Source organism: Oryctolagus cuniculus, chromosome 4 (assembly GCF_051225735.1).
Source record: "Oryctolagus cuniculus isolate XC-2025 breed Fujian yellow rabbit chromosome 4, ASM5122573v1, whole genome shotgun sequence".
NCBI classification, from domain to species: Eukaryota; Metazoa; Chordata; class Mammalia; order Lagomorpha; family Leporidae; genus Oryctolagus; species Oryctolagus cuniculus.
The window spans coordinates 32006080-32067027 of record NC_142870.1 but is presented as its reverse complement, the minus strand read 5'-3'; the positions used below and the strand labels follow the sequence as shown (position 1 = coordinate 32067027).

General features: G+C 39.7%; 1 long non-coding RNA gene across 1 annotated transcript; it reads left to right on the top strand.

The window, feature by feature from the left end:
• Nucleotides 1-3170: 3170 nt before the first annotated feature.
• Nucleotides 3171-37205, top strand: LOC138849255 (uncharacterized). Its single transcript, XR_011387788.2, has 2 exons — nucleotides 3171-23279; nucleotides 24446-37205. It is a non-coding gene; the product is annotated as an uncharacterized LOC138849255 (long non-coding RNA).
• The last annotated feature ends 23743 nt before the right edge of the window (nucleotides 37206-60948 follow it).

Sequence of the window (60948 nt, the reverse complement as noted above, 5' to 3'; positions counted from 1 at the left end):
CTTCTGAATAGCACTGTCATAAAGACCTAGAAAAAACATTAACATAAAACTCCTCAAATCCTTTTTTTTAGAATATCCACTAAATTGCTAGACAGTTTTCTATAAACATAAAGTCACAAGAAACACTGAGATAATTTTTATATCTCAAGAGCATCTATAATGTTAAATATTCAAAGAAGTATCAAAAATACAGTAAAAAAGTCTTCATTATATGTTACACTGATTTTGCTCCAGAATTCATTTTCTGTATTTCCACAACTGTAAATATGTACAGGAAGGTTTCAAGCCCTATTTTCCTTCAGTGAACCAAATACATATATATTTATTATAATGGAATCAGAATGTCAGCAACTTAATTTCAATGGATGAGAAATTTGAAATAACTCCTAAAAAAGGGACTTACTATTTACATTAAAAGTTGAAGGAAAATAAGTCTATCACATAATACGGGCAATTACTAATAAAACATACAATGATTGAAATTTATTAAATATCCTTAAAAGCACTTTAAGTATCTATTATTCTAGAGCTAAGCATATGTACATCCCACTCAGCAGTTCCACTCCTGTCCGTCAGAAATGCTTATTTCTACCAAAAAATATAAAGAAGTTCATAGCAGCCTGATATTTAAGCACAAACTAGAAAAATACTCAATGTCTGTTTACAGTAGAATGGCTAAATAGTGATACAACCATAAAATGGAATATAGATTATTTGGGAAAAGAAAAACAAATGATATCCAAAATACAAATGACTTACATATATAATGTTGACCCCTTCCCCCAAGAAACCAGACAGAAGACAGTTCAAACTATGTGATTTCCTGTTTTATTCAATATATTTATGTGTCACCCTCCATCTATTCCTATTTCAAGAAATCTAGCTAGATGGCCAGCACCGCAGCTCACTAGGCTAATCCTCCGCCTTGCGGCGCCGGCACACCGGGTTCTAGTCCCGGTCAGGGCGCCGGATTCTGTCCTGGTTGCCCCTCTTCCAGGCCAGCTCTCTGCAGTGGCCAGGGAGTACAGTGGAGGATGGCCCAAGTACTTGGGCCCTGCACCCCATGGGAGACCAGGATAAGTACCTGGCTCCTGCCATCGGATCAGTGCGGCGGCCATTGGAGGGTAAACCAACGGCAAAGGAAGACCTTTCTCTCTCTCACTGTCCACTCTGCCTGTCAAAAAAAAAAAAAAAGAAAAAAGAAAAAAAGAAATATAGCTAGCTAGTTTTAAAGAGTGAAACAAAAGATATAGGGGAGGTATAATGTTGGCCCCTAAGAAGGAAACCCTGCATATGGGACTAAGCCCAACATTGACTTTAGCCATACTGGTTGGCATATCCACAGGGGCTTTGGTGGTACATTATGGTCTAAATGTTTGTGACCCCCATCATTCATATATTGAAAGCTATCCACTATGTGAGGGTATCTGCAGGGAGAGCCTTTGAGATGATTTGGTCATGAGGACAGTACCCTCATGAATGGGATTAGCAACCTTACAAAAGAGGCCCTCGGAGTTCCCAGGCTCCTTCCACCATGTGACATTATAGTGAAATATGTCTGTGAGGAAGTGGGTCCTCACCAGACACTGAATCCGCCAGTGCCTTGATCTCAGCCTCTAGCACTGTTTCTCTTACAAGCAACACAACCCATGGTATTTTGTTATAGCAGCCCAAACAGACTAAGACAAGTAGCAAAAGAAAGAGGTTAAAGCAGTTAAGCTCAACTGTCTTCTGAACATCTTTCCTTCCCAGTGGTATGTCACACATTACTGGGTCTACGAGAGGAATCACCATAGTCCTGCAGCAATCTCTCCACATATGATTAGGCAGAGGGAACTGAGCAGATGCATGTTCAGAAGCAGAGCCATATGACCAGGTTGAGTATGTCCGTGGATTCTGATGACACACTGATGCAAATACAGGTGACAGTTGATCCCTAGCAGGTAGAGCTGCCCCAGGTAGTTCCAGACTGCAAGCTAGCCTAAACGTTTTATGTATATTTCATACTATCTTAAACAAGAACATCATATATTTCACTTTGGAACTATGACATTCTTAGAAAAGGTCTATACTGAAAAAGTAAAATATTTAAGCCAGTTCCTGTATCCACAGGTTCTGTATTCATGGATTAAACAACAATATTAAAAATATTTCAAATAAAATACCAAAGAGAAAACTGATTATGTACTGAATACGTACAGACTTTTTTTCCCTTGTCATTATTTCTTAACTACTACAGTATAATAGCTAATTATAGAGCATTTACATTATATTAGGCATGTAAGTAATCTAGAGATGATTTAAAGTATATAGAATGAGATACATAGGTTAAATGCACACTCCCATTTCGGAAGTCCTAGAACCAATTCCCCAAAGATATAGAGAAGTTCAGATATTTATAATACACAAAATAGGTTTGATTTCACTTAGTTTTTTTTATTCACACAAAATTCAGATTTATCAAGGCCAAAATACATCCCCGCTTTTCTGTGACAAATGTCAAGCTCAACTTATCAATATATGAAAGCTAAAGAAAAATAAGCAACACAATATGGCATAATAGTGTTAACTTTCCTGTTACTGAAAAAGGCTTCCTATGTCCAAAAAGGTGAAACAATGAGACAAAACACAATACCTTTGGGATGTGCCTCTCTCAAATGTTAAAATAACAAGTCCTGAAGCCAGAGTTCGCAATAACTCACAATCCAAGTACCACCTGAAAATGAAGAGAAATGAGTGTTAATAAGTGCTCCTTATTTCCACATATTTCAATAGCATATTTTACAAATGGAATTTTAACTATTGATTAAAATAAATCATCCAAAAAACAGTAAGAAAGATGTATTATGGGCTGGCGCCGCGGCTCAATAGGCTAATCCTCCACCTTGCGGCGCCAGTACACCCGGTTCTAGTCCCGGTCGGGGCGCCAGATTCTGTCCCGGTTGCCCCTCTTCCAGGCCAGCTCTCTGCTGTGGCCCAGGAAGGCAGTGGAGGATGGCCCAAGCGCTTGGGCCCTGCACCCTATGGGAGACCAGGAGAAGCACCTGGCTCCTGGCTTCAGACCAGTGAGGTGCGCCGGCCGCAGTGCGCCAGCCGCAGCGCACCGGCCACGGCGGCCATTGGAGGGTGAACCAATGGGAAAGGAAGACCTTTCTCTCTGTCTCTCTCACTGTCCACTCTCCCTGTCAAAAAAAAAAGGAAAAAAAAAAAAAAGAAAGATGTATTATGAGGAAAAATATATGCTTTCTTTGGGCACATTTCTTGACCCCATAAGATAAAACAACTTGTATTACAGAACTATTTACCAAAATACACTAAGTATCTGTCTTTACACAACTGTGAAGATTGTCACCGATTCTTGAGGATGTGAAAAGTTAATGTCAAGGATAAAGAGCAATTTCAATCAAGGACTCTGCGAGAAAGAGTATTATTTGATAATCATTGCAGAGTTTTAAATATCTCATTTCTTTCCCAGACCAATAAGAACAGAAAATGTTACACCCAGAATTAAAACCATACTAGAATGGCACTGACATGTGGGAAAGCTTACACTTTGGGGAAAAGAGCAGATTAAAGTTCCTAGCCATCAAAAGATTATAACGTACCCTTTATTACTGTGGTGGCTGGGGCCAGCCTTGTGGTGTAGCAGGTAAAGCCATGGCCTACAGTGCCGGCATCCCATATAGGCACCGGTTCGAGTCTCAGATGCTCCACTTCCAATCAACCTCTCTGCTATGGCCTGGGAAAGCAGTAGAAGCAGCCAAAGTTCTTGGGCCCCTGCACCCACATGGGATAACCAGAAGAAGCTCCTGGCCCCTGGCTTTGGATCGGCAAAGCTCCAGCCATTGCGGCCATCTGGGGAGTGCAACAGTGGATGGAAGACCTCTCTCTCTCTACCTCTCCTCTCTCTGTGTAACTCTGACTTAAAAGTAAATAAATAAATCTTAAAAAAAAAAAAAATACTGTGATGGCTGAGGGAACTTTATATTCATCAACAAATGGACAGTGAAGCCAGCTGATGATAGGACAGCTCATGCAAACTCCCTGATTCCACTCTAGATCATTCTATGTGTATCAGACACTGCACTAATGTCTGGCTTATACTTCTAGAACTCTCAATTTCTAGTCCATATCCTATTATCAGTTCTCAAGAATAGCTTTGACAAAAAATAAACCCCAAAGCCTGAATCCCAGCTTCCCTAAATAGCTGCTGTTATTATCATTTCATTTTCTGGGGGTCCTAAAGTCCCCTTCAACCTATGTGCAGGTACCCAATATCTTAGAACAACGCTTCCCCAACATCTTAGCCAAGTAGGCTCTTCAACCCTTAGGCCTTCAGGTCACCTTCTCAGTATCAGACTTATTATTATTATCCTTGTGACCATGAGCCCTTCACTCATCATTGAATCCCCTAATACCTAACAAGTATGAGCCATACAGCTAATGCCCAGTAAACGTCTGCTCAATGAATCAATGCATCTTAGAGCCTTGATCAATTAACACAACACGCTGAAGTAAAATAATAACCATAAAAGGAAAGAAGTAATTATATGGACAGACTACAATGAAAAATACTTGCCTGTCTTCTAATTATTTCACACCCACACAAACATCTTCACTCATTCTCGGCTATTCATCAGTAACACTCCTCTAACATCTAGGTCACTGCTCTCCAACCCCCCACAGATAGTCTGGCTGGGTGACAGGTCTCAGATGAGGAGAGATTTCAGTCTCACTTTCTGAGGTACTATACCAACTGGCATGGTAATTAGACATTAACATAAATTTCTAAGCACATACATCAATAACCCCAAAGCTACACTTCATCAGTAACAAGAAATGTAATCTAGATGAAAGTACTTTAAAAAGATCGAGAAGGGGTTGACTACTCGACTAGTGCTTAAAACACTGGTTAAGACATCTGCAATGTGTATCGAAGTGTCCAGGTTCAAGTCTTGGCTCTGCTCCTGATTACAGCTTCCTGCTAATGTAGACTCGTGGAGGTCTCAGGTGATGGCTAAGTATTTGGGTCTCTACAATCATGTGGGAGACCTTTATTGAATTCCCAGGTCCCAGCAACAGTCTGGCCAATCCTGGCTGTTGCAGACATTTGGGGAGTGAACCAGTGGACAGGAGCTCTCTGCTCCCCAACCCCATCCCTCAAATAAATAGTTTTTAAATCATCCTCAAAAAGTTCATAGAAAACAAAATTAAAAGATGTTTATTTCGTCACAAAAAAATTTGAATTCTATGTATATGAGTATGTGCAAGTCAAAGATACCTGGAATCACGATTAAGGGCAGAATGTTGTCAAGATCTTAGAGAAAGAGAGAAGGCATCTCTTTAAATAGTAAGTTTATAAAAAGAGAAAAAAAACAAACAAACAAGCAAAAAACCCTGAAGAGACCTCTAGGTGACTGAGAAAATAAAAAGCATTATCATTTCCGATTAGGACATGACTTTTTCAGTAGCTAAATAAAAACATTACCAAATCATTTTATGTAATAAAATTTAACCTCATTTTGACCTTCCTCATGAGGCAGGCAAATCTCTCCATCCAATAAGGTTCCACATGAACTCTGTAAGATGATAAGCAATACCTTAATTGCATTCATTTACATGACTTTGAAACTATTCTGGGCTGAAGTCATTGACTGCAAGGTCACAAAACACAAAACAGGAGAATGGATGCAATTTGTTGAGGATTGATCCACTTAGACAGTGTGGCAGCACCTTTTTCATCTCTCCTTAGGAGACACCAAAATGCTTAATGCATTCAACAGGTGTAGATATCTCTATTTGATGTCTTTTAGAAACACAAACCGTGTGTACGTGTGCGCGCGCGCGCGTGTGTGTGTGTGTGTGTGTGTAAGTTCATCATCTATTATGGCCTTCCTAATAAATTTAATCTGCCTAACAATTCTATTCCTTAACAGAATTTAAACACAAAACAGGATTATTATTTTTATTATGTCACATAATTTCTAACAACTGCAACTGAGGTTACAAAGCTAAACTTTTACGCCAAGAATTGCAAAAACAGAATGCTAAATATATTAATAGTTTCTGCTTTCATGTTTTATGATCTCAACAAGCATATGTTTCAACTAATTTGTTTAAAGGAGCATACTTCTTAAGTCTCAAATCTAATAATATCACATCACTAAAAGAAAGGAAGCACAAACAGACTGACAGAAGTTAACTGCCATGGATTACAAGAGACAATGTGTATTCTTCAAATCTCAGAATGTATCAAAATTTACAAAAATAAGTTAACTCCATAAAACATTTCCCTTCAGTAAAATGCAATTCTTACAAAAACTAGGTATTATTGACACTAGAATGTGTTGGAGAAAAGGAAACCAAGGAAAAGAATCTAAGATACTTTTTAAATGTTTATAGTATTAGTAGAAATGTAGCACCAAGTATTTGTTCTAGGTTTAAAATAACATCATGAGGAGATTCTTTTAAGAAGTTTCTGTACATTAACTCAGGTAACTCTGATAGTTAATTTACTACTCAAGCACTTTTATACTACACTAGTTAATTTTTTCCACTTAAAACAATTTTGTGAAAGAAGCAATGATATTTTAAAATGTATGCTTCACTTTCTCTCCCTACAGACAAGAATATGAATTTGTTTAATGTAAATCTATTTTACATCCCAATCATCTTGATTGGTGATACTCCACAAAGAACACAATAAATATATATACACACATATGTATATGTAAGTACTATATTCCTAAGTAAACTACAATACTGTAACATCACTTTCTCCTCTTAAGAAAAAACACTGGGGTTAGGCATAGGTTTAGCATTTAAGAGACTGATTGGGACAAGTGCACCCCATTTCTACTGCCTCTCTCTAGTAAGGACCCTACTGATTACAGTAGGTGCAACAAAGTAATCCAGGGCACTCCCCACCCACCCTGTCATTTAATCTCATCTGCTAAGTCCCATTTGCCATAAAAAATGACATATTCACAGGCTCTAGGGATTAGGGCATGGACATCTTCAGGGAGAAAAATCACTCTACCAAACACAGATACTTTTAAAAAGATCAGCAAAAGACAGAGGTTGTGGTGTGATGAGTTAAACCACCGCTTGTGATGTCTGCATCCCATATGGAAATGCCTGAGATCAAATCCTGCCTCTGCTTCTGCTTCAGCTTCCTGTTAATGAACTTGTGAGGCAGCAGATAAGGACTGAAGTACTTGGGTCCCAGCCTCCTCATGAGAGACCCAGGCTGAGATCCCAGCCCCAGGCGTTAGCCTGGCCCAGCCCAGGCAGTTGTGAAAATTTGTGGGAGTGAACCAGTGGATGGCAGACCTCTGTCTGTGTCTGTTTCTTTCTCTTTGTTTCAAATAAATGTTTTGTAATTTAAAAAAAAAAGAAAAAAGAAAATGAGGGGCTAGCATTGTGATGTACTGGGTAAAGCTACCACTTCATGCCAGCATCCCAGATGGGCACCAGTTTGTGTCCTGGCTGCTCCACTTCTGATCTAGCTCCGTGCTATAGGCCTGGGAAAGGTAGTAGAATATGGTCCAAGTGTTTTGGCCCCTGCCATCCAAATGGGAGACCCATATGGAGTTCCTGCCCCTGGCTTTGGGTGGCCCAGCCCTGGATGGTTGCAACCATCCGAGGAGTGAACCAGTGGTTACAAAACTCTGTCAATCTCTCTCTTTCTGTAACTCTGTCAAATAAATAAATCTTTAAAAAAAATTAAAAATGAGAAAACTTTCTAGATTTACTTTGGATTAGTTTAGTTAAAAATAAATGCACATATACACTCAATAAAATAGTAATTGCTATTATCACCGACATATTACGTGCAATGATCAAATCTCCTTTAAGTATTTTAATTTTCTTTCTAACTGAGTAATTCAGGGTCCCACATAAAATGTACAGTCTGTGTAACAATGTAATCGGTAATTCCCAGTTCACAACCTTTAACAAGGTTAGAGCACTTGAGGCCACTGAGAACCTGCCATTATTGTTTCCAGTGTTTTTGGTTATATTTCTGAGGTAATCAGACCTCAGCTGTTGAAAACAATCTTCTGATAAAGATGATAACTTTTTGTTTAGCTCAAATACTTCTTGCCCATCCCAGAAAATTGAATAAATGCTGTATTTTCCTACACTCATTAATAAGTTCCATTGTATTTACATAAAATTAAGATTTTTCTTCCTGTGGATAGCAGAATATACTAAAGCCAATTCGATAACTACAACCTAGTCTTTGTATATCACTAAATGGGCTATAATCTTAAGCAGAAAATGACCTATATTAATGCCATCACTCTTGTAGCTTTCAATGATGAAAGAAGTAAGCCCAAGTATAGGTTCAGATACACTTCGATCTCAGGCAACCATTGTAAATCCTATTCACAAAAACAAATAGGCATATGTGTGTCTCATTTATGTCCTTCTGCATATTATGTTTTGATATCTTAACAGTATTTCTGGCTGGGAAGAGACCCCCTCTGTGGAGTTAGTAAATTCTTAAGAGACAGCAAAGGTTCCAGACCAAGCAACCCTTTGATATGCAAACTAACCAGTCTATAATGTACTTCCTCTATCTGACCCATACACCACAGGAGACAATATCCCACTGCCCTCATCATCCTTAGGCCTAGTACCAGGCAAAATAGGGGCCACCCTGCCTATTCAAAACTATTACTATATACCTAAACTTACTATTATTCTATATTTAAGCTTATTGTTAACCACTGCCAAATCTGGATACCCTACCTGCCTTGCCTGTCCTGAAGAAAACTCCAACAAAAGTTATGGCCAGCTCCTGCCCCTTTATCTTCCTGACCAATGCTGATGCTTCCCCTTGTAGCCCCACATGGCATGCCATGCCTCTTAGGACCTGTAAGTATAATAAACTTCATTTCTCTGAACCTCTCCTCTGTCTTCTCTTGTGGTTGCACCTGACTGACCACATGAAAGAACACCAAACATTGTGTGTGTGTGTGTGTGTGTGTGTACCCACACACATGTACGTCTCTCTTTATGTTCCCTTTACTTTTCCCTCTCTTTCCCAGGCAGTCAATGAACAAAATATTACACTTTTATAAATTTATAATGATGTAGCGATAAACTGTCCATCTGCCTGAAAAAGAGATGCCCAAATAAAGACATCTACAATTCTCTATACAAAATTAAATCCTGGAATGACAGTGTTGCTCAGATAACACTCACAGAACAATGTGACTCAATCTGCAAAGAAAGGTCAAAAACAGTCCATAAAACGTGGAACACCTGCTACAGAATATGTTAATTCACGGTTCCATCTAGGAAATGTTTCTCTTCCTCCCTCACCTGTTCCCCCACCCTTCTTGCATTCAACTCCATAAACAGCAGTTATCCCCCATTATAAAACAGTTGACGGTTAAAACAATGAGCCAACCAAGAAAGTACAATATTCTATAACTGACATTTACTGCACTGGCCTTGGACTTCTAATCTTTACCAGACGGGCACACAAATCAATCCATCAGCTCATAAAGGTGTGCTTTTTTAACCTCTAAAACAGATGGGATTGGCCAGAAGTGTCTGGCATGTCAAACTGCTAATCACTGCTGCCCTTTGCACAAAATAACCCACTTAAGTTGAGGCATGGTTGCACTGTAACCGACATTAGTCTGTGGGAAACCCATTTAACTGTCACACACTCCTGCCACTCCTGCTCTCCCTTAATTAAGCCTAATGCCTTATGCTTTGACCTTTTGTTCTAGCCTATTAACCCTATCTAGTACAAGTTCAATTATGTTAAACTAAAAAACTTTGCTGGAAAATATTAAATGCCATGCTCAAAAAATTGTAAGGGACAGTCTCCCAGCCCTAAGTTCTATGCACCCTGATACTCAATGTGTTCCAAAGTGAAATCTCACTTTTCAAGTAATGCTGATTTTTTCAGAGTTAAGAAGAACCAAATTATCATTCTAGTCCAACCCCCTTATTTTACCAAGGAAACTGAGGCTAGAAAACATCAAATGACTCAGCCATCTCTTTACCACAGCAAAATCACACTACAACCTGACCAATCCCTGGTTCTAATTCTTTATTCTCCAAGGTGCCTCTAATTAATAGTTAAGCCAGTAGTAGTGTATTACTGATACTAATATTTTCACCACAAATTACCTCTCACTATCCTGTAGAACTGCTATGCAGACAGGCCTAGACCAAAATACAGGGTTTCTTCAACATTGTTTAAAAGTTTTCCTTTTTCCACCCAGGCAACAAAACTCCCCATTCCCTCATTACTTTTTTTCTTTTTAAAATAATAGTCACTGAGAACTACTCAATCCTGCAACACTTGCAAAGCAATACATAAAAATACAAAAATTTTTTCTTTCCTGGTAATGTGTTAGAGACAACGACTAAAGATACAGAAACATTATAGCATGATACTTATTCACACTGGATGAATTAGCAGCTATATATCTTTTAAAATGTCTTTAATTTTTATTTATTTCGGAGGGAAGGAAAGAAAGAGAGAGCAAGCCAACACAAAGGCATCCATTGGTTCTCTCTCCAAATGCCAGTAATAGCCAAGGTGAGCCAGGCTGCAGCCAGAAGCCCGAAACTCCATCCCAGTCTCCCACATAGGTGGCAAGAGCCCAACTTCTTGAGCCATTACCAGCTGTCTCCCACTTGCATACACAACAGGAAGATACACTTGGGAGTGGAGCCAGGACTTGACCCAGGCACTGCAATACTGGATGTGGACATCCCAATTGACATCTTAAGAACTGGGCCAGGGTCGGCGCTGTGGCATGGTGGGTAAAGCTGCCCCCTGCAGTGCCGGCATCTCATATGGGTGCTAGTTCAAGTCCTGGCTGCACCACTTCCAACCCAGCTCTCTGCTGTGGCCTGGGAAAGCAGTAGAGGATGACCCAAGTCCTTGGGCCCCTATACCCGGAAGAAGCTCCTGGCTCCTGATTTCAGATCGGCACAGCTCCGGCCATTGCGACCAACTGGGCAGTGAATCAGCAGGTGGAAGACCTCTCTCTCTCAATCTCTGCCTCTCTTTCTCTTTCTGTGCAACTCTGACTTTCAAATAAATAAATAAATCTTAAAAAAAAATGAAGTAGGCCAATTCTCACCCCCAAAGTAAGTCTTTTTAAAACCTGTTATATGCATGTGAATTGCTGTTCACATTTAGCAGAATTACAAAAACAAAACTTTAAAATTCTCTATAAAACAAAATCAAATGTAAAATGCTATCACAGAGATATTTTATTTTAGCACATTGCAATACATGCTGTTATTTCTCCTTCCATTTACTTCAATTAGAAAAAAATTCTCACTGTGAAATAAAATAACTTATAGATAAATAACATAAAATTTGGATTTCTATGACTAGTATAAGGACCTGCACATTACATTCAGATTTTCAAGACTTAAAGTAGGATTTTACCTTTTTTTGTTGACCACCCAATGGCCCCTTTTTTTAACCTGTTCTCAATATTAACCAGTGTCGTCTTTTGCTTCATCAATCCTGAGTCTTACAGGTTTAAGGTAACATGCTATTAGATAGAACATATAATAATTTTGCAAAAGGAAGACAATTTAAAGTTGTGCTAAAACAATGAATTCTCCCAATGGGAGAATTCATTATCTACATGGGGAGAAAAAAGAGAATGTGGGACAAGAATTTAAAACTCAAGGTGAATGCGTTCACACTGTTAGAATGATACATTCAAAGAAAAATATTCCTTGACATCATCAGGATGAATACACAAGGATATGTAAATGTAAAATACATGGATGGATGACTGGTCAAAGCCAAGCACACACTTGTAAGCAAGGGCAACTATCAGGAAATGCATTCTCATTCACCTTTTTCCACTGCAAAGGATAATAATGCTAATTTAAAGGAGCTACCATACCTTAGTTACAAGTTTTAACTCATGAAATAAAGTTCGAGTATTTGTTGAGACATGCAATAATAGGAAATTCACGTAATTTACAGAAATTCATGTACTCTATAACACACTGACTGACAATGATGAGCCATGAAGGGAAAAGGAGTCCAGGTACTCAGGACACACGTAAAAGCACAAAGTAGAATATGCCACATAAATGGTAAATGTGCTTGCTTTTCTGTTCTTTTACTTTGGACATTAGTCATTAGCTTCTTTTTTTACAACAATATGCAAGCATGAGAATACACAGAAAAATATGTGAGCCATGATACTTTTCCTATCTATAAAGGAGAAGCACTGCCAAGCACACATAAAGTTACATTTGGTAAAAAAATAAATAAAAAGAAAAATCTGTCTTCACAAAGCAAGAAACTCAATTAACGTCATTTTAAAGGCATCTGTTTAAAGTCAATACTATAAATATACATCCAGATAATTTATATATTTTCTTTAGCATTGAAAATAAATTTCTGATCTAGAAATTTCTGTCCTCCATTTGAAAATGCTTTTATTTTCTGCCTCCCCCAGCAATTATTAATATAGTTGCAAATGATTTTGATTGTAAATCAGGAAATTCACATTTAGAGAAGCATATATCCCACTTTTTAAAATGTAACAAAAGTGCTTCATATTCTACGAAGTTCTATAATTTACCAGGTTTGGACCATCAATTGTTCTTGATATCTTCTACCTTTTAATGTTCTTGAACATAAAAATTAACTGTAGACTTGTAATTTTAGAATGCTCCACCTTTCCAGGCAGTCAAATCTGACACAATGAGGTATGCCAAGCAGGTGGGTCTTTGTTGACCACTGGAAGTAAAGCTAAGGAAATTGCCCACAACACTCTAGAAATACTTTGCTCCATTTCCTTACCCCAAAATCTTAAATATTACTCCCAACAATTTTGCTAAGCAGGTTTTCTAACATACTATAATGTGTGTATTTCTGAGCAAACTTGGTATTACAAAACAAATTATTTCAAGTGGCAATTAATTATAATATCACCAAGTTGCATTTTCCCCTAATTAATGAGCCTGTAAAGGAGATGATAAATTTTATGGTAGAAATATTCCTTTTAGAATTCCTAGTTTCAATAAAGAAAAAAAAATCAGAAGGGCATCTATTATTCTTAAGTTACACGTAATGAACAGCTGTTACGTATAAATAGGGGCCATCTCTGGTCCCAAAGATTGCCAGATTTGAAGAACCATTGGACTGGTATAGCTACAGGCAGCCTTCCATGTGCACTGACAGCACCAACAATGCACTGATGAACATGCTCCTTTCGTGGAGCTTATAGTCTACTAAGGAATACAGGCATATAACAAGTATAACTGTGGCAATTAGGGATTACATAAAACTCTGAGAGAAAAATTCCAAGTTTTTGAAGACTGGGGACTGTAGTGCATCTCTAAACTTTTCTGCACACTTTCCTATGAGCAAAATGTATCTCATTCCAATTTGCCTTACCAAGGTCAAAAAAGTGATCAGTTTACGGCTCATGTCAAAGGGCCAGTCAGATGCCCTCTCTTGGCTTTCCTCCTAAGGGGATGGACCTGTGTACCTGGGTTCACAGCATATGATAATCACAGTGCCCCCTTCACCTTGTTACCTTTTCACAATGGAATACAGTGAGTCTCTATCTACTGAATTATGTTTCCAATTGAACCAACAGGCCCAAACACCTCCACCAATGGTTTTAGTCCATCACTCATCAGCAATACATAAAGTCATCCTGCCAATCTTCTGGTCAATTAAAGTTATCTACCTAGTTGTTAATCTACAAACAGGAAACTCCCTTATTCTTTTAAAATAGAACACAAAATATGCATTACACCTGAAACAAAGTTGTCCCATGAATAGATACAAACTTCTCTCTTTCAAATTCTCAATCTAGCAATTACATTCCAAGAACCAGAATATCAAATAAATCCTAAGACTCTTCTCAAAATCATGAGAAAGAAATAAAGTACTAACTTGGGTGAGGCAGTTGCTCTTTCTCATTCAACTCATTATTGATCCTTCTCTGGGTACTGGCTTGGACTTCACTGCTGGATTCATTGCCAAAAGGTATTAACTATTCCCTAACGCTTGGAATACAAACCTTTCTTTCTAAGTCTGCTTTAACAAAAACAAAGAAACAAACACAAAACTGTGAAATAAATTAAGATCTGACTTCTCGGATCTAACTCCACTGCTAGCTAGCTGTGTGACTTTTAAAATTTATTTGAATTCTTAAGGTTTCAATCTCCTCTATAAAATACAGATAATAAATGTTTTGAAAATTTTCAAATAGCAGCAATGACTAAAATTGCTGTAAGACAGATTATCATTTACCTTACTACATCACATGGATCCTCTTCGTTAAAAAAAAAAAAGGGCAGGTAAGAAATGGTGCAATAAATGGGGAAAACAGGCTAAAGAGGAAACAAAAATAGAGAAAGGATAGAGAAAGGAGGGGATCAAGAAAAAAGAACATGGTGCATAAATGCTAAATGGTATTATTTTAATCACTGTTTGACTTACAGTCTAACTAGCTGTAAGAAAAAGGAGGAAGTCTCCACAAACTGACTTCTTGGATGAGAAGTAGAAGATTCCTTTAAACAACTGTGCTTAAATCCATAGCACATACTGCTTTTATCAGACATTTTTCCACTCTGAAAATCCAAGGATTTGATGAAATTATTTCAATTTGTGAACACTGAGGCAAAAGAAATTCTAAGCTTAAGAAAAAAGAAATAAAAATAACAATAAAAAAAAGAAAATGTGACTTTGACTCAGATCAGCCAAGTACTACTAGGATAGGTAAGAATAGTTTTTTAGCAATGCCACTAACAATGCACTGCCTTGGGCTTTACCTCAAAAATACCAAACATCTAGACAGTGGGGGGAGAGACAGCCGGTAAAATTTAAAACTGCCATCTTCAGGCTTTATTTGGGGTATCACGTAGATTCATGATTTTTTTTAAAAAGTCAAAAATGGATTAGGGCAATAATATAAACACAGATCTAAAACTGCAGGTGTTTCCCCAGAGTGTTCAGTGTCACAGTTTTTCTCTTATTTGGCCAAAATACAAGATGCGCTCCCTTAATAAAAGAAACAAAACACTTCCTCTGCAGTTTTTATACAAATCCTTTGTTTTTCCAACACTTACTGGGCAATTCAAAATCCAAAGCACACTAAAAAGTATTATGTATATGAGCCTTATTACTTATCTGCTCAGGCCAAGTGGTTTTGGGTTCAAAATTCCATAAATTTTGAATGAGGTAAGTAAAAAGAGGTGGAGAGGTTTGTAACTCCATTTCTCAGGGCCCTAACAATAAAAGAACATACCTGGTGTGTACTTGAAAAATACACTATGTGCCACAAACCTCAAAAATCTCCTTCCTAACCATGGTCTACTCCCAAAATGAAGTCAATTACTTCTCTCTCTACATTTGCTATCTTCCAGTAACTTCACGGATGCATCATCAATTTCTTCTTTGTAGTACAGAGACTAGTTTAGTAGTATTACATAGTCTTTAACAAAATTATTGTGGATGAAGATAGGGTAATAAAAAAAATCATGTTAAGAATGGTCATAGTCAAGAGTTGTAATTTTTCAACCAGGAAGAGCTACTGCTCTGAATTTGCTACCACTGCTCCTTGAAGTGGACAAACATAATTAGCCTTGGGAACATCGGGATGAAGACCATGACAAGCAATTGTAATGAATTATATCTAGAAACATAGTTGCTTTCACTGCCTCAAAGAACACTGCAGTAATTCTGTGGTACACTTTGCAAGAGCGAGCACTGGAAGGAAAAGCACCTGTTCAGCCTCCCTCGGTGGCTCTGCTTGTTTCCCTCCAGTGAAATGCAGGCAGCAGGACATCCAGCTCTCTCCCAGAACTAACAAGCTGCTGCAGAATCATCAGCTGGCAAAAACATGCCTGGCCAGTGAGACTAGAAATCTAGGCTGGGAGGCTTGAACAATCTGCCTGAGTTTTGTAGCTTCCAGGAGGACAGGAAAAACATTTTTAAATGACTTCCTGAAAGTCAGATGGCCATTGGGTTTTGCTTCAAAAGACAATATATTTTCATGGAAAATCAGATTATCACTGAAATTCGCCATGTGACATCAGGCATGTTACTCTGGCACCTCTCAGACCAGGTCCATCTAAACTACAGAAAGTGATACCTACAGGTCACAGGGGAAGTGGAAGCATGAGAAGAGAAAATGGGTACAAAGCTGAGAGGACGATGCCTGGCACAAATCAGTAGCCCCCAAACACCAGCTCCCTTCCCTTCCACGATGCTTGTCCCAACAGAAAATGGAAAAGGCAAGTAACTAAACAGTAGTTTAGTTTTTGGGCTTGTTTGCTTGTTTTGTATTACACGTTTTAAACCAATCATCTCTACTCCTTTGAAAGAAATCTCAGGCTTGAAATCTTCAGTGTCAAGAACAACAAAACTAAGGTGTAGTCAGAATTGCTGGATTTCAGAAATTCAATCTAACCGCCACATTCTACAGATGGTGCCAGGGAACTTTTAAAAGGACATTCTTCTTTTAATCTGTATTATACTGATTTAGTAGGAGAACCTAAACCTCAAAAACGAGTGTGGAATAACAAAGCAAAAACACTATTTTTAATATGTTTTTCAAAAATCAAACTAGAGTCTACAAGACACGCCGTGCAACCAGTCCCTTTAGGGGAAAAGCAGCAACTGCGATGCACTCGTCTTGAGGGTATTTCTTACTTCCCATCTGCAGGCTTCCACCTGTTTCCAACTCCTTTTTCTTGACATCCTCCATCTTTTTATGTCCTCCTCCCTCCACTTAATGTGTTACTCTCCCAATGTACAAATCTACCTTACCATAGAGGACTATATTCATATTCACATGTTAATAGATTGGAGGAAAAAATCTTTAAAAACAGCATTCACAAACCATTTATAATTCCTTAAACATTTCATATCCCGACTTCTAGACTGATTCTTCAAGACAAAAATTTGTCCCTTTTTTTATTCTGACCTCTAATTCTAAAATTTCAATTGTATCCTGTAACACGCAAGGTTCTCTTACCCATATTCTCATAAAACACCATAGGGTTATAATACTACTCTCACTTTAATACTGCATATAATTTCTTTATTATTGATTGCTAAATTAGCATCTGAATATTAAGCACATATTTAATAAATTCATATTATTTAGGGTATAGGCAAATTCAACTATTAAAAGCACATAACTGTAAGGAGAAGCTAACATAATCACTAGATATGTGACCTCAGCCAAGCTTTTCTCTTAACTATCTAAAACTTATCACTAAAACTTAACTATCTAACACTTAGTCCCCTCACATAGCAAACAAAGAATGTAAAGTAAAATAATCAAAACAGACTGGTAACAACACAAGTTTCAAACTCAGTTCCAGAGCTGCTATCAATCACTCAGCAAATTACAGGTTTGAAAATAAGGAGTAGCCAGGACTATCACTTAACAGGTGCCTGAGAAATGACTCTCCTAATTAGAAGTCCAAGGGTGACAGACTCCTTTCTACCAAAGCTCTGAATAAACACCAACATTAGGTCAATCAGAGCTGTCCTGTCCCAGTGGTATCTTAAGCTGATGACTCAAATTCCCAGCAGGCTTCTAGTTTAATACTTCTTGAAACTCTTAAGCTTACTTACATAGTGACCTGAAATTTAAGGCAAGTAAGGGTCTCTTCCATTCTTAAAGATAGTTTCACAAACTGACAAAGTTAAAGAGGAAAGATGGGTTTCAATTTTGAGCTCTTATTCCCTGAAATTCAAAATGTTCTGGGGAGAGTGAACTATGCTAGTTTTGAGTTCCAAACACAACTATTAATCTATCAAAGCAGCAATTTTATTTACAAGCTTCTTAACTTTTTTTCTACCCAATCCTATTTATGGAAAAGGGAAATAAGGGAGCGAAGAGGGAGAAATGGATGAATGAACGGTTATCACAATCACCTTTCTAGCCAAAGTTTCAACGTATACTGGGATTTCCTTTTAAAATTATTTCAACAAAGGGGCCGGTGCTGTGGCGTAGTGGGTAAAGCCACTGCCTGCAGCCATGTGGATGCCAGTTTGAGTCCTGGCTGCTCCACTTTCGTTCCAGCTCTCTGCTATAGCCTGGGAAAGCAGTGGAAGATGGCCCAAGACCTTGGGCCCCTGCACCCGCATGGAGACACAGAAGAAGCTCCTGGCTCCTGGCTTCAGATCAGCACAGCTCCAGCTGTTGTGGCCATCTGGGGAGTAAACCAGTGGATGGAAGACCTCTCTCTCTATCTGTTTCTGCCTCTCTGTAACTCTGCCTTTCAAATAAATACATAAGTCTTCAAAAACAAATTATTTCAACCAAGATATGAGTCAGATGAATTAAATTGCCCTAACATGTAATTATCCAAAATACAATCAAGAACAGTCTATCTTTATTTCTTTATCTGAAAGATGGAATAACAGAGAGAGAGAGGGAGGGAGAAAAAGAGAGCTCCTCCATCCCCTGGTTCACTCCCCAAAAGTCCTCAACGGCCAGAGATGAGCCCAGCTGAATCCAGGAGCCAGGATCTTCTTCCAGGTCTTCCATGTGGGTAGCAGGGGCCCTAGCACTTGGGCAACCTTCCCCTGCCTTCTCAAGCACATTAGCAGGGAGCACCTATACAATGGTTTGCAAAGAAACCCGGTTAGGACTTCAGAGGTCTTAGCGGCCTCCATTTTCCTCCTTCCTTGAATCATAAGATAATCAAAGAAAGCATTTAAGACTGGAGTTTGGTGCAGAGATTAAGATTCTGCTTGGGATCCCACATCTCATTGTGGAGTGCCTTGGTTCAAGTTCAGGCTCCTTTTTCCAATCCTAGCTTCCTGCTAATGCATGCTCTGGGAGGCAGCAGTGGTTGTCCTAACACCTGGGGCCCTGTCACCTCTGTGGGAGATCTTGATTGAGTTTCTATCTCCTGGCTTCAGCCTAGCCCAGCCCCAGCTGTTTGGGGTGTAAACCAGTGGGTGGAAAATCTCTCTTTATCTTTTATTCTTCCTCTCATTCTGCCTTTCAAATAAATAATAAATAAGAAAAGGTTTCAAAAATAAAGTAATCCTTTTGTAATTATTTATATGTTATCTTTATCAAAGATACTGTAAGAGTTCCCCAGCACACCACCTAAATCTCAATGCTCAAAACAGTTTTCCACGTGGACTAGGACCAAAGCTATAGATCTTAAAAGAAAGAAAAGGTCATGTGGTATTAAGTGATTTTCTTTCAACCAAACTGTAATTCCTGGTTCCAATTTTGAACCCCCAAAATGAATTTTAGACACTAAGAAAAGTGGACTCACACAGAGACAGAAAACTTATCATTTCTCTCCCTCAAACAATCACTATTTATATAATATTGCTGGCCTCATAAAAGGCAATCCATTACCATCAGCAATTCACATCCCCCGTTACAGCATCAGGATACAGAAACAAGATCTCTCTCCTCCATTGACTTTTTGTTCACTCCAAGTTCTGCACATAACCCTCAACTCCATTCCACTGGACTGCTTCATCATTAAACATTCCTGGTTTTTACCTTCTGAAGTCTTAGTGATCATCCTGTTCTCTGATTGTCATGTTATCTAAATACTACACAATAAGTTTGCTCATTTATCTACCAGCAGTCCCTTGGGGGGGAAAAACTGCAACTTAAAAGAAATGCATCTTGAACAATTTAATTCACAGCTTCAAACTCTTCCATTTGAAGTCCCACCACTACATTCTGCTTGAAAATGCTTCCCTGACTTTCCACAGAGTAGTCAAGATTCTTTTTAATAAAAACATCCAGTTGGAAGACATGAGCATACAGAGCCTGGTTAGAATAGCAAATGCTTTTCCCCACAGGCTTCATCCATTTAACAGAAAATCATTAACAAAACAAAACAAAGGAAACCCACTCCGATTATTTGTCAATCACCTGAAGAGGCAGATGGCCTTAAGTACAGGAGTAAACAGACTTCACCTCACCATAACCAAAAAGGCGCTATTCATGGAAGAAAACACCCAGAGATGCTGCAGCTGTTTATTTTCAAAAAGAAGAGCAAAGGAGAAAAGAAAGGAAGGAAGGAGGGAGAGATGGAGGAAGAACAGGGAAGGGAAGGGAAGAGATGGGACAGAAAAGGGAGGGGAGGGGAGGGAGGAAGAGAGAGAAAACTTGGAATCCTCCTTTTTCTCTATTAACCTACACTTTAAAAAGTAATGGTGTCAGGCAATCTAAGTATGAAAAGCAAAGCTGATCAGACCCCAAGTTAAGGTGACCACATATCTCTGTTTGATAAGAAATCAGGTTTTAAATTTACATTGAGACTTATCCTTTAACCTGCCTCACAAAATTCTTACCGCTTTTTACAGAACACTTAAAACATGAGATTTCAAGTTTCTTGAAAATTTTCAGACTTTAAAATTAAACACCTAATTCCTTTAACCTCATACATCCCAAAATTACTTCTCTGTTATTATCTCCTAGGACTGGCTTGCGGCAGAATCTCTGAAATTAATAACCTTCTTCCCTCTCATTTTCCTAGGGAGCCAAGGATGGCACAGCTTCTTATCTTCCTATTTGTTCCATTAGATTGACATATTTTGCCTCATCTGTCACCTTCCATAAAACTCTGCTTTCAGATATGAGTTAATTCATTTTTAGTTGTCCTCAATGTTCTAAAATAGTGACGTCTGACAGAATTAATACAGTGTTCTAGTTCTCTCTGTATTTAATTAAAGATCTTGGAGGCCATCTTTCTCTCAGGCTACACCATATAAAGGAGGAGCATAACTTCCTCCGTGGACAATGTGATGAACCACATGGCAACAAGCACCGAAGCTGCCTCCCTAAGGTCTCCCATTTACCAATTGCTATACCACATACAAACCACTAGCCAAACAGAGCACCACTTCATTTCACCTCTGTTTCACTTTTCACATCTCCTAACAACTCTACTACAGCTTACATTCGCTCTTACTTCTTCAGTATACAGAACTTCCATAGTTTTAACTCTTCCCTACATTTTGGTATTGCTTCTATTTCACTGGACTTAAAAATTCCTAATGGCATTTAATATGTAAGATTTCTAGAATTTCTGATAACACCACAGAAAGTCTGAGCAATCCGTTTAAAGCTACCTCGGAGAACATGCTGAAAATTCTGTTTTAAATTCTTTTGAATTAATATCTTTTGGAAAAGAGCCCATTCAACTTGATATGTCATAATTTTCGATTCTAAAGGTGGCATGGATAATTTAAATTGGCACTTGCTATTTATTACTTAAGAAATTGTTCCCCTGAATGGCCTTTTGAAAGCCAGCACTTCTTAATCATTTTTTGACTATATCAAAAACTGCAAGAGACAGGACAATTTAAGCAAACTTCAGGAGCAACAAACTAACAACAAACTCTAGGTGGTGGTATAGGTTATTTTTTATCATGATGTTTTGCTCTTAAAACTGCAAGAGTCAGGAGAGCCTTTAGCTTCTTCTACATATATTTCTTTAGTGCAAGCTTAATATTTTAAGGTATTTTGAATTACCAAAAGTTCTACAGAGTTTGAAGGTGCAGCTAAGAAGTCGTTCTATGTCAATTTCTCCTATTAGTTTTAAACTTGATTTTCAACTATCTCAAAGGTACATTAGGGACCTCATTTGAGTAAAAGCAACAAAGATCAGTGTTCTTCTTAAAATATATATACTTGATTTACACTCCTAGGGCACACTTAAGGCTAAGTTTGGAAAGAACTCTTTTCCCACTAGAATACAGAAACAGACCAGAGGAACCAACCCTACAGCACACAGGGCAGAGGCTGCTCCACGAGCTGGTTCTCCTCCTCCTTTGTCTCTGGCCACTAAGTACTGGCAGAAAAAAGTTCACGATGAAGCCTCTGCTGCCTCAATCAGCTAAACCCTATTAATGTTACTAAACTGGTGGGCAAACCCACAGCAACTAACTTGGAAGGTACAAAACATTCCAACAAATTTCAGGCAGCAACCCACACTTCAGAATCCAGGCAGATGAAGCACTATTTGTTTAAAAGTCTATTTATTTCACTGTCTCGTCAACAAAGGTGGTAAACTTATGATTAAACATTGTATAATCACATCTGGAAGAAGCCACCCACTTGCTAAGCCTGTGGTTCACTTAATAAGCAGGTTCAGTGCACTTCATAACTTTAAAGAATGAATTAGCGAAGCCCCTTGTTGCACAAATCCCCCAAGAAATGTAAAATGAGCATTCATTATATAGAGCCCAGCAACCATGTCTCATTTACACACCGAGAGATGGCTTCTCTACCTCTAAAGACAGTATTCTCCCTTACAAGCTCACAACGTTAGCGGAGACAAACTCCAACTCAGTCCCAGCACCCTAGTTCAGAGTCCTCCTTGGTACCTAAGGAACGTCTTGATTTTCTTTTTCCCCTCAAGATAAAATGTCCCACGGGGTGGGGTGGGGGGACAAAAACACGTTTTAAAGACTCCCAAGTAGTTCATCATTCTGCTCAACTGCTACCCTCAGAAGCCAGTTAAGATTTCTGAAGGTGCTAGAAGGTAGAAACTCCTGGAATGCTTCGGAGATCAACATGTGTCAGAGACTCCCAGCCCGTCCGCCTCCCAGACAGACTTGATTCCTTTGTTCCTTCAGGCTCACCACCAACTCCAGATTAAAATTCGGAAACTACTTTGGAAAGCATGGGAGGGTAGGCAGCGCATTTCCAGGGAAACCCTCCCCGAAGGCAACAATATTCAATAGTAGGAAGGAGAGCACCGATCAAAGAGGAGAGGAAAAGCAGGCTTCCAAAGGCTCCCGGGACTTCCACGAGGCTCACCCTAAAAAAGAGAGCCCGGGTCCTGGCTCAGAGGTTACACCACGGCTGAGGCCTCGGGTGCAAGGAGCCTCGCCCTCGGGAAGGGACCGGCAAGTGTCGGCGGCCCGGGCCTGAAGCTCCGAGAGCGGTCCCTTTTCCTACTCACTTTTCCTGGCTGGGAATCGGGCGAGCAAAGAGCAGGGAGGTACCCGGGCGAAAGGCAGGGAGCTGTGCCCGGCGCCACCCAGGACGCCGCTGGGGCAGCAGGACCGAGCGCGGCGCGGCAAGCAGCGTCCGGGACTCCGGGCCAAGGGGGCAGCCGCGCGGGGCGCGACCCTGGCCCGGCCATCTGTGTCCGTCCGAGCGCATGGGGGACACACGGCGGCCGCCTCTCGGGTCCAGGACCGGCACCGACGGAGGGGCGAGCCCGGGGCTAACTCCACAACTTGCCGGGCCCGCTGCCCGGGGGCCCCCCGAGTTCTCGGGTTGGGGAAGATTCGGACCCGAAAGGTGAGGCGGGGTTTTCCCCCCACCCCGAAGCGATTCCTCGCCGCCGCCGAGCCCACCCCGCCGCCTGCGTTCGCCCCCCGCCGCCGGCTGCGCTGCCCTCGCCGCCCCGACGCCCCCCGAGGCCCTGCCCGCCAACGCCAACGCCGCGGCGGGCCGCGCTCCGGGGCCGTTTCCGGCGGCGCGGGCTGCTGCTCCTGAGAGCCCCTCGGCCGCGGCCGCCACTCACCCGAGGCCGCCGCGGCTCCAAGCCTCCGGTTCCGTCAGGCTTACTCCGCAAAAGGGGCCCCGGCGCCCCGTCCTTTCCCCGGCGCCCGGGCGAGCTCTTCCCTCCGACCAGCAGCGCTGCCCAGCGCAGCGGCGGACGCGAGGCCACGGGCGGGCGGGCGCGCGCGGGCGGGCAAGCGGGCGTGGGGCCGGCTCGTCCCTCCGCCTCGGCCGCCGCCTCCTCCTCCTCCGCCGCCGCCACCACCACCACCGCCGCCGCCGCCGCCGCCTCCTCCCGAGTTCGGGGCTCTGCTGCAATGTCTGCGAGGCTGACTTTGAGCGCCTCGCTCGCCGCCCGCCCGCAGCCGCGCTCCTCCCTCCGCCGCCGAGTCCGCCGCGGCCCAGTCCCTCCCCTCGCCGCTCCACGCCATTCAGCTCTTCAGCCAAGTTTCTTAACCCTTTTTTCCCCCTCCCTCCTATTGTCACTGGGGCAGGAAGCTGGCGTTCGGTCCCGGCAGCTCGCAGGAGCTGGGGACCCCCCCCCCCCGGTTTTTGTTGTCCTGCTCCTCGCCTGCCCTCCAGATGGCCGGGCCGGGCTGCAGGGCCCGGAGGTCCGCGGTGCCCGGGAAAAGTGGGTGCTCGGTGTAGTCCCCTCGGCTCGCGGCTCGCTCCAGCCGCCCCCCGCCGTTGCACGCGCCTGGACAGCTCCTCCTTGGGGCCGTGGGGATCATTCTCTTTCCCCAGGCCAAAGGGCTCGCATTTGGGGTACAGCCTGGGGGGGCCCTGGACGCCCCCCGTGTTCCCGCCTGGGTGCTGGCGCCTTAAGTGTCTCCCTCCTCCCATTTTTATCCCACAACACGCGTCCCCCCCCCCCAGCTTGCACCTCCTTGTAATCCATGTGTCCTGCTTTCATCTTGGGGGCCACGGGCACTAACTCGAGGTCACTGTGTCCCCGTGTCCAGCATGCAGCAGGCACCCAGTATTAACGTGGCGTGACTCCGAGAGGAAAACTAGGAAGGAGACCTGAGGAGTGCCCCGCTCGGCTCCCTGGACGGACGCAGGACCCAGGAGCAGGTCTGGGCTTCAGCTGCTTTGTCACCGCGAAGTCACCCCGGCGAGCCTGTCAGCCCAGCGACAGCCTCCCCGGGAAGGATCTGACCCCAGCGGACCCGGCCAAAGGAACGGGGCTGCCACTTCTTCGGCAGCCCTCCTGGGTTCCGTCCCCGAAAAAGAAATAACAATTACATCACGAGGCCGGGCGGCCGCGCGGGGAGCCTCTGGGTTTCCTGCAGCCGAATCTCGCTGAAGCCGCCTGGAAGTTGGGGAGGCTCCAGAAGGGTGAAGCCCCAAAGTGGAGGGAGGCGGGCGGGAGTCCTAGGAATCCATCCTGCCCCCCCTCTTCTCCTTGTATTTGCTGCTTTAAAAATCGAATGCTCAACGCTCCCCAAACATCTAAGTAGACCGATTAACGCCCCCTCAGCACCTCCCCAGATGTCAGGTTTCTTTCTGACTGGAGCAGCTAGCGTTTAGTAACTCGCCAGAAAAAAAAAAAAAAAAAAAAAGAAAAAGAAAAAGAAAAAAATCACCAGGGGAAATGAGTGCTGTTGCTGAAATTGTTTTTTGCTTGACACAAAACAACTCAAGTACAGCTTAGCCTCACCCTAAACTCTGAAATGGCAAGCCCACGTAATAACACTTATTAGATCAGAGAATCGAGTGTGTGAGACACGCCAGTCTTATATGTAGGTCTCCTTAAGAATTTGCTAGCATTTGGAAGTTAGGGTTGCTAGTGTACTTTAAAAAAAAAAAAAAAGTATGTATTCCAAGTCACAAAACCGTAATTCTATGCCTGTTATGTAACGGCTGTATTGTAAACTTAAGTTTTCATTTTACCTTTGAAAATATGAATGAGAGTTTTGGAAGCCCTCAGGATCTTGAATCGGGAAAGCAATTTTTCAAATGAATGTTTAATAAATGCAGCCCTTAGCACAGTGCTGGGCACATGGTAGGACTGTTTTGCTTAATGGTTATAGTGCATTTTAAAACAATTATTTCACATCTCCCTAGTGATTCAGCTGGGTAATCTGTCGTCATCTAATACAGTTTAAACCTCAGATAATAGCTTGTTATTTGCGTATACCACAGTCCGAAATCAGCTCAAGGCAAATTAGTAAAGGCTGCTGTTTTATAGTGCATAATTTATCAGGATTGATGGAAAGCAAACTCTTGCAGTTAAATGATGATCAGCATAATTGGAACTCGGCACTTCGGGGAGGAGTACAAAATTGTATTTGTTACACAGATTTTCTGAAATGTGTTATAAATATTTCTGTTTTCTTGAGCAGTTTATTGGACTGTGTTTGACATTTCCCTGAAAATTCAGTGTCAATTTTATTAAAAGTATTGAAGTAGGTTGTAGGAGATTCAAGAAATATATCAAGTTCCTTTTCTGTATGAGGCTTCTTCCTGGTAGGCAAGCTCTCAGGAGGTATATAAGTCACTGAACTGAACGACTTCAGGAGCTGTGACTTACGGATTATCTTGTGTGGTTTCTCTCTTCCCTGTCACTGGAAATCTGTTATCCTTTCCCTGCTACCAGCATCGCTACCTCTAACACTCTCTTGCCTCCTGATTGGAAGATTCTAGTCTGGGCAAACTGGGTATCCAGATAGCCTAATTTGTCACAAGTCTGTCTAAAGTAATAACCAAATAGGTTCCACACAAGGGAATGACAATGACGTATGTGCTGACCAGGGAGTAAGGCATAGGCACCTTACTTGCACAGCCTTTGGGACAGATATTTGGACCCCTCAAATGTTGTGTTTTTATGCCCCTCCTTTCATTCAAATTACAACATTCACTACATACCTTTTATTTCTCTTAAAAAATTTCCTTTTTATTTATTTTGCAGAGTGGGGGGAGAGAGAGAGAGAGAGAGAGAGAGAGAGAGTGAGGTCTTTCATCTGCTGGTTCATACTTGCAACAGCCAGTGCTGCTGAAACCAGGAACCAAGAATTCGATCCAGGTGTCCCACATGGGTGGCAGAGACCCAACTAGTTGAGCCATCACCACTACCTCTCAAGATGTACATTAGCAAGCAGCAGAGCTAGGCACCACAGGCGTCCCAGGAGGGTGTCTCAACTGCTGCACCAAATGCCTACTCCTCAACTGTTGCTTGTAAAAGCATTCTTTATGCTTCTAAACCAGGTTTCGCATCATTTACATTGGTGAATAAGCCAAGTATTGGTCCTGCCCTCTAACGCTAGCATTAAAAAGTCCACTGCCAAGGCTACTCACTTCTTATTTATGTTCTCAACCCCGCAGAAATCCAGCCATTGAAACCCTGAACTCTTTTATAATAGTGCATTAGTGTTAAATAAATTGCACATAAATGAATTCTTGTGGAATTCATTTTTACTTAATGATGCCAATGGTGTGGGGGAACATTTTCTTGTTGTTCATTGTTTTTAAAAAATCAATACCTAGATTTCCTGGCTACAAGAGTCATTGCAAGGATACTGGGACATTATATGTAATATAAGAAAGCCTATTCAGAAATTTGTATTTGGACACCAACTCTCCTTTGAACTGCTTGGGCTATGAAGAGGAAGCCATTCAGTTTATATGCTTGGACATTTAGGTATTATAAGCCCCAGGTTCCTATGGGATCAGATGCTTATTGTTCAGGCTCAGTATGCCTGCCCACCACAGAGACACAGTCTAAGAAGATATGCCTTTGATATGTTCCCTAAATCTCTCCCACATAACACTTTCCAAAGCATTTTGTGACTTGTATGTATTCCACCCTTGAATACCAGCAAAGATAGAGTCCATTTGCCTCTCATTCACATACAGAAACTTCCAACCACCTATCCCTGTACTCAGTAAACAGTAGGCATTCAGTAGATATTGGCCAAGATATAGTCATAGCCCAGTGAATAGGATGTTTATTTGGGATATGCATGTATAGTGAGCAAGTTGATAATATTTTCCAGAGAATACAATGCTCCAGCTGGCTATGAGAAGTTAGGAAGTATTTGACAAGCAGGCAAAGTAGGAAAGGGGTTCTCAGAGGAAATAGACCATTTAACTATAGAGAGGTATGTGAAAATGTTTTGAACCCATATGATGCACACTGGGTAAATTCTGACATCTGAGGGGGGAAACCAAACAGATCGGATGCAAGTAGGTGAGAGTGTGGGTGGGAGGGCAGGTACGGTGGGAAAATCACTATTTTCCTAGTTGTATTTATGAAATGCATGAAGTTTGTATTCCTTAAATAAAAGGTTTCTTTGGAAAAAAATTTAAAAACAAAGAATTAAAAAAAAAAAAGAATCTCAGTCTAATTGCATGATTCATTATAGTCCCTTAGCTTCTTGAGCAATGTTGTCCAACAAAGACTTATACCACAAATGGAAGCTACAAATGTAATTTTAAATCTTCAAGTAGTCACATTACAAAGTACAAAGAGGTAAAGTTAATTTTAATAGTGTATTTTATTAAATCCAGTATACCCAGTATTTTCACTCTAATGTGTGTGTAGACAACCAAAATTACGAATTAGATATTTTCATATTATTTTATTCATACTAAGTCTTCAAAATCTGCTGTGCCTTTTACACTTGTAGCACATCTTGATTTGGACTAGTCATATTCAAGTACTCAACAGCCACATGTGACAAATGACTTTTGTATTAGAAAGCATCCTCTACAGAATGGAGGAAGATCTATGTCATCTTTGAAAGTATCATTAAAGGAAATTTTCAAGATGAAAGTCAAAATCTTGTTAAATCTAAGATTTCATTTTCATCTATTACCGGTGTTCATACTATGTTTTAAAGACCACTTTCATATGTCGAGGCTTTTATATCAATTAGAGAATCAGCAAAGTTTATATTTTATGTACTTGTGTCTTCATTAACCATACTGTAGTTAAAACTACTATCTCTATTAACTCTGGTGTGGACTGTAAATATAAACTCTCTTTATAGCAGAAATAAAATGCTGTAAATTTGGGTTGAATAAACTTAAAAAGAATCCAGTCTTTCCTAGAATAGGGAAATGTCTCTGTGCTAGTTACTGCCAGGCCTTGTCCTAGCTGTAGAAGCCAAGATGTTTGCTCTTTAATTCTTCCATGCCTAATGACTTTGTGCACTACAAAACCTACCTCAGCCTTTGTCTGAGGCAGTTTCCTACCTGAAGCTGTAGTAGGAAGAATGTTCTGCAGTTCTCTGAGTACAGAGAGGTCTGAAGAGCTAACATGAAGCTGTTTAAACATCCTGCCTGCAGGTCACTGTTCAGTTTTCCCCTAATGAGATTGGAGCCCTTTTACTTTCAATAGGGTTTGATTGCCAAGGACTGGCAAAACCCCGGCACTCAATGTCTATACGAAAGTGAATCCTGGAAACTAGATCTTCAAAAGTAAAGTCTGAAAATGGTTGTACATAGCAACCAAAATCATGATAGAAAAAGGCAGATACTTGAATGAAATGCAAATGTGGACGATGGCTTCTCATTCCTTCCCAAAACAAGAAAATGTCTCGTACAGTAAAAAGATTCCTAAGGCCAAGAAATCCCAATGAAGCAAAGAAACTCTGTTGATTTTAATTGTGTCAGTTTAATATACCTCAACAATTGAAAGTAAATGTTAAACAAACTCTATCCTTCTAATATTGCAATGAGGTTTATAAATCTCATTAATGTCTGGTCTTGCAAACATTTCTTTTTTGGAATTTAACAAACATACATTAGTATTATTAACCAACTGATAAAATATTATCTATTAATTTTATATATTCAGGTAGTCTTCAACTAAAGCAAAGTACGTTTTTCCCTTCTGCAAAGAAAGTGTCTGTAGGAAAGGAAGCTAGAAAGGAAACGTGATGTGTGCTTACGATTTGTTGAATAGTTTGACTCAAAAGGAATTGACATAGACACTGTTTTAAATTTTTTAGATTGAGAAACATACAAATCTTTTTTAAAGGTAGTTAATTTTATTATTGTTGAGATAACATATTTTTAATTTACATTATGGTCAAAGGCTTAATGCTCAACTAAACGAAAAGTTATACAAATAAAAAGTAAAAAGACAATAGATCAGCAAGTAAAATTTGCAAGGGCTATAAACAGCAATCAAATAAAAAGATGCTGAACCTCACTCATATGAAGTAAATTTTAAAATAGTCACAAAATAATTAAAATAATAGTATATATAACTCTTAATAATTTTTTAAAGATTTGTGTTTGTTTATTTGAAAGGCTTAGAGAGAGAGACAGACAGACAGATCTTCCATCCGTTGTTTCACTCTTAAGTGGCTACGATGGCTGGGCCTGAGCCAGGCCTAAGCCAGGAACTAAAAATTTCTTCCTGATCTCCCACGTGGATACAGGGGCCCAAGCACTCCAGCTGTCCTCCACTGCTTTCCCAGGTGCATTAGTGGGGAGCTGGATTGGAGGTGGAGTAGCGGGGACTCAAAGCAGTGCCCATTTGGGATGCTGGTGTTGCAGGCAGCAGCTTAACCTGCTGTCCCACCATGCTGGCTCCAACAATTTGTTTTACAGATTTAAAACAAAGTTTGAAAAAACACTGCATTTGCAACAAAACTGTTATACACAGGCATTTCTTTTTTCTTTTTTTTTTCTAAATTTTTAAAAATTTTAGCTCCCAGGGCAGGTGCTGTGGTGTAGCAAGTTAAGTCACAGCCTGAAGTGCTGGCATCCCTCATGGGCACCAGTTCAAGTCCCAGCTGTTCCACTTCCGATCCAGCTCCCTGCTAATGCTCCAGGGAAAGCACTGGAATATGGTCCAAGTCTTTGGAACCCTGCATTTATGTAGGAGACCCAGATGAAGCTCCTGGTTTCTGGCTTTGGCCTGGCCCAGCCCCAGTCATTATGGCCATCTGGGGAGTGAACCAGCAGATGGAAGATCTTTCTCTGTCTTTCCTTCTTCCTCTCTGTAATGCTGCCTTTCAAAAAAATAAATTAAAAGGGAAAATTTAGCTCCCACGTATAAGGGAGAACACACAATATTTGTCTTTCTGTGTCCAGCTTATTTCATTCAACAGGATGTCCTACAGTTCCAACCATTGTGATGCACATGATAGAATTCCATTCTTTTTAATAGCTGAGTAATATTCGTGTGTGTGTGTGTGTGAAACCACATTTTCTTTACCCATTCATCTGGTAATGCACACCTTAGGTGATTCCATGTTTTGGCTATTGTGAACAGCCCTGCTATAAACATGGTGGAGCTGGAATCTCTTTTTGGTATATATTCAGTAGTGGGATTGCTGAATCATATAGCAAGTCTATTCTACTTTTTTAAGAACTTTGCATATCATTTACCACAGTGATTGCACTAATTTCCATTCCCACCAATAGTGCGTACGAGTTCCCCCTTTGCCACATCCTTGCCATCATCTGTTACTCTGTCTTTTGGATAACTGCCTTTCTGTTTGGTTTTGATTTGCATTCCTTTAATGACTGGTGATATTGAGCATTTTTTCTTATTTTCCCTGGCTGTTTGTATTTCTTCTTTTGAAAACTGTCTCTTTGGGTATTTTGTCCATTCCTTAACTGAATTGGTTGCTTTTTGGTGGGGTTTTTTGTTTTTCAGTTCCTGATATTTTAATCCTCTGTTGGATAAGTAGCTTGCAAATATTTTTCCCATCCTGTGAGATGTCTTTTCGCTCTATTGATTATTTCCTTTTCTGTAGAAGCTTCTGAGTTCAGTATATTCCCAGTTGTCTAGTTTTGTTGTTGTTGCCTGTGCTTTGGGGCTCTTATCCAAGAAGTCATCACGTATACCAATGTTTCAAAGTGAAACACACAAACCTTACATAATTTATTTTGACAAAGCCAAAACAAAATTATTGCCACCCTTAAATAGGCATATATGTCTTTGTACATGCGTAGCACACATGCGCTGCTATGGTTTGTCCCCCAAAGGTTTATGTGCTGAAAAGTTTGGTCGCCCTTGAGATAGTGCTAAGGCAGTGAAAACTGTAAAAGGTGAGGCCTCGTGGAAGACAATTAGGTCATGGGTGCTCCACCTTGGGAATGGATTAATGCTGGCCTGAAGAAATGAATGAGGACTATTAGCAGCGGATTAGTTCCCAGGAATGCAAACAGGTTGCTTTAAGACACACGGGCCCCTCCCTGCTCTCTAGCTTCCTTTCCCACCCTGTGGTCCCTTCTGCACTCAGCGTGTTCCCGGTCTGCTTCAGTGCCACGTTCTGATGCAGCCAAGACGCTCTCCTCAGGATGCTACCACCATACTGTTGGGACTTCCAGCTACTGGAATCGTGAGGCAAATAACACATCTTTTGCTTTTAAAGTACCCAGCCTAAGAGATTGTACTGCAACACAAAATAGACCAAGATACATACCCTAGGATTTCACACAATTCAAGGGGGAAAGAATAGTTTTTTTCAACAAATGGCGTTAGGACAACTGCATATCCACATGCAAGAGAATAGAATTGGACCTCTTCTTCATATCATATGAAAAGTTAGCTTAAATTATAGTCTTAAATGTGAAAACTAAGCTATAAAACTCTTAAAAAATTTATCAATAAAACCTCACAAATAAATATCATCTTATATATGACACTAAAAGCACAAGCGACAAAAAGATATAGTTTATTGGACTGAAATCAAACTGAAAATGTTTTGTGCCTCAATGGATACCACTGATAAAATGAAAAGACAACCCACAGATTGGGAGGAAATATTTAAAAATAATATATTTTATATGGGACTTGTATCTAGAATATACAAAGACTTCTCGCAATTCAGTAATAAAAAACAGAGGCTTAATCATTGAAATCAGCAGAGAAACTATTATTAAACACATGAGAAGGTCCTCCATATGATTAGCCACCAGAGAAATGCAAACTAAAAGCAAAATATGATATCACTTCACACTCAATAGTAATGGCTACAACTGAAAAAACAGATGAAAGTCAGTGTTGCTGATTATGCAATTAGAATCCTCAGTGGTTGCTCCCTATTGTTGCATGCAAAGCATCTCAAGTCTTAGTGGCTTAAAACAAGAAATACTTATTATCTAAAGTTTCTGAGGGTAAAGGATTCAGGATGGTTCTGACACAAGCTCTCTCCTATTGTGGTGACAACAGACTGCTGGCCAGGCTACAGCCATCTGAAGGCCTGCCTGGGTCTGGAGGATCAGATTTCAGGAAGGCTCCCTCACATGACCCTTGGCAGGAGGCCTCAGGTCCTCACCATTTGGGCCCTTCCTTAGGTGGCTTGGGTACCCTTATGATGTGACAGCTAAGTTCCACTCCAGCAAGCTATCCAAGAGAGATCCATGGTGAAGTCACAATGTCCTTCATGACCTGGACTCCTAATTCACACATGGTTACTTCCATTTTACTCTGTTAATTGCAAATGAGTCACTAAGTTCATTCCACACTCAAGGGGAAGGTCATTTTGAAGGGAGGAATATCAAACAATTTGTGGACATATTTTAAAACCACCACAGTAGGCAGTTAGCATTTTCTTCCGTGGCCTGCATCTTTGGTTTCCCAAACAGAAATACATACATTGTTCTCATACACGAAGTAGGCTCACTGCCTTCCTCAAGGGAATAAGAAAGACCCAAATCTCTGCCAGCCACCACATCAAATCTCTTGACCAAGATTTCTGGGTTATATGTAGCCTTCTGCAAGAGGCACAGATTGGGTAGCCAATAAGCGAAAGATACATTGTCAGCCACCAGCATGCAAAAATTTTCAATGGTGAAGGGACAGGATCATTGCAATAAGCCTTTCTATTTGGGAAAGAGAGAAGGAGAAACAAACATGAGTCCCATCCCATAATAATTACCAAAACATACTGAGCAGTAGTAGCCAGGACCCTCTATCCAAGCACTGCAAAACAATTCCTTGGTTGGCTAACTTGGTATCCTCCGATTTTTTTATATTTCTTTTTTCTTTTTGAAGATTTATTTATTATTTATTCGAAAGGCAGAGAGCCGGGGGGGGGGGGGGGGATCTTTTATCTGTTGGTTCACACCACCAAATAGCTGCAATGGGTTGGGCCAGGCCAAAGCCAGGAGTCCGGAGCTTCTTCCAGTTCTCCCGCATGAGTGCAGGAGCCCAAATACTTGGGCCATTATTTGCATCTTTTCCCAGGCACATGAGCAGGATTTGAAGTGGAGCAGCCGGGTCTCCTAGCACACATATGGAATGCCACCAATGCAGGTGGTACCTTAACACACTATGCCACATTGCTGGCCCCTCTGATTATTTCTATTGAATATTCTCATTTGTCCCTTGCCCTTGGTTGTCCCTGAATCTGCCCTTGGGATTTTTATACTTGATAATTTTCTTTGACAAATGTTATCTGAGTTAGGCACAGGAGAGGATAGCCTTCTTGGAGAGCTCAAGGGTTTTGAAATATTGCAGCACAGGGATGGTTTGAAAGTTTTAACAATCAGAGACTATTGCAGACCAAGTCTGATGTTTCTTTGGAAAGTTAATTCCTTGGAACACTTAGCAGTCTTGGTTTGTTTCTATTCCATGTACAAACTGGAATAACCAAAATGTTGCACACAGGGTTTTCAAGGCTGTTTTTATTTACTAGATTCTGTTCTGTGCTTATACCTCCAGTCCTTAAATTAATGGTAGCTACCTTGAGATCATTTGAAATAATAGGCTTAGGAAGGGAGGCTATACAATTTATCACCTCTTGCCAACAATATCACTGCTGCTTTATGATAAGGCAAGTGTCTTACCTCCTGCAATGCTTGCAGTCTCATGGACACAGCTTAAAACGTCTTCAGTTTTACATAGAGTAGATGACTTTTTCAACACTTCCTGGCCCAAATCCTTGGGCTTTTCATCAGAGTAGTTAGCAAATATAGGCAGAGAATGCCTTCCTTAGCAAATCTTTGCTTCCTTCCACCTGTTTCCAGAAGGTTTGATTCCAAACAGAGTTTATCTAACTCATAAGATTTTGCTGAAAATAGCAAAAATGACCAACCACCCACCAACATTATGAATTCGTTTTACTATTTTCTGTAATGTTATAACCTCAGTCAGCAAATAGCCTGCTCTTTAAGGTAAGCAAGTGACAGTGTAACCAAATATTTTGCGACCACATTAAAGGACCACACAGTGCCCAAATGCTTCTACAGAACAGCCGTACCTCTACCATTTCTTCTTGTAAGTATTACATTCATGACCATGAAATCGTTTTATTATAACATCATAGATGTCTTCCAGAAATTCTGCTAGAACCCAGGAGCCAAGTTTGGATGACCCATAGGAGGAATGCACAGATCCACAAAGAGACTGCCATGTAGAAACATCTCGCTTAGAACTAATGAAGATACAGACTAAACACTGGAACTTCCATTGCAAATCTGTAGAAAAGCCAGAGACTCCACCATCTCACCTGCCCAACAGCCCTGGGCTCCACAGTGTTCATCTCCATCTTCTATGTCTCCTGGGAGTGTGTCTGGTTGGTGGAAATCAGGTCACATGGAAAATCTTAACTTCATCTGAAGTCCGAGAGATGCGTGTAGCCTTCCACTTTCCTTTAGGAGCCAGGAAAACATGGCAGGAAGAGATTAGACTATTGTTTAGTGTGTCATTGCAGAGTATGTAGCACAGTGGTGAAAGGCTTATTTCTGAATTTTAATTATGTTTTAACTAATATGCTAAAACGAGGAAATCATGACTATATGTAGGAAAATTAATATACAGCATGAATTAACTTAATGTACTATGTTTCCTTTATTTTATGGCCTTTTTGCTTGTTCTTTTAGGTCCACCTTTCAGTTTTAAAGCCACTAATAACATCCCAGAAATGTTTGTCTTTTCTAGTAGTCACATAGGAGGGAATCTTGGTATGAGGCCAAAGTGGAGCTGGTATGTCTGCCTGGAGACCAGGACTGTATGAAAGTAAATGAAAATTCTCATCTGAAGCTAACCATGGGTCAAAATCAAAGGAGACAGCGGTTGTGGCCATTTGCCTTTCAAGTAAGTAAATAATCCAGAGAGAATGCAAAATCAAGTATCTGGGAGAGAGCAAGACTCAAAGTATGTGAAGCACAGGCAATATTTCAGATTGTAAATGAAGAGCAATTCACCTAAGGATCATTAAATTGGGGTAAATCTTGCATTAATTATATCTCATTGTATTTTAGCTCTTAAGTGGTTAACATTTGTTAGTAAGTTTACTACATGGTCTAGTTGGGATGTGAAATAATATACTTATTCTTGGATAGGACACTTTGGTTGTAAGGAATAAAGACCTATGTCGAGTAACTTGAACAAAGGGGGGGGAAAAGGAATTTCTAAGAGATATAAACATGTGGAACCTAAGGAAATGATGTCCCACCAGTCATTAGGAAATCCTAGCCCTTCATCCTGGTGCTCAATCAAGGAAATGCCTTGCTTCTTTACTTACTCAGACTCTGTTGGTCCAGTTTTCCAAAGAGAAAACTGATTGACTATTGGCCAGTCAGTGGGCTTGTTTTGTGACAGACATCTACCCTGGTCTAATCAGTCATACCCAGTAGAAAATGAGGGAGAGTTCACTAAGTACAAAGGATTGACATTCCCATGCCTGTGAATAGGGCTGGTAAAACTTGAAGAGTAAGATGGGTGTGGTAGATAAATAAACTAATGTCTTCAGTACAGTTGTTACCTTTTATAATATAAAAATAAGACTTGTAATATTATAACAGCACCATTAATCTTATTTACAATCTGCTTTCACGTTAGTGCTTATAAATTTTTTATGTAAAATAGCTTAAATATATTCATTCTTTCACCAATTATTTACTGATTGCCTTCACAGTACCCTGAGGCACAGTGTATCAAGTTCTCTTGATAACAAATGAACAAACCACACTTACTTCCTTCAGGGCACCCACAGGAGGGGTCACTAATGCTTGGTTTGATTTGTCTTTTAATGAAGATATGGTTAAAATGGGTGTCACAGGGAAAGGAGGAATTGGTTCATAGTTTGGGGATTCATGGAAAAGTTTCTTCCTTCAAGAAATGATTTTTGAACTGGATCATGAATGGTGAATTCACCAACGGGCTTTTCTTTCTTATGGTCTTCACTGATTAACTTTTATGTTACTGTAACATTTTGTCATTAAATCACATTTATAGCTGTTCTGACCTTCTAGGAAGCTTGATTGATTCTCGCTGTGTCAATATATAGGGCTAGAATGGTGTTGAATCAATTGGAAGCAGATTCTGACTCCTTCCATGGAGTAAAATCTGTTTGTCTAAAAGCCCCTTGACTTGCATGCTCATCAAAACTTTTCAGGTGTCTTTAGTAGTGGTTGTTGTCCTTTCTATGTTCTTTTTCTGGGAATCAAAGTTAACCTTAAAATTATGAAATGTGCCAACCTTACCTTTGGTACAAATACATACTGTTTTTCTAGCTTACTTTTAGAGCACCACTCTTTTCCGTACCTAATAACTTCATAATAACATTGCATAATATTTATGTGCCAAGTGTCTTCGACTCTAACACGCCATCAATTGTCTCATATACTCCTAAGAAAGAAGATTGCAATCAATTATATGATGATATAACACTTTCTTACCACATATGTTTCTAATTTTACACTTCTTTTTTTTTATTTTATTTTTTGACAGCCAGAGTGGACAGTGAGAGAGACAGAGAGAAAGGTCTTCCTTTTCCATTGGTTCACCCCACAATGGCCACTGGGGTTGGCGCGCTGCAGCCCGCACACCGCGCTGATCTGAAGCCAGGAGCCAGGTGCTTCCCCTGGTCTCCCATGGGGTGCAGGGCCCAAGCACTTGGGCCATCCTCCACTGCCTTCCTGGGCCACAGCAGAGAGCTGGCCTGGAAGAGGGGTAACTGGGACAGAATCTGGCACCCCGACTAGGACTAGAACCCGGTGTGCCGGTGAGGCAGGCAGAGGATTAGCTTATTGAGCCACGGCACCGGCCAATTTTACACTTCTTGTAACAACCTTTTTAAACTTATTTATTTATATATATATATATATATATATTCAATCTTAAATCACTCTAATCTGTAAATAAAAGAACAATATAGGGAAAAATATATTCTTTAAGGCACTCCTAACATATTTTTACATTGAGTCTGTCCCCAAAATATAACTTTTTGTCTTAATCACTGATGTCTATTTTTGAAACCGTAATTTAAATCTTTGTACTGTCAAAAATGTTAGCATTGGTATAACATTTCTTTTTTCCCCATAAAGACCTTTTGTAATTTTTAATTAGTTTTTAACAGTTTCAGTATGGTTTGTAGATACTGTGCTAAGAACATAATGACATTACCTTTCCCCCTTCCTCCATTCCACCTGCCTTTCTTCTCCCTTTCTGTAGTTTATGAGATAGCACATTTTAAATTTATATTACAGTGAAAAGGCTTAATACTTCACCAAATAAAAATCAAGAAGACCCTTGTTTTGTGGACTATAGACAATGGCTATAAATAATAATTGAATGAAAAAATATGACCATTTCAGCCATATGCAGTATATTTTAAAGTAATCACAGATCTTTGAACTGTAGTAGTATAACATTCTTAACCATTGGTTTGACAAAGCTATAAAACAAAACTTCACAAAATTGTATTTGTAGCAATAAGAATACACACAGGCATTTTTTTCTTTCTTCCTTATTTTTTTTTTTTTTAATTTTATCTTCCACAAAAGGGAGAGCATGCAGTATTTGTCCTTCTGTATCTGGCTTATTTCATTTAATATGAAGTCCTTCAGCTGCGTCCATTTTGCTGCAAAAGGTAGAATTCATTTTTTTACAACTGAATAACATTACATTGTGCATGTATGCCTATTTTCTTTATCCATTCATCTGATGATGGACACTTCGTTTGATTCCAAATTTTGGCTATTGTGAACAGTACTGCTATAAACATGGTGGTGCAGGCATCTCTTTGATACAAAGTGTTCACAAGTTTTGAGTATATACCCAGTAGAGGGATTGCTGGATCATAGGGCAAGTCTATTTCTAGTTTTATAAGAAATCTCCATGCTGTTGTCCACAGTGGCAGCACTGATTTACATTCCCTCCAAGAACGTCCACACCCTCGCCAGCATTTGTTACTCTCTGTGTTTCAGATTTTAGCCATTCTGATGGGGGTGATGTGACATCTCATTGTCATCTTTTTTTCTTTTTAAAGATATATTTATTTATTTGAAAGGCAGGATTACAGAAAGGTAGAGGCAGAGAGAGAGAGAGAGAGAGAGAGAGAGAGGTCTTCCATCCACTGTTGTACTCCCCAAATGGCTGCAGTGGCCGGAGCTTGGGCTTTGGCCAGGAGCCAGGAACTTCTTCCAGGTAAGCAGGGGCCCAAGGATTTGGACCATCTTCCACTGCTTTCTCAGGCCAAAGCAGACAGCCAGATCAGAAGTGGAGAAGTCAGGACTCGAGCTGGTGCCCATATGGGATGGCGGCCACTTTACTTGCCATGCCACAGTGCCAACCCCTCATTGTGGTTTTGATTTGCATTTCCCTGATGGCTTATGATGTTGAGCATTTTTTTCATATAATGGTTGGCCATTTGTATTTCTTCTTTAGAGAACTGTCTATTGAGGTCCTTTGCCTATTTCTTAACTGGACAGGTTTTTTTTTTGTTGTTGTTGTTGAGTTTTTAAATTTGCTGATATATTTAGGATTTTAATCCTTTATTAGATAGGTAGTTTGAAATATTGTCTCCATTCTGTTGGATATATCTTCACTCTATTGTTTCATTTGCTGTGCAAAAGCTTCTGAGTTTGGTTTCATTTGTTTAGTTTTGCTTTTGTTGCCTGTGCTTTGGGAATCTAGTTCAGGAAGTTGTCCCTTATGTTAATGTCTTGAGTGTTTCCCCTACATTTTCTTTCAGCAGCTTCATAGCTCTTAAATTTAGGTCTTTTCTCTGTGTTGAGTTGATACCTCTCACCAAATACAAAGATATAATACTTAAAAGAGTATTCTGCCACTATGGCTGGGATCTTTTTGCCCAAGCCATTGACCTTCACTGGGCATGTTTCAATGTAGGTGTATAGCAAATGATGCTCATAGCAGTGATGACAACTTATATTCCCATTTCAGAGATGTTAAAATATCAATGGCATATGGCATAAAATCAAAACCACATGATAATATTTGATGACTTCCAATATGTTACTACAAACATTGGTTTACTTCACCCTCAGCATAATAATGTAAGAGAAGTCAAGTAGGCACTTGCTGTTACCTTTCAAATGAAGTACAAAACATCTCCCAAATTAAGCATCTTGCCCTAACAACAAACAATTAATGAATAGAGTTTATAACACATTTGGTATTACTGGGACATTTTATTCATAATCCAAACCTTTTTTCCACCAATTCATGATCATTCCCACCATATTTCTCGTATATTCATGGATGAACAGTGTAATTCTCAGCTTTCACCTATTACTTATCATTGATCATTGAAAAATTTCATCCAATAGTTAACAAATTATGCTCTAAAAATGAAATTTCAAGATTTTCTGCTTTGTAAAATCAGATAATGGTCATTTATTTCAATAGACAGCAAAAAAATAATTAGCTCCCATATAATTTTCCAAATAAATTTTTTAAAATATTTTTTTTAATTTTAGTTTCTGCTACCATTTGATGATGCTAGACTCTTATTTCATACCTTTTGGAATTTACACAAAATTAGTCATTTCTAGTTTTCTATAGCAGCATTGTGAAATAAGCTTTGCTACATGGTTTTCATTTCTTGAACAAATATGAAACATTTTTTCAAAGATTTATTTATTTATTTGAAAGGCAGTGTTACAGAGAAGAAGAGGCAGAGGCAGAGAGAGAGAAGATTTGCATTTACTGGTTCACGCTCCAAATTGCCACAATGGCCAGGGCTGGGCCAGGCCGAAGCTGGGAGCCAGGAGCTTCATTCAGGTCTCCCACATGGGTGCAGGGGCCCAAGCAATTGTGTCATCTTCTGCTGCTTTAGCAGGTGAATTAGCAAGGAGCTGAATCAGAAATGGAGTAGCCGGGATTCAAACTGGTACCCATATGGGATGCTGGCTCTGCAGGTGGCAGCTTAACCCGCTACGCCACAGTGCCAATCCCATATGCGAACTTTTGCTTTCATTTTTTTTTCTTCTAGAAATCTGCTGTCTTCCAGGAGCACATAATTACCAGTAGCTCAGATACATTAATCCCTGTTAGTAAACTACCAAGTTATTGTATTTGATTCCTTATTAAGAGTCCTTAGAAAATTCTCAAGGAGTAAATTGAAATATTCCATAAGACAGTGTATGGGTTGCTTTTTGCCTGCCAGACTTTTCAAATTCTTTCAATTACGTAAGGTGAACAAGACATTTTAATTTCAAGAAAGTCCTACCTGTGATCAACACCTTTTCCAGACCATTTGGGGAGAAGTCACTCAATTCTGCACCAAAGAACCAAATTCACAGCTTCTTTCTAGGTAGGAAAGAACTGATGCACTTAATTAATCATTCCAGGAAGCTAGGCTGACTCTCGTTACTTCAACACATTGTATGTTTAAAGCATGTATAATTTAATCCTGTTTGAATGATGTGTGAAAGAGAATTGACATAAAATAGCAAGGAAGCTATGAAGTGAACTGAGCTATATAATGTGGGCATAAGCATTTTTAATATCACCTTTAAAGGAACCTGAAGTGTATTTGATGGTAGAAGACATTTTAGTATAGATTTGAAAGCTATCAAACAGCATCTGTTGCCTTCTCTATTTTGATAAAAACATGCTCACAGGGAAAACAGTGGTTTGTCTGTTAGGTCAAACACTAATGACACATTTGTTAAAATAATCTCTTTAATTTGTACAACATTTGGCAATAAAGTGCACTCCCTGTATCGTTTGGATTTTGAGCCTTCAGCATTAACTGAGCACAGCTAAGTCTAACACGGCAATGGACTCTGTTAAAACCTGGGCATATGCATTTCTCATGCCCTATTGTGTTCTACTCTGGTGAAAAGAGGTAAGAAACATTATTGTGATGGCATTAAATGTTACACATTGATATATCTAAACACCATAATCCTGAACTGTCTCATTTTGTCATGTTCTGTTTCTATACAGCTTTTGGATCAAAGGCACTATAACTACAAGGCTTAGATGAATAATGAGGATTAACAATATTAACAAAGTCATAAAAAAGTGGGTTATTAATGTTCAAATGCTGGGTAAATGCTTTAAAATTATCCTATGGTTGTTCATATAAAAACACAATGTTTCTAGCATGTGAAACAAAATTAATCCAAGAGATAATAATAGTAGAAAACATAAATAACTCATATTATCAAAATATACTGCTATTTTCTGGAAATTAGACTGTGTTTTAAAATTCAAATTAGTTCCTGTTTCTAAACTACTGTTTACATTTTATGAATGTACATGTGTATGTTTGAGTATATATGCATACGTACTCTAACCCATAACTTCTCCTTACACACATTATGGTGTGCTTTCTGTCATACATAGCCAATTAAGCAAGAAGCTAGTGGACACAAATGAAGCAAAAAAGCCATACCTTCAGCATCTTCTGGAACTTTGCTAAATGGGAGTTTCCTTCACACATGTATACTTGGAAAATCTGACTTGAATATGCCCTTCCTGGGGACATAATCACACGGAAAGCCTTTAAAGTTTTGAGTTTTTGGTACTATCAAAAAAACAGCAATGTAATAATCCTTCCAGTAGCATATGCCATTATTGTAAACTAACATGTTCTTTTATTTTTTTGTTTATGAGAATCTTCTTCTGTTTTTGGAGAGAGAGATCAAAGAACACTCTATACATAAATCTTGCTTTCATTATAATGTTTCTTATACTTTATTAATATTCATTTCATCCAGGCTTGAGTATTGTCACATTTCCAAATAACCTTCACCCTGTTAGACTTTAAGCTCCTGGAGGTCAGGATTTTGACAGAACTGATAGTAGCAAGAGAGACTGTCAGTGGACGTATCATTTGTGTTGGCACAATCAAGATGATATGAAAGGGGGCTGGCCTGTGGCACAGAGAGTTAAGTCCTGACCTGCAGTGCCAGCATCTCATATGGGCACCATTTTGAATCCTGGCTGTTCCACTTCCGATCCAGCTCTCTGCTATGGCCTGGAGAGCAGTGGAAGGTGGCCTAAGTGCTTGGGCCCCTGCACCCTTGTGGGAGACCTGAAAGAGAGGCTCCTGGCTCCGGCTTGGCCCAGCCCCAGCTGTTGCAGCCATCTGGAGAGTGAACCAGCAGAAGGAAGATCTCTCTGTCTCTTTTTCAAATAAATACATAGATCTTTAAAATAAAACAAAAAATGATGTAAGACATGGCAAGGGCCATGACAGAGGAAACTTTACCAAAAATAGTGTAGGCATAGGAGGAGTCAGTGAAATGAGCCTAGGTCCCTCCATTAGAAATAGACTCAGGTGCTAGAATACATTCTCATGCCTCCTCCCATATCATTGCTACCATATGGAATTAGCTTTTTTTATAATGGTATGAAATTATGTCCTTTTGGAATACATTTTTTGTGATAAAGTTGTTACTAACCTTTACATTTAGCATTATTTCTCTGGATAAATCCTTCCTAATCCCTAACACTAGGAAGTAAAGAAATAGTTTCTCAGAATCTTCTTAACTTAGGGTCAGAAATCCTGTTAGATGGGTATGAAACAGTTAAAATGTCAAGGAATATGCAAACATATTAGCGAATTGTTAGAAGATTATTTCTCACTTTTTGGCCAAGTATTCTCATGGATTAGAATAGTGTCCAGCACACATAGAGATTTCAATAAATATTTGTTAAGCGAATGACTAATAATAAATACTATTTACTTTCTGCTTACACAGGTCAAACAGGGTGCAAAATACTTTCTAAATATTGAGTCATTGAATAGTAGTTACTATTATGGATCTTGAGAGATTAAACAATTTGTTCAAAGTTACATAGCTAGCAGGTGCTGAAACTGGGACTTAAACCAGAGACCTACACCCAGAGCCAGAAGTCTTAACCCACACATTACATTACCTGGCTCTATTGAAAGAAAGCACACAAGAATGAGTGATAAAATGTTGTCACTTGATAAGAAACAATCATTCTCTAGCTTAATTGTGCTTCAAGAGAACACAACTAGTAAAGGCAAGAGCAGGGCTCATGGCATTGCCCATCCTTATAAACAACTTGTTTAAGAAACTGTAACTAAGCTTTGCTTATTTTTCACTTGAAATTGGATGGAATGCTCTATCAGATCTCCTCAACATTATTTTAAATTTTAACCCATCTAAGTGATAAAAAGAAAATTAAGGTGCTAATTACTTTAGCAAAGACTAATAAGTGAAACACCAGATACTACATATTTTCCACTGCAAATATATCACGGGAAGCCAGCTGTATCTTCTAAAATTTCATGATGTCATCATACGGCTTCAGGATCTATTTAGTAGGCTCATAATCTTATTAGCTTATCTCTGCTTCCAGTCATGCAGTAGACCTTAATTGCATGGGTTTGCTGGTAATATTGTTAGAATTAGAGATCTGGTCTCATATTTCATGCAGGAAACGTCTTATAGAATAGTGCACAAAAACTTGCCACCCTGAGTAATACCTTATGACCCGTTGCAAACTGATGTCACTGTCCCATTTTTCTGTAGAGGTCATCACTTCCTGACATTGAGCTATCACATTAGTGACTCAGAATTTTTGATCTTGTACAACTTTTCCCAAGAGTTTAAATCTGGGATGATGATTTCAAAGTATGATGGAAGCAAAGTGTTTCAGTTCAGCAAGTTTCAATGTCACAGTGAAATTTACCGTGTTTTCCAGGCATCAGTTACACTGCCAGGTTCAGAGAGATTTCAGTCATATTAAGGATGAAAATAATTTTGCATTTCCTCCATTTCTACTCTGAATTTTCTATTGCATCTCTTTGCCCCTCAATTGTATTCACCTTTTTATTCTGTTACAAAATTTTGATAAGCCAGTATCACATATTTTCTTAGACATCTCACAAAAAGAATTAGGACTATTACTTTCAAAATTTTTTGAACCACTGAAATTTATTGCCCAACAAGGTTGCTTCTTGTGGTCCTACCAGAGCTAGACCAAGTCTTTCTGGGGAAGAGGTGGCAAATTGCTTCCATAAGACACTATCCCTACCTGTATGTACTGATTAGTGAGGCAAAAATGAAATCTTTTTTTTTTCCTCAATGCCTTCTGGGAGTAAAATCTATTAATTAGGGCTCATTTATGCCATCTTGTCTCTGTGAATGAAGCTGAGAAAGAAGCTAACATGCCAAGGGTGGAGAGAAGTGTTCAGCCAAGAGGACTGGAGGAAGCAAGACCAGCAGGACACTGCCTGAGCTATTTCCTAATCCAGCACCTCTTACCCCCATTTCTGTTCCTGAAATTCTCAGTTATGTAAGAAAATTAATTCATGTTTACCCCCTTATGTTAGTTTGGATTGAGTTTCCATTGTATAGATGTCTTCCAACTCCAAGTCCAGCAAAAAGGACACGTTTCATTACTCCAAAGGGCAATATATATTCTCCCAAATTAGTGCCAATGGCTTTGATTAGCTGGACTTGAGCAATGGGCTCACTGTGAACCACTTACTGTTGCTAGAAAAATATGATGCTCTGATTGGCCAGCTCTGGTTCATGCACACTTCTGTCATCAGAGGAATGCTTTCTTCGTTGGTACCGTAACAACTGAGATGGGGGTCAACGCTATAGTATAGTAGGTTAAGCCTCTGCCTGCAGCACGAACATCCCATAGTGTGCTGGTTGATGTCCTGGCTGCTCCTCTTCCAATCCAACTCTCTGCCTTTGGCCTGGGAAAGTAGTGGAAAATTGTCTGTCCAAGTGCTTGGGCCCCTGCAACTCACATGGGAGACTTAGAAGAAGCTCTTGGCTTCTGATTGGCCTGGCTCTGACCATTGAGGCCATTTGGGGAGTGAACCAGTGGATGGAGACCTCTCTCTCTGTCTTTCCTTTTCTCTGTCCATAGCTCAACCTATCAAATAAATAAATAAATAAATAATGCTGTTTTTCTTTGAAACTGTTTCTGAGCACTCGTCTTTCATATGGCTTTCTTATCTGCACTCTTGCGTCATTTCCTTACCATTTTACTTTGTCTTTTTTGAGTATTATTACAATTTTTTGTCATTTCCTTTTATTACAATCCTGAAATATCCTATTTCAACATTTCTACTGTATTTGTTTTTAATTTAGTATTTCTCAGATTTGGGGATAAGTGTTGGAAAGTTTAATGAGTGACCTGGAATCATAGAAGTAGTCCCCCTTTATGTAGATAATACTTTTTTGGTAGCAAAGGAGAAATGCCACTGCTAAGTACTAAGTAAGGTGCATAGATGTGAAAGAATTAAAAATGAAAAAATAAATTAACTTATTGAGACATCCCATTTCAATCACTACATTCAAGCTTTTTTATAAAGCCTTTTTATATGTGCAATTAACAATAACAAATAAATTTATTTGAGTTTTCCTACCCTTTATGGCCATGCCCAGTGGAGCTGTTAATGAGTAGGAAAATGATTAAGAGGCAGGTGGCAGAGAAGCTAAGGATGTGAATCAAAGAGTCTAGATAATGCACAAGCTCAATGGCGAGTGCTAAATAATTGATACCTGGGTATGTATGATCTGCAAACAGAGGCCACTGATACACAGAGCAAAACACTTTTGTTACGAATGGTCTCAGGTTCCCAGCTACCATCCACCAATAATGACTTTTTTCTATTTAATTCTGACAATAAGACAACCCATGATTTTCATTAGCATGTTCTAAGATGAATTATTCTACAACCCTTAGGATATATCTTTTTCAGTTGGTGAAATAGCCATTAGAAACCAATGAAATGGATACTAAAGTCTATCATATATTTACTTCAATAAAATCAACATATTATTGGTAAACTATAATTTTTTTTTGACAGGCAGAGTGGACAGTGAGAGAGACAGAGAGAAAGGTCTTCCTTTGCCGTTGGTTCCCCCTCCAATGGCGCGCACCGCGCTGATCTGAAGCCAGGAGCCAGGTACTTATCCTGGTCTCCCATGGGGTGCAGGGCCCAAGCACTTGGGCCATCCTCCACTGCACTCCTGGGCCACAGCAGAGAGCTGGCCTGGAAGAGGGGCAACCGGGACAGAATCTGGCGCCCCGACCGGGACTAGAACCCGATGTGCCGGCGCCGCAAGGCGGAGGATTAGCCTAGTGAGCCGCGGTGCCGGTGATAAACTATAATGTTTAAATACACACCTGCATATGTTACAAAATTCAAAAGATAGACCAGATACACAGCAAAAGTAAATTTCTCTCTGTAACTCAGCTATCCAGTTATTCTTTCCAGAAAAAACAAAAATGAAAACATTATTTCCTATTTTTATTATTGTATTCTAGCACACTGGAAGCATTTGAAAAACATATGTGCATCTAAAAACATTAATGTGTTATTATTATGTATATATTTATAAACACATTATTATGTACCTTACTTTTTACTTTTTAGCATGAAGCGTATTTAAAAATTCATGAAAATGCGTATTATGAAAAAACAATGCATGGATTTCCAAAAATTTTTACACCAATGTAAGCATATTTTTTAATTCCATTTGTCCATAAATTTTTTTGGAGTATGCTTGTATATGCTAAAATTTTCTAATGATTAAATTGCTAATAAAGATGTTGAAGACAAGCTTCCTGATATGAATTTGAATGATTGGAAAAACCATAATTTCTAGGATAGTAGGCATAAAATCATTAAGAGAAAACACCCCTTGACCAATCAGATATGAAAATATGCAAATTAAAGTTGCAATTAGAAAATCATTGTTATCTATAGAATAAGCAAGTAATAAGAACAATAAAATGGTGACATGAAATCTGCAATGCCTAGATCCCATGCTGAAGTCAGAAACCTGGAATTCACTTCTGATTTTCTTCCCTATTTTGTCCACATATAATCCTAAACTACAACCTGTCCTACCATCCTATAAAACACATACATATATTTAATCTCTCCAAAGGGCATAGCTAATGATACCCAGATTCCTGGCCTACAGAAACTGTAAAATACCAGTATTTCTTATTTTAAGCTACTATGCTTTGGAATAATTTATTAATACTGATATAAAATCAACACATATATAACAGGATCTAGTTTTGTTAATAATCACAGTGTTTTGTAAACTTTGCCATTGGTCATTATGATGTTCGTATAATGTCTATTCTCGTCCCTTTTAAAATGTATACCCGAGAGAGAAAGAATCTTGTTTATTTGGTTCCATAAATACCTGTGGCACTTATAATAGTCCTGAAATTCATTTGTTGAGTGTAAGAATAAATAAATGAATTGACATTCTGGATGTGCTGCTGATGGGAGAATGTAAACTGGTAAAAGCTCATCATCTATAAACAAGCTTATCACTTTTTGATTAATAGTCTTACAGGTGCAAACTCTTTGACCCAGAAGGTTCTTTGTTAGAAATTTATCCTGGAATATTAAGCTTTTTTTTTTTTTTTTTTTTCAGGCAGAGTGGACAGTGAGAGAGAGAGACAGAGAGAAAGGTCTTCCTTTTTTCCGTTGGTTCACCCCCCAATGGCCGCTGCGGCTGGCGCACCACGCTGATCCGAAGCCAGGAGCCAGGTGCTTCTCCTGGTCTCCCAGGTGGGTGCAGGGCCTAAGCACTTGGGCCATCCTCCATTGCACTCCCGGGCCACAGCAGAGAGCTGGCCTGGAAGAGGGGCAACCGGGACAGAATCCGGGCCCCGACCAGGACTAGAACCCTGTGTGCCGGCGCCACAGGTGGAGGATTAGCCTACTGAGCTGCATCGCTGGCCTGGAATATTACGCTTTAGCCAGAATAATGTTCCTTATGTTGTGTATATAAATATTATAATAATTATAATATAATATGGTTGTGTATATAATTATATGTAAATAATAGTATAGACAACCTACGTTTAACAATAAAGTATTAAATTATGGGGCATCTAATGTATCCATTAAAAATCATGGTATAGAAAAATGTTTATCAACATAGAACACATCAGCATACATTGCTGAGAGATGTAAACAAGTCAGAAATATGACAATGGGGGTGAGCATTTGGCACAGTGGTTAAATTACTGATTGGAACAGTTGCCTTCTCTATTTGAGGGCTTGGGGTTTTTTTGAGTCCCAGTTCCGCTTCTGATTCTTGCCTCCTGCTAATGTGCATTCTAGGAGGCAGCAAGTGATGGCTCAAGTACTTAGGTCCCTGGCTGCCACACAACAGACCCAGACTGAGTTCCATACTCCTGGCTTTGGCCTGGCCCAGCCCCGGCTGTTGCAAGCATTTGACGAGTGAACCAGCAGATGGAAGATCTGCCCATCTGACTCTCTGCCTTTCTGATAAACTTTAAAAATTTAAAAAGGAATGAAACAGTAGATTGGTTTATGGAGTGTTTACTGTGCTTCCATCTCACTGTGAAACACTCCTTTGTTAGGTGATCTTATCTGTGTGTGTACAGAGAATTGTGTGTGCCTAAGTACTAACAGAGCAGGAAAATGTCTAGGATATATCACTAACACACGCTGATTCTCTCTGAGAAGAAAGATGGGTTTTTTATTTTTGCTTTTGTTTCTTTCTCTCATTTTTCTACAATGAAAAGGAACCTAAGGCCCAAAAATGCCAAAAGGAAAGTTGTCAAACGATAAGGATTATGGATACCAACTGGAAAACGTAGCCAGAGACAAAGAGCAGAGCAATAGATCAGAGGTTGGGCAGGGATCCAGGACATGCTGACAATAAGGAGCTATTGTTCATGGTTCTGCTGGGAGATGCTGCCACTTCCTAAGGTAATAGGGATCCTATACAATCTGGGAGAGGCTCTGGGTAGCCACTTCATTAGGCATTGACATTTTTTCCCCAAAGAAACCTTTTATTTAAGGAATACCAACTTCATGCATTTCATAAATACAACTTAACGAATATAGTGATTCTTCCCACCATACCCATATTCCCACCCACACTCCCACCCCTCTTCCTCCTCCCTCTCCTATTCCCAGCCTTATTTTTACTAAGATCTATTTTCAATTAACTTTTTACACAGAAGATTAACTCTATACTAAGTAAAGAGTTCAACAAATTGAAAAAAAATTGTTCCTCAATAGTCAAGACAAGGGTTGTTCAAAGTCATTGCATCTCGAAGTTGATTTCACTTTTTTTTAAAGCATTCTTTTTTTGAGGAACAATTAACTTTGAAGAGGAACCCAAGAATGATACATCTTTTGTGAGCACTTAGACATAACTGTAACTTATGAGACATAAGAATATCCTCCACTTAATACATTAAAACAAAGTAAACCTTTGAGAACAAGTTTTACTATTAACTCTCTATTTTTTAAAATTATTTTTATTTATGTATATGACAGGTAGAGTTACAGACAGAGAGACAGAAAGGTCTTCCTTCCATTGGTTCATTCCCCAAAATGACTGAAGCCAGGAGCCAGATGCTTCCTCCTGGTCTCCCATGCGGGTGCAGGGCCCAAGCACTTGGGCCATCCTCCACTGCACTCCTGGGCCACAGCAGAGAGCTGGAGTGGAAGAGGAGCCACTGGGACTAGAACCCGGCACCCACATGGGATACCGGCACCGCAGGCGGAGAATTAACCGTGAGCCATGGCACCAGCCCACTATTAACTCTTATAATACAACTCTTTGAGGACAGAAGTCGGCATGGGAAGTTAGTGCACAGTGACTCCTGTTGTTAATTATGTATGTCATCATGGCTGGCGCCACGGCTCACTGGGCTAATCCTCCGCCTGAGGCACTGACACCCTGGGTTCTAGTCCCGGTTGGGGCACTGGATACTGTCCCGGTTGCCCTCTTCCAGGCCAGCTCTCTGCTGTGGCCCAGGAGTGCAGTGGAGGATGGCCCAAGTGCTTGGGCCCTGCACCCACCTGGGAGACCAGGAGAAGCACCTGGCTCCAGGCTTCGGATCAGCATGGTGTGCCAGCTGCAGCGGCCATCGGAAGATGAACCAACGGTAAAGGAAGACCTTTCTCTCTGTCTCTCTCTCTCTCTCACTGTCCACTCTGCTTGTCAAAAAAAAAATTATGTATGACATCAGTGATCATCCGAGGCTCTCGACATGAGCTAAGCACTGACATTATCAGGAGTTTATAAAACTGAATTTTCTTGGTCAGTTTCAGGATAGTCTGGCTGGCCAGAAGGACCCCAGGTGGGAGGAGCTTTAAGAGGTATCCTATCTATTCTACTGAGCCCCGCTGAACTTTGTGGCCCAGTATCTACTTGATGCTGCCTCCTGAGAATTTAGACTGCATGTAAACTGAAACATTTAAGGAACACAGTCCACTTTATCTATCTATTCTTGGTTGCCTGGGTTTTCCTAGGAGGCAGCTTATAGATTCCTTTTCATCATTAGCCTAGAGATCTGATTGAAACTTGGCATCAATTTGCATAATTTCATATTCTATAAGCAGCCTTTCTATGTTTCTAGATTTGTGGGTGTGAGGATTTCTTTTGATTGATACCCTTGGAGTTAGCAGCTGCAGTTTTAGGGGAAGGATAAGGGATATCAGTGTAAGATTCAGAGTTTCCACCTGTTTAGGGCTGAAGATTTACCCACAGACCAAATTACCCATTTTAGTTCCTGAGGTCTTTTTTTTTTTTTTTTTTTTTTTTTTGACAGCAGAGTGGACAGTGAGAGAGAGAGAGAGACAGAGAGAAAGGTCTTCCTTTTGCCATTGGTTCTCCTTCCAATGGCCACCGTGGCAGGCATGCTGCGGCCGGCGCACCGTGCTGATCTGAAGCCAGGAGCCAGGTGCTTCTCCTGGTCTCCCATGGGGTGCAGGGCCCAAGCACTTGGGCCATCCTCCACTGCACTCCTGGGCCACAGCAGAGAGCTGGCCTGGAAGAGGGGCAACAGGGACAGAATCAGGCGCCCCGACCAGGACTAGAATCCCGGGTGCCGGCGCTGCAGTTGGAGGATTAGCCTAGTGAGCCACGGCACCGGCCTGAGGTCTTTACTAGGGTGATCAGCATGAAAAGATAAAGCATGGACTGTTGTTTGTATCTAGAACATTGCAAGAATTGTTGGAATCTGTGTTCATTCTTCGTCTCCATGATTAGAGGCACTCATATAAATAAAAATTCTGACTCCACACTTCCCAACACATATTTTTGGTTCTACTGCAGAGACAGTGTTTTCATATCAGGTTTAGAACAGTCCAGTGAGGAACTTCAGGAAAGGAGTTCAGTGATAAACATCAAGAAGTTGTCAACATTTACTATTCTCTTTGGGCCAGAATCCTTAGAATCAATTCTTGAATCACTTAGTGAAATCAAAGTGTATTCAAAAGTTTGGAAGATTGTTATCCCATCTGCCATCCTCTCAGATCAAAGGTTTGACTTGCAAAGACTCGGGTGTCAGATCGAGTGAGAGGACTTTCAACTTCCACAGTGCCCGTCCTGGTGGGTTGGTAAAGATTCCAAAAGGAAATCTCATTAAGGGAATGGCAGATGTAGAAAACATATTTTTCTCTTTTTTCTTTTATTTATTTGAAAGACAGATTTGGAGAGAGAGAGAGAGAGAGAAAGAAACAGAGAGAAAGAGAGAGAGAGAGGTCTTCTATTTGCTGGTTCACTTCCCAGATAGCCTCAATGGCCAGAGCCGCGCCAATCTGAAGCCAGGAGCCAAATGCTTCCTCCAGGTCTCCCATGTGGTTGCAGGGGCCATCTTCCACTGCTCTCCCAGGCCATAGCAGAGAGCTGGATCAGAAGTGGAGTGGCCAGGTCTTGTACCGATGCCCGTATGGGATGCTGGCACTGCAGGCAGCGGCTTTGCCCACCTGCGCCACCATGCCAGCCCTGAAAACATACTTTTCTGTTCTTCTTTGAATGGGGTAAGTATTATGGGTTTATTTTTATTTTTTTTAAATTGTGAAAATTGCTTCAATATAGCACTATAATTATTTGTTTTCATATCTGTGTACCTAGCCTAATCTTTTTTTTTGTGGCCATACATTTTTTTTTAACCCAGAAACATTTTATTTAAAGTAGAGACACTTCATGAATTTCATACATACAGCTTTAGGAACATACTGATTCTTCCCACCCTACCTGCCCTCCCACCTGCACTCCACCCTTCTTCCTCCTTCCTTTCCTATACCCATTCTAATTTTTCACTAAGATCTATCTTCAATTAGCTTTATACTCATAAAATTAACTCTATACTAAGTAAAGAGTTCCACAAATAGTATGAAAAAAAAAAATAACTGTTCCTCAACAGTCAAGACCAGGGCTGAGTTTTCAATATGCATCTCTATCTATGTAATTTTGAATACGTAGAGGTGGATATATTTGTGATGGGCAAAAGCACACAATGTCCTCATGCCCAACTTGGAGCCCCCTTGGCATTGAAAAGCCACATGGGATGGTTTTGTTTTGGAATAGTCTCTGGGTCTACTGATAGGTGTTTGGCAAAAGCAGCCATCTGGTGCTTGAGTCTCTCAAGGATCTGAATTAGGTGTGGCTCTCCTTTCACTTTTATTCCATGGAACTCAGAACATTTGCTTCTACTCCCTACTTGGGGTGTGATGAGGATGTGAAACAAGGTCCGGCCGCTCCCTTCCTCAGCAGGTTCCATGACTCTGGGATTAGCAACCTGTGTACCAAGTAGCCAAGCAAGCTGGCATTACCACTTCTCTTCCAGGCAGTAAATACAGCCATCATTCTTTAACCATCACATTTTGTCCTCTGGTGCCACAATCCATAGGTACCAGGCATGAAGACCAACTACAACCTCAAGTATCTTGCTTGGAGAATGGGAAAGGATGTATAAAGGTGAGTTAGTACAGTTCACTGGATTGTGGACTAAATGGATGCTGATATTTAGAAAGAATTGAAAGAATTGCTTAACCAAATTTTCAGTTTAAGTATTATGTGTGTCAACAAGGGGTTACTATTTAGGCCATTTATTTACAAATCATTCAGATAAAATGCATGTATGGATTATGTATGCAAGCCAATATAATCCTTGAATTATTCATTTTAATCTGAGCACAGATTAGAAGTAAAAAATCATCAATAATGCAAATAATTTTCATAAAAATATATTCTTCCTACAAAACAAATATTTTACCTACAACCTAACAGTTTGCTTGTGAAACAATTGAAAGTTAAAAGATTGTCCTATAGAAAACTAGTGCATCAGACTTACATCTAATGCTAAACCCTCAAATATCCAATATTGTGTCTTTTACCTGGCTATATTATTGACCACCATACAGTGTAAATTTATCTTATTGATCTAGTAAGATAAAAAGAGATGAAATTTCCTGGAAAAAGGATGGCTATTTCTTTAGTATCAATATTTTTATTTGATATATGTCACATCAAAATTACCTTTGTTTTTTGTCATTCTAAGTTATTAAAAATTATTATTTTATGCTATCATCTTGGAATGCAAAACCATTGATCTTTCTGGAAAAATTACAATAAAACCTGTTTGATCACCCTTTCCCATGACCCAGCCCTATTCATCTTGGGGGGAGAAGACTTCTATAGAAAAGATCTAAGTCATTTTCAAGAAAAATGGTTCTTCAAAGCTCTATTGATTGCCAAAAACACTATTACTGTGAAAAGAGAAATCTTCAACTACTCCAAAAATAATTGACTGGACATATGTTATGTGTGACCCAAACGACACTAAAAAGAATTTCATTTAATCAACAAAATAGATCTTTCATATAAAAGTTGGCTTTCTATAATGACATATAATAATCACCAATTTTATAGTGGACTCCAATATTAAAGAAGCCCTCTGAAAGCAATTGGCTTTTAAGTGCTCTCTTTTTTTACATCATCAGATTCACCTGCTGTCAAGATATAATTTTCTTAGTAAAACCTCAAAATTTGTTAAAATGAAAACTATAAAACATATTATCTACCATCAAGCATTAATAATAGTCACTGTAAAAAAGTAATTGTTGTATTGAAAAATCAGAATTATCTATTATTGTTTTCAGGCATATTTGAGTAAGTTATTCAAAACATGTATTTACCTTGAATGCTTTATTTCCTTGCCCTTGAAATTAATTCTGTGTCTCCATGTGACTGTTGCCTCAATTTTGGTCTTTTTTTTTTTTTTTCAACCATCTTGATCATTCAGATATGCTTGGTTGATCACCTTGGTAACTTCTTCAATCTGACTCAGTGCAAAGGAAACTGAAGTATGGAAATTATCTGTTTTGGACTTGACTCTTCCTCTACAGAAACTCAAGATAAAATTCTACTTTACGTCCATTCATTTAAACTTACCCAAATTTCTTTGCTTTCATGACAATGGACCATGAAATATGATCCTAGGGAAGCTGGTTTCTTATCAAATTGCCCAAGGAATGCACAATTGTCTTTATTATTGAATTCCAACATTCCAACTATCTCTAACTTCCTTTATTTCTTGCCTATCCATACATATATTTACAATTACTTAAAGTTATATTAGCACAATGTTATAAACATTTGGGGAAAATTAAAGAAATAAAAATTCATTTGTAATCCTATTATTCAACCATTAATGCTTGTTTGCTTTTTAGCCTAACCTTTTTCTATGACATGAACATAAAAGTATACACACATGGGGCTGTCTCTGTGACATAGTAGGCTAAGCCTCTGCCTCCAGTGCTGGCATCCCATATGGGCACCGGTTTGTGTCCTGGTTGCTCCTCTTCTGATCTAGCTCTGTGCTTATGGCCTGGGAAAGCAGTGGAAGATGGCCCAAGTGTTGGGCTCCTGTACCCATGTGGAAGACCCTAAAGAAGCTCCTGGTTCCTGGCTCCTGGCTTCGGATTGGCCCAGCATCTGCCATTGTGGCCATTTGGGGAGTGAACCAGCTGATGGAAGACCTTTCTCTCCATCTCTTCCTCTCTCTTTCTGTGACTTTACTTCTCAAATAAATAAATAAAATCTTTAAAAATATACACAAATATAAATACAAATAAAATGGCTCATATTTATGTATTTTGTCTATCCATGTCTATTTGCACACATGAGTCTGTACATATATATTCAGGCTTCAGATAATATATATAGTTTACTCTTTTTGTTTCAAAAATTTCAGCATTATATCATGGACATGCCTCTGTATTTATTTATTTATTTTTAAATATTTATTTATTTATTTGAAAGTCAGAGTTACACAGTTAGGCAGAGAGAGGAGAGGCAGAGAGAGGAGAGGCAGAGAGAGAGAGAGAGAGGTCTTCCATCTGATGGTTCACTCCCCAGTTGGCCACAATGGCCGGAGATGCGCAGATCCGAAGCCAGGAGCCAGGAGCCTCTTCCAGGTCTCCCTCGCAGGTACAGGAGCCCAAGGACTTGGGCCATCCTCTACTGCGCTCCCAGGCCACAGCAGGGAGCTGGATTGGAAGTGGAGCAACCAGGTCTTGAACTGGTGCCCATGTGGGATGCCGGTGCTTCAGGCCAGGGCGTTAACCCACTGCATCACAGTGCCAGCCCTGCCTCTTTGTTTATTAAGTAGTTTTCAAAATCATGATTTTATAGCCTATATGTCATCAAAGTATTTGTCATGTTTTATTTGAATATTTCATTATTCAACATGAATATTTCCATTCAAAATTTATTTCTGAATATTACTCCAGATTGGTGTTTCTGACAATTCTGTACCCTAACCAAATATTTATGTCCTGATCTTTGTTTATATTGTATTGACTTATTTTGTTTTCTCCATGACCATCAGAGTGGATTCATTTCTTTTTGATGATAAGAAAACAATTCCACTTTTATAAATAACAAGTTATTTTTCTTTCAGTGCCTGACTCAGTTTTTATCTTCGTATTTACAATATGAATGGGGAGCAACTGTATTGACCCATAATAGGGGGGAAAACAGAATTAACTATTTTCTTTGACTGAGAACCTGGTATTATAGAAAGTTAAAACATTTACCAAAAAGTATAATTGTTTTGTTTATTTCAATATGAAAATAACATATATAAACTTGTATGTAGCTTTTGCCTTTTATGCATTGTGAAATTGGAATGTGGCTGTTTTTTTCTGGGAATCTTGTGGAAGGCTAATTCCTTCATCCTTTCAAAGGAAGGCAGACTCAGTTTCTTATGCTTTGAGCTCTGAACTTAATGTATCATCAGGTTATATGTATTACAGAAGAGTTAAGGAAATGTGGGAAAATGGAAGTTATCATATATTATTGAAAGAATATAAATTACTACAATACTTTGGAGATCAATTTGATATCTGTTCAAGTTTATGGTTTACAGTCCCTATAGCAGGGAGTCCATTCTCAGTCAGGTGTAAAGGGAGACAAACATACTCAATAGCATTCTAAACAGTGTTGTTTGAAACACATGGAAAACCTGAGTGTCCACCAATATTAGATAGACAGCTTGTGATATATTCATATAATGGAGTTCTAAATAGCAGTAATAAGGGATTAACTGGATTTTCAAGTAGCACTATGGATAAAAGTGAAAAACAACGAATGATAAAAGCACACAAGTGCTTTTGAGTGATAAAATTACACAAGTACACACACACACACACACATATATTTGCAGGATAATTCCATTCATGTAAATTTATGTATGTAACATATATAAAATATATATTTTCAGAATAACTCCATTCACATAAATTTAAAGCCAGACAAACTGAAATAATATCTTGTTTATGGACCTCTACCCATCACCTCAGGATTGTGGTTATGTTTAAGGACAGAGGTGGGGAAGAAGGGATGCATGCAAATAGGATGAGAAATGGTATAACACAGCTTCAATAATTTCTCTAATATTTTAATTATTTAAAAAATTATCTATAGAGCTGGCTTTATGGCATAGTGGGTAGATCTGCTGCCTATGATGTTGGCATCATATATGGGTGCTGGTTCAAGTCCTAGCTGCTCCACTTCCCATACAGTTCCCTGCTAATGTGCCTGGGAAAGCAGCAGGGGGTGGCCCAAGTCCTTGGGCCTCTGCCACCTACATGGGAGACCCAAATGAAGCTCCGTGTTCCTGGCTTTGGCCTGGTCCATTCCTGGCTTTTGTGGCCATTTGGGGAGTGAACCAGTGGATGGAAGATCAATCTGTCTCTCTTTGTAACTCTGCCTATCAAATAAAATAAATCAATCTTTAGAATAAAAAAACTTGGGAGCACATTTTGCAAAATAATAACATTTGTTTATCTAAGTGGTGGATAGAAGAGTATTTCTTGTATTAATCTTGTGCTTTTCTATGTTTGAAATGTTTCATGATTTTATAACATCTTGAGTATTTCTTAAAAAGTGCTACTATAAAATGTCAGAGAGAGGCAGTGACTAAGTTGTTTGTGGGAAGGAAATGGGTAGATGGATGAGAAGTGGATTTGGTAGATGGTGGGGGATTGGCAGTGGGGCGTGGGGAGAAGATTGGGAAGAAACTGCCACCGAAGAGACAGGGTATCTTCTCAAGACTGGAGAGGACTTGAGCTCTGGTACTTAACTTGTGGAAAGCCAGACATAAGTGACACACTCTTTACTTGGTCCCTATGGTGTATGACAGATGGACATCCCCCAAATGCAGCAGGATGACCACTTACAGAAGGGCCTTGAATGGCCAGCACCAACGCAGAGGGGAATCACATTCTTCTGAACCCTAACACACTTATTATAACACTTTTTCCTAAATCTATTACCTTTGAGACATGTGCCCCCTCCCAAAAAAGCAAAGAATCAAAAGTAAAATAACTGTTCTGTTTGTTGGCAAAAAGAAGCTATCATATGCACAGGGTTGGCCTTGGTGGTAGGGCTGGCACCTTCCTCACTGTTAGTGGGAATATAAATTGGGACAATTTGCCAATGAGTATCATGAGCCTTGAAAACTCTCTATTTTCTGACCTGGTGATTTTTTATCTTAAAGAGAAAATCGTAAATGTGACGAAATGCTTGCAACAGTGCTATTATAATACACACTAGTAGAAACAGTTTAAATGTCCAACAATAGGGAAATGGACAAAATAATGTCATTACCTCCATATAACAGGGCATTCCATAACCGTCCAAACTAATTGGATATTTTACTGCCATTAAAAATCATAGTATTATAGCAGGCATTGTGGCAGAGCAGGCTAAACCAATACTTGGAATACCCACATCCCATACCAGAGTACGTGGGATCAAGTCCCATCTCTGTTCTGATACAACTCCCTGCTGATGCATAACCTCTGAGTTAACAGATAATGACTCAAGCCCTTGAGGGTCTGTACTCAGGTGGGAGACCCAGATAGAGTTCCTGGCTCCTGGCTTCATCCTGGCCCAGACCCAGCTGTTGTGGGCATTTGGGGAGCGAACCAGCAAATGCAAGATCTCCCTCTCTTTATATATATTTCCTCTCTCTCTCTCTCTCTCTCCTCCCTTTATTTCTCTCTCTTTCCCTCTCTGTGTGTGTGATAAACTTCAGAAGAAAAGCTTGTGCAAAAATGTAAAAAAAGACTAATTTCTGCAAATAAAATCATAGTATCTAAGCATATTTATGTACACAAAGAAAATATTCATATATATTTTGTTCAAGAATAAGAACAGGATATAACAGTTTACACACAATAGTGCCAATTTTATAAAATACATATGCAAATGATAGGAAATGTTTAACTATGTTATCTCCTTATGATTTTTATTTATTCTTCATTTCTATTTTACAAGATCTTACAATAAACATGCTTGAATTTCCATAATAAGAAATAAATTTAAATGAGCAGGCATTTAGCCTAGCGATTATTTCAGTTGAGACTCATCAGAGTACCCAAGTCACAGTCTTGACACTGGTTACTGATTCCAGTGTTTTGCTAATGAAGACGTGGGAGGCAGCAGCGACTGCTCAAGTAATTGACTGGAGACCTGAGTTGAGCTCTCTGTTCCAAGCCCTGATCATGACCCAGCCCTAACCATTGTAGGTAATGAGAAGTACCTCGCAGATAGGAGCATGCTCTCTCTCTGTGCCTCTCTTTCCCTTTCTCTGTTTCTCTGCCACTAAAGCAAACAAATAAATAAAATTTTACAAATAAACTGGAGCAACATCTGGGCACTGACAACATAAACCTTTACAATCCTCTACTCACTTTTTTGAAAAATGTATTGACTTCTCTGACAGGTAGAGGGACACACAGAGAGAGGCAGAGACAGAGAGCAAGAAACCTTACAGCCACAACAGCTAGACCTGGTCAGGACAAAGCCGGAGCTAGAACTCATCCCAAGTTTTGAGCCATCATCTACTGTGTCCTAGGTAACAGCTGAATCCTCCGTACTGCAATGCTGGCCCCTCTGTTCACTTTTATAACAGGCATTTCTAGCAATTGCTTTTTGTGTTGCTCTGGTCCCCAGATCTGTCACCCCCTACCTAGTGAGATAGAATAATAGTTTAACACTGGGTATATGAGAATCTTCAAAATCTGTGCCCATCTTTTTAAAAATTTCTTTGTCTCCACTCTCCCCATTTGGCCATCTCTTCTGTGATCCTTTTTCACCTGCTCCTTTTCGTGCAAACCCTCCTCCCAACCCACATAAGAAGCACTGCCTCCTCTTTCATAGAATTTGCCCTGTGGTACTGCAATTGTTTATCTCCATGGCCTCTGCTAGACCGCCAACCTCTTAAGGTTGCTACAATGTTTGATTCCCCTTGGTCGGATGAGTGCCTGGCACAATTCCCAACACCCTGTCAAAAAGTATTTGTTGAGTGAAGGAATAAAGGAGAATATGCACTGTGAAAGCAATCTGCAAATTTATACGTGCAAAGCTCTCAACATTAAACATAATTAGCAAAACACTGCAATAGGTAGAGATTGAGTAACATTAAAGATTATAGCGACCATCTTGTAAATCCTTGAGATTTTAAAATGAACAAGAACTTTTCCTAACCTAAATCATAAGGAGAAGTCAAAACAAACTTCATATTTTTGAGACACATTTCAAAAGAAACCCACTGGAATCCAGTAAGAACAGCACAGAATGTGCAGGACTTCTAAAAACCGTGACCAATATCAGTTCTCAGTGAGAAAGGCTTGGCTGGTGCCACCACTCTAATACCATGACTGTTAAGCATTCTCCAGAACAGGAATGCTAATTCTAGTAAGCCACAGAGCAGGGTTATCAGTGCCAATCTGTTGTTATGAAAACTAATATAATGGGAATGCATTTGCACCTACCATTAAGCATAAAATGCTGCAATGGCCAGCAAACCCTCCAGAAGCTCAGAGTGAGCCAGGCTCGCAGTCTTTGTCCCATTTCGGGCTCTATATTTTTTTAAAGTGATTTGGAAAGTTGGAAATGAACCAGGGAAGAGCAACAAAAATAATTAGTGTTGGCAAATGAACCTATGGGGAACAAAAGGGAAAAGAACTTGGAATTATTTGAGCAGGAGAAG